The 72,089-nt window shown below is 31.4% G+C and overlaps 2 protein-coding genes across 2 annotated transcripts; one reads left to right on the top strand and one right to left on the bottom strand.

The window, feature by feature from the left end:
• The first annotated feature begins 15,091 nt into the window (after positions 1 to 15,091).
• On the top strand, positions 15,092 to 38,652 carry LOC129228248 (protein ecdysoneless homolog). The gene is made up of 13 exons (XM_054862916.1): positions 15,092 to 15,299; positions 15,404 to 15,518; positions 16,847 to 16,934; positions 23,431 to 23,601; positions 25,273 to 25,422; positions 25,522 to 25,572; positions 28,910 to 29,038; positions 29,788 to 29,922; positions 33,028 to 33,217; positions 34,022 to 34,255; positions 36,081 to 36,185; positions 37,086 to 37,222; positions 38,467 to 38,652. Exons 1-13 carry the CDS (start codon positions 15,092 to 15,094, stop codon positions 38,650 to 38,652), a joined length of 1,899 nt encoding a protein of 632 aa, XP_054718891.1.
• A 10,229-nt stretch (positions 38,653 to 48,881) lies between these two features.
• On the bottom strand, positions 48,882 to 58,717 carry LOC129228184 (uncharacterized). The gene is made up of 5 exons (XM_054862847.1): positions 58,528 to 58,717; positions 58,311 to 58,346; positions 58,079 to 58,219; positions 53,505 to 53,650; positions 48,882 to 49,154 (listed from the first exon to the last, which is right to left on the bottom strand). Exons 1-5 carry the CDS (start codon positions 58,619 to 58,621, stop codon positions 49,005 to 49,007), a joined length of 567 nt encoding a protein of 188 aa, XP_054718822.1. The 5' UTR covers positions 58,622 to 58,717; the 3' UTR covers positions 48,882 to 49,004.
• Positions 58,718 to 72,089: the final 13,372 nt, after the last annotated feature.

The raw sequence follows: 72,089 nt of genomic DNA, 5'->3' as shown, positions 1-72,089 counted from the left end.
ATAATAACATTTAAACAAAGCTTGAACACTGTAAAAAGGTTTCTCTCTAAAAAGATTTAAGAAAGCATAAAATCTAGGCATTGCATGATCTAGTGGAGATCACTATTATTAAATTCAAAAAATAATCACAGTAGTTGGCTGTTCAACATAGTCCACTATTAGGGAAATAGAAATAACTTTTAAGTAAAGTAAGAAATAACATTTAACAGAACAGTATTAATAAGAAATGACAATGACAAAAGCTTTTGTCAGATGTCTTTTCATCCATAAGCTCTTTTTTTTTGCATTAAAAAAGCATTCCTTGTAATACTGGAATACCAAAACACGTATCTGCAATAATCTGCAATTTGTGCAATCACACATCAAGGACGTAGCCAAGGGGTGGGTCCATGGGGTCCGGACCCCCCCCCCCTTCCCGAAAGATCCCTCTCCTTTTTTCTCAGTTGTTGCATCTCTCATCAACAAAATTTTCCGAAAGATAATGATTTTATAAAACGCAGCATTCTCCCCCCTTAAATATTTAAATATTCCCAGTAATCGGCAATTTTCTCACCACTTGAGTCAATTCAGAACACGAGAACCTCGTGCAACAACTGCAGGTTTCCAATTTTCGTCTGCTTTTTGCTGTGTCACCTACTCCGTCCGAAACAGGGAAATGTCCCTTTCGACTTTAAAAGCAGCTGTGTCCTGTGACCTTGAAATTCAGCCCCCTCTCCTTGGTCCAACAAATTGCCATTGCCAAAGTAAAAACAAGCATTTATTGCCACTTCCGCCGTATCCCACAGTCTCATTGGCATTCTCATCTTTATTTCTTTCTCTTTTCTTTTTGGATTTTCGTGGATTTCGTAGACGCATGTTGTACGAAAGACAGCCAGAGTGAGGTGCGTTCCTGGTGAATCAGTAATTGAATTCCGATTCTTTTCTGTTTTAACACGCAGTTTTTATCTACGTCATACTTATAGGAAACATATCTTGAACAAAATTGTATGCAAGAGAAAATTAAGTTTACCCAAACTAGGTAAGTCGCAGTGCTCCCTTTTAAAGTTTTCTTGATAATACCAGCAGTTTTACGTGTTAATGTGTTTTTCCATTTAAAACCTAATTTTAGATTCTAAGCCAGCAGCGAAAAAAGAAATTCAACACATTTCGTGTGTTTGAGGATGAGAAAAATAATTATTGTTTTTTTTTTTTCATTTTAACTCTATATTTTTGGCATGGTTCATTTCAGATTCATTTTATATTTTGATAAAAATTTTATTTGAACTTTTAGCTTACTTTTAACATCTCTCTTCTTTCTAAGTAACAAATTACGTAGATTTTTTGCTGATGTTTTCCCCCCAATATTTAAGCATGATCATGGAACATATTAACTGCCCCCCCCCCCAAAAAAAATCGTGTTTGAAGGTAAAATAAATAAAATAAATGAATAACTAAGACTTGAAGTTGATGTAACAAACTTTTTACGGTATCAAAATTTTATAGAAAAATTAAATTGAAAATTACTTGAATATTTTACTGTGATCAGTTTATGAAATTACAAGTTCGGCCATATTAACGCATGTAATAAGTAATTTATTAGAAATCATTACTTTTAAATCTTACTGAATTGTGATTCTATGATCCCAAAAGAAAAAGTTAGTTTTTAATTGACGAAAAAAAATCTTATTCGATGTCGTTCCATAAAACATATTTGTATTTGCATCATTGGAATACATTTTCTGATTGTTATTCACTGGCTTTGTACTAAGGAGTTATTGAATTAGCATCTATGCATCCATCTTTAGTAAATTGTGAAGGTAGCATTAAATGTAACAAAAAACAGGCATGTGAATTTAACTATAAATTACTAGGTGAAAATTACCGCTGTTTACTGCATTACAAGCAAAGAAACAAAAAAGGTGAATACGAGGTAAATGTTTTTGAGCTTTTCTTTTATATATTGCCTTTTTTTTTAAACACTTATTTTCTTCAAGCTAAAGATATTTACTATTTCTTGCAATAGAGTGTTTTGCTAACATCGTACTGAAGAAAAAAAATCATTACCTGCGTCGTAAAATATGATATGTATTGTTGTTAAAATTAACAACATGTTGTTAAAATAAAATTACACAGATGCTTAATTTAATTCATTAGGTATACATTCCATTAATCGGCATGTAAAAGATCCCTTAGGTCGTTTGACTGTGAATACTCTTGACAAAATTAAATTCCTTTTGCAGTTTCGCATCGAAGAGAGCTCAGGTGTCTCCATCTGGTGGAAACTGGGCATCAAATTTCCCTGTGACATTCACATCTGCTTCTTAATGGTGGCATATGAATGACTGGATGCCATATCGTTGGTTCGCACTTGTTCCGCAAAAGGCTAAAGCCTCTAACACAGCCCCGTTAGAAACAAAAAAATAATGATAAAAAACGGTAATATGCCTTTTCCGATATTTAAAGTTTTTTCGAACAGCTTTCACCCTTTGAGGAATAGCGACTTCACTTGAGAACACCATTTATTTCTTGCTTCTTTTTTTTTCAGCTAACTGAAATCACTGTGTCAGTTGGCTGAAGAAAGAAAAAATATATATATAAAAAATGGTTGCAACAAAGGAAGCCTCCGTCCCTCAAAGAGTTAATAGTTTGTTCAAGCTTTTAATCGATGATTAGGAATGATAATTAGAAAACGGATAAGATTGGAAATATTCTATTTCGTGTTATCAAAAGAATATTATAAATGTAAATAAATAAAAACTAATTCAAGCTTTTTAAATGAAACCTTGTTAATATTTTCGTTGAGAGAGTTGTGGGATTTTGCCTGAAATGTTGTTCAAATCGGACAGGGTACGTTATGTAACATTCATATAGTTATACATTCGACTCCATAGATATAGATTTATTTATCCTCATATAAATAATGCCGATGATCGAGTAACCCGAGTGTTTCAATAATGAATTCGCACCACGACATGATATGTAATTCAATAATATGTTTTGGTAATGTTTCACATGCAAGGAAAGGCTTTATTGTGACAAGGCTGAACTCGATCCGGTAACTTGATCAGTTTTACTGGTAAGACTATGTCATATCAGAGGAATGAAGAAACGAAAACAATGAACGCTATCTACTGGAGTTTAGGGTTAATCCACTGGTGTTAGAGTTAAAATTTCAACTATCAAAATATCACCAAACAGGCAATTGCTTCGTTAAAATGAAGAAGAGTTGAAGCAATTTTCACCTGTCATGCCTTGACGGGTGGCTTTCTAGTTTTCAAATAAAATGGCATAAGTACAAATGTACATATTTTGTTGAAATATATTACAAAGCTTTAATATTTTATTAAATTATCGCATGCATTTTCCAAGTAATCTCTAGCACAGTTTTTGTTTTCCGTTTTTCTTTTATTGTGCCCTTTTGATTAATAGAAAATATATCACTTATTTTCAGGAGGACGGAGGTTCATCCATACTTGGAAACTTTGTATGTGATAACTTTCAGTTTAATGTTAATTTACAAACTGACAATAATTAATTTACCACTTAACATAAATTTTTGTTAACTAATTTTAACTAATGACTCTATTAATTTCAATTATTTAATTAATTTTAGTTAATTATCATATTTTAATGATCAGTTTTAATTGGATTTATCTTAGTCTTGTGTAATTATCAGCTACTAATTCTGCTTTAGCATGCCTCCTCCTTTGAAGTTCGTGCAACCTTGGACCCCCCCCCCCCTTAACAAAGTTCTAGCTACGTGCCTGCACACATTGTTATTTCTTACTTTATTTTTCAAGCACACTGGTATTTTTTCAACTGTTAATTTTCAAACATATGTTTATTTATAATAATAAATTTTCATTTTCCCCCCTAAGTTATTGCATTATCATTAATATACACAAATTCACAAATTTTCATTATCACGCATAAAATAAATGTTCTCTTTAGCAAATTTTAAATGAAACAATGTTAACCGTAGACCCAAAGGTACCAATGTCCATGACAAATACAAAGAGTTATCATAATTTTAAATTTAAAGGCAATACTGCCATGGGCAGGTAATTGGCAGTAACTGCAAATTCTTCATTTAATTATTTTTTTTTTTCATTTTTGTCATCTATTGTACATTAGCTTCTTTGTACAAGCTTGCTTATTTGATTTCCGTTGAAAAAAAAGGCTCTGAAAAAAAAAAAAAAAAAAAACGCCTAACTGCAACATTTCCTTATTGTTTGCATTGAATCCAACACACATTTCTCCAAATATCTGAAAAACTCATTTCTGCAGAGACTGTCTTTTACCTGCCCACGGCATAATACATCTTTGCTCTAAAATATTAAATCAGGCTCAAAAAAATAACTGTCAAAGACATATTCTATATCATAATTATGCACAATCACTCATGGATGGAAACCTTTTTAAGATTACAAGGGCATTGAAGGGTATGAAGAAATTTTATAACACCACAATACAATTCAATCAGTCGAAGAGTTATGTATTTAGCTAATGAACGATTCTGATATTACAAACAGAATAAGTTATTTAAGAGATGGAAAATACCCTGGAAGATTAACAAATAATTTTGCTAACAATTCTCTTCTACACTCATTTACAAATATAATTTAATAATTAATGCATACATTGCATATGGCAGAAAGCAACTATCACAAAATCTAAACTCTTCAGTGAAGTTGTGCAGATAACAAACTCATTTTTTGATAATGTTAATTCCTATTAAGGAAAAAAAAAGAAAAAAAAAACACCGTATCATACCGAGAACTCACACATTAAATACATGCTACTTCATTTTAGTACTTCTTATTTGTAATATTGCTTGAATCAAACTAAATTTCAGCAAAAATAAAATATACTATTTTACTACAAGAAACTTTATGCACTAAAACAAATTCAGTCTTCAAAGAAGTGACAAAGAACAAAACTTACCTTCTGGCATAGACGCTACTTCATCATGAGCACTCTGCATTATCTTTGCTTGAGAGGTTAAATAGTTGCAGCGACATTCTTCATTACGAATAGCAATTGACAACTTATGGCACAAATCATGATAACAATCAACAACAGAATAACTTGCATCTGCCTAAGTGAAAGAAATCATCTCTTTAATTAATGAAAGAAAAAAAATTTAACAAAGTCATGGTTGGCGCCTTTGACTGCTCAAGTTTCTTAATGAAATTGTAAAGACTATGTATATTTTTTCATGTAAACAAAATCAATAGAAAATGTACGCATTAAATTTGCATAAATTATGTGAGAAATTATGCCTAGTATGATAAATCTAATACCCAGGTTCAAGGTAAAGTTTAACTTCACATTCTTTACACCAAATTTGAGTTTCATTATTGCCGTCATGGTGGCTAGTATACGCTATAAAAACAGATGAAAATATTTCTGTATCTCAGAGCCATGCTAACCTAAGTCCAAAAAATGCAATTTTTTGTTTATTAGTGTGCAATTGTATGTAGAGTAGAATCCTATTCTGTATCGAGCCATGTGAATATAAATCTAAAAAACAAATCCTTTGTAATTATTTACCAGAGTTAAAAGAGTGCACATCCCATCCTTTGCATGCGCCCAGACAAACATTTTACTTGCCTCCTGTAAAGTAGCATTATGCGACTTACGTTAGTCTGGCTCTGAGGTACAAATTCAGCATCTAAGAATCTACATTCTACTGAACTTTACTGAATAGTATCAGTTCCTTCATCCGTAATTATAATCCTTTCCAAATAAAGTTACACACAAACATAAAATTAATCACTTACTCTGAGAGCAAATACAACGTTGAATGTGGTAATGGTAGAATGTTCTCTGTTGGGTAAAAAAGTAGGATGCCCAATAAACCGCACATTCTCAATTTTCAGCTCAAACTTTTGACCACAAAGCTCTGGTTTTACAGCGAATAAATTTGATAAAACCTTGTCATCAAATCTGAAAGCAAGAAACAGTGAATATAACAAAAGATTAAAATTTCATAAAATATTTTGTTTAAAATCTGTTTTGTTAATAATTTTGCTGAAAATATAATAGACCAGTACATTTTATCACCAAAAAAGGGGGGGAGGGGACTATTAATGAAGGAAAATGAATGAGAAATACTTTCCCTGTTATCTTTACGTGTGGAAGCTGGAGAGTATCCCAATTTTTATGAGGGAGACAAAACAGCACTATTATTTGACAACCATTTTGCACATTATCATCCCATGTCTTTTTGCCCAATTTTATCTAAGATTTCAAAAGTGAATCTCTTTTATTTTCCTAGATATATGTAAATAAAGCACCGTTTATACGTTTCTCTTTTATACGTTTTAATCAATAATAAGCTTTCCAAATTGGTCCCTGCATAGTCTGATACGCATTAACGTAAACTTGTAATACGTTTTTTTCATTTATACACGTTTTACATTCAGTCTCTTCAAAAACATAAAAACGTTACTTCACTGTATTTCAAAATTAAACAGACATTTCAAATCCTAATCAAATATAAATTTTATTTTTATCAAAAGATTAATCAAACAGAAACATGGAAGTGATAACCAGCAACAGGTTTTGGGCCAAGCTAAGCTGGTCCTTATCATTTTATCAATCCCCAATGATAAGATCAGTGCCCTGGAAAAATTATTCACCCCGTTGCAAGTAACAGCTGCTTCTGGTAAACTATTCCAAACACCAACAGTGAAGTAGTAATGTTTCCTGATTTAAAAATTAGCTTGGGATTTGAAACGCTTAAAACAATGACCCCTGATTTTGTCATCTGTGCAGAAATTTAGTCTAGAAATGTCCTCCATTTCAATAAACTTAAATAACTGGATCATGTCCCTTCTTACTCTCCTTCGCTCAAAGCTACGCTTTTTAAACATTCTAAGCCTATTCACAATTTGCTAAGTGTGGAAAATTTGATAGTAAGAGTCAGTACAAATCTAGGGGGGTGGCTATGAGGCTGCAGTTGTCCCCATACCGGAAATAGTTTTTTATAATGTCTTTTTGAAAAATGATATAATTTCCTGCATTCATCCTATCTTTATCATTTAATTTGCTTTCGCTCTTCTTACAGTTGATATACGAATCTGTGGTAATAACAGGAATGTTAGTTTTCCGAAATTTCCTTTTGAGTTCTGGAAATTTTTCCCTATCTGTTTCAAAAATTTGTTTATTTACTCCATAAAAGAAGGAAGGGAGAAAAGTGTAACCTCATAGGTAATTGCTTCTCTCTCTCACTTTAGTTGTGGTGTTTAGGATCAATTCCGAAAATTTTGTCCTTGTTCTCGTTGTTTTTAACTATTAGTTTACGATTTTTCACGTTTTCTGTCTTCAATTTTGTTTACACCACCTGCAATTGCCATGTTCAAATTTTTTGAATCCTTAACAAGAAATGAAATTTTTGCTTTGAAATTGCTCTGTCATGGTGTCTAAAATGCATAACATTTTTTTTTTTTTTTTTTTTTGTGAGGTACACTGACATTTAAGTTTTTAAGTTTTACCATGAAATTCCAAATTTTAGATAATTTTAAGGGTGACTCAAAAAATTCCAATAGCGGTTCACACTGTAGATAACCAATAATGATATTATAGTTTTGAAAGAAAGGCTTTTATTTACATGTATGAACATCGTTGATGTCAAGGAGACAAATTTTTAATGACCTCAGCCACCTCTAGAACAAAATCCTAGATTAGCCCACAGTAACAGTTTCTAAATTGCATAATATACACTTTGTGTTACATTCTTTTTTTCAAAATACTTTATTCAAATAATAATCGAATAGTGACTCCAAAAGACACATTTATACAATATGAAAAAAAAAATAGTACCTATTTTCTGTAAAATTATTTGACAAAAATAAACTTGCTTTAGGCAGCCTGCCTAATGCATCTGCACAAGCAACTCACTATGATCTCATTAAATAATAACTGTTAATAATACTTCTATTGAGAATTTCGTTTTAAAAATTTCTTTCTTGATATAGTTTTGACAAATTGAATTACTGCAAATGATTTTAAGGGCATTTGTTTGCCACAACACAAACATTTGGTAAGGCTTCATTGGGAGTTAGCCATGACATATTTTGACCACACTATTTAGGGATATCTTATCTGAAAGGATTAGAAGAAGCTCTACTCCAAATGGAGAATTCAACAATTATCAATGACATTATTAACAACTTAAGAATTATCAATGAATTTAACTGCAAATCAAATTTGCTATTTTTGAAAGTTAAATGGACAACTACCATATATATATATATATATATATATATATATATATATATATATATATATATATATATATATATAAAACTGAAATTTAATTTGAAAGGGAAAGAAATTCATAAAATTCATTCAAAAAATAGGTATGAATTAAGAAAAAAAATTATCATAAAAATTAAAACTCTTTAGTTTTGTCTCACAGATAAAATTAAACTAATTATAATAATAATTACATAGAATTTCAAAAAGTAATGTACTACCTGAGTAGATTATCAGTAGATTCATAGGAGTCTTCCCTAAAAGTGAAAAAAATAGTAATTATGTAAATGTAAAAAAAAAGATATGTATTTATTTATGCTTCATGTACTATTGTGAAGTTATCAACATTTATAAGTTTCTGGAATGGCATAGTATGAGAATAAACTTACTGAAGAATACCTAATTCATCTTTATGATCACTTGGCAACGCATAAGGACTAACTCTGTTTTCTAAAAAGAGAAAAAAATATTAGTGTCATACATGATTACTAAAAACAAATACAAATAAATGAACTGGAGCCATGTAAACAGTATTTAAATGATAACCGATTGTTCTGTTAAGTAAAAATAAACTTTAGAAATAATATATGGAATTTGGTCAAGAAATTAAAAAATAGTCAATTATACAAATAACATTTAATCTAGCGAGCCCTGACAATATACAAACTTAACATACACTTGTGGATAGTGTTTGTTTACTTATTTTGCAGGGTTTGTAATTTTTTTAATTAAAAAAAAATCATAAAAGTCAGTTTTTTTTTAATTTAAATTGTTTTTATTTATTTATTTTTTTTAATCTTCAAAAACTTGTAGATATAAATTACTTTACATTTTTAACATAATATATTTCAGACAACAGATGAATCCATTCAGCTAATTTTTAGTTAAGATAAGTTGTCGAACTTTTAAATAAGCTTTCAAGATTTATAAATATGTTATAATGCTTAGATAGAATGTGATTTTGTTTTATACTTTGCTAAGATAAGGTTTCCATTTTCATGTATGTTTGTAGTGCAAAATAATACGTTGAACAATTACTTTTCATAACTGTATTAGTCATGGTGTATAAGAAAAACTGCTAATTTTTATTTTGTTCTGAACTTTAATTTTGTAGTAAAAGCAAAAATTTAAAAGGGTGAAAATCTGTTACACACACAGAAAGAGGGATCTATGTAGTTTTGAATGTTCAAGTTAAGATTATGTAATACAGTGCAGTAAAATTTAGAGTAACGCATTCTAAAAATGCAAAATTAATTTATAAAAATACAATCAACTCATTTTAATTACTGATTTTGTTAAAAAAATCACTTGATTTAAATGAATGATTTTTTTAAATCACTTGATTTAAATCAAGCTGATTTAAATCAACAAACCCTGCTTAACCACCTTGCAGTTCTTAATGAGATATCTCGTCCAATTAACATGTAATTCTGGAACTGTTCAATCCCAAGAGGGTTAATTATAATATTTGTATCCTTATAAAGACAGGCTGTAAATAATAAGCACAAGAAAAGAATAATAATAAGTTCAAAGAAGAGACCGAGGGGACATGATTCAGTTGTTTAAATTTATTAAAATGAAAGATGTTACAGGGCTGAAGTTTAGCACTGAAAACAGGACAAGGAGTCAGTTTTAAGCTATTTAAATTTCAGGCTAACATGGATATTTGGAAAAATTATTATTATAGCAGGGTAGTGGAACCTTGGAACAGCTTACCGGAAGAGGTGGTAATGAGCACGGGAGTAGATTGTTTTAAGAGGGCCATTGATCTCCACTGGGGATTGTAAATTGACTAGGACCAGTCTAGCTGGGCCCAGAGCCTGTTGCTGGTTGTCACTTTTGTATTTGTATAAGAAAAACATGTTAATAACCCCTCCTGTGGCCAGAATAAGTCCTAAACTAAAATTCATAAAAACAGAAATTTAAATTTTGATTTTTGAATAAAGTTTTACTTCTAGGTTAAACATATCCTACATCATGCGAATCAATAATTTAACTAATATACTCACAACACTGGCAGCTTGATATATTTTGTTGCAAAGAGTTAGAAAACAGTACAAGTCTACTTAGGTATTATAAGTTATTGTCCCCTTAGCCAGAGCTTAGACTTAGGTTCCTGCTAAGGGGTGATCACTTATAGCTTCAGTAGCTTTTACACTTTGTGAGGTAGATTTGTACTATGCTTGTAGATCTCTTGCTAGTGCGCTAAATAATAAAATAATTTTTGGTATGAGTGTGATGGCACTCTGACTAAAGCTGAGATACTGAGGGCTATTTCACATTGATGATCACTACACCTCTGGATGCTATAACCAGCTGTAGGGTATCTGCTCATATAACTTTTTCGAAATTCTCTTCATAACTCTTAATAAAAGGATTCATATTCAGAGACAAAAAAAAATTCGTAGGAGCTGGAAAAAAAATAAAGAAATTATTTCTCAGAGTTTACAGGAAAATTCAATGTGACATAGCTTCTGTAAGTTTCTTGTTCTGAAAAACTAGTCAGCAACACATTATTTTAGTCAACTCGGAGACCTGGCACAAAGTATTTGTCGGACCTTGATCATATTACTGTCTATCTTTCATGAGAAAAGCTCCTGCGGTTAAGTCTGAGCTCGTCTACTGCCATAGAAATGGACATTCATTTTCTACGCGGGTTAGCAGGGTGTTTTTTTGGCGCCATTTCGCCACTCGTCTTCTCGCCATTCTACAGTCGTACAGTTTTAACCAATATTAAGCTTCCCTTGGGAAAATGAGACATGCCTCGTTGTTATAGCAACAGAAAGTCCAAGACATTTCGGCGGGGGGTTTTCTCGTGATGGCCGGACAGTATATATGTTTAATATATATTTACTTTTTTCACATGTTTCTTTGCTTCCTTCAACATCAAATGGATAACGAAAAAGAAGTCTATCACCTTTACTACCTGAGGTCACTAAGTACAATCCAGATGGATTAGTTTCATCCATTTAAGGTTCCTAAAATGGAATGAGAGTTGTCAATTTATGTTCATGTTGAAAACCATGAATATCTTTTGAATGAGAAACAACAAATATTGCAGGGCAAAAAATACAAATACTAACAAGAAATTGACCCAAGGCTGGTTCCACCCAATTTATCATATACCCAAACAAAGATTAAATGGATTTTTAAAACTAGTCACCACTTGTAAGAAAGGATTGCTTCTCCCATACTATTTGAACTACCTGAAAACCAATGCTGCAGCAATTTTTCTTTACTCCCAGATTAGGCCCGAGTTAAATTAATTCAAACAATGAGAAATAGTTTTTCCCTCCAGCGAAAAATTTTATCCTATGTATTCCATTCTTATAATTTTAAACAAATAAACACATAACCTTTCACTAAATAATATGTTACATTTCGTCTGGAATCATAATCTAAGTCAAACCTGTCTATCTTGAAACTGCCTATCTCGAAAATCTTTCTACCGTTGAACTTTTTTTATTCCTCAGCATTAATACCATAAATTCAATGTTTATCTTAAAAGAACTTTTCTGAAAACTTCTATAACTCAAATTCAGATGACACTAAAAATTTTTAATTTAATCCCCAACAATCTTTATTAATAGTGAAACTTGAAGACAAAAAGCATTTTTCCCCTAATATCAGCAGCAATTTAGTCCTCCAAGTCTTGTAAGACATGTAGCCCTGGAAAAAAAACTTAAAATACAAGAAGCAAGTTTTCTAGGAATTCTGTCTCGTAAGAATTTGGAAACTGAGGGGAAGGGGTATTGTTGAACAGTGACGAAACATCCTGAATTTTAATTTTGAGGCCATTGAGAGCAGTCATGTTTCCTCTGATCTGGGCTCATGTCCTTCTAATATGTAAGTTGTTTTGATTAAGAAAAAGTAAAAGTCCCAACGTTTTTGACTGACTATCATTGAAACATAATTTTTGTCTTTAAAGGTATGCATAAACTTGGCATTGATATGAGCATTAAAATTAGTAATTACTTGTAATCCTAACATGTTAAACTGTAAAATAGTGAAAAATATCACTGCAAAAGAATCTGTTAATAGTTTTAACTTTTATCAAAACCTCCACATTCTGAATTTTTCCTTCGGTCCCATGAAATTCGAAATAGACAGTTTGGACTCTATATGCCTTGAAATAGGAATAACTTATGCATATATCAAGAGTTTGGATAATTAAGCTAATGAAAATACAAGCATTATTTTTTAAGTGGCATTGATCCGAGGGTCACCTGAATGCATCAAAATCCCCAATGCAGTGATCTCCCAAAAAATTTCCTCACTTACAAATTTTGCTCGATGATTCAACTCAACTGTAGACATGTGAGTATACCCGCATTTTATCATTCAGCAAAATTTGGAGTTCCATTCAACAAATTGAAAGCTTTCCCCCCTTCCAAAATTTAAGTTTGGGGCATCTCTGATTGATCTTACTTTATTTTTGAGTTGACAGCAAAGATATCCTTATACATTTCTAATGTTTGATACACAAAATATTTCATACCTTAAATTTCTTATCATGTAAAAAACTCATTTTTATAATTTTTTGGCTTTGTTATATTTTTTAAAGATCTACATTAAGAAAATTATGTGATTGAACATTTGCACAAGTCTCAATTATTAATAACAAGTCCTTCGCATAAAAGTTCTGAGATTATTTTTTATCAGTACTGCATAATTTTAAAAGCCACAGTTATCGCTTTAAAACAGTGAAAAGGGAAATGGAAACAAATTATTGCAGCGAAAAAGGTCTACGCACAAAAATTAAGGTTCAATTTTTCTTTAAGGAGAAAAAGAAAAGAAAACAACAATGCTTCATACAATATGAATCATCAAGAAACCAGCAAACACCGATGACAGAATACCAAACACTTTTATTTGTTTACATGCATTTCTATTCTATTCTATTCAAGAGTCACAACTGACTTCAACTGCATTTATGTCGAGGACTGCATACTAAGTGCCTTGCCTCCATTGTTTTTATATACCGATAGATGGCAGCACCATCACCGGATCGAGCAGTTAATGAGAATTTAGAACTAGTCCAAGAGCTAATAGCTACCTGGTACTAGCACCCCCAGAGGTATCGTTTCACTTGGAGGACATTGAGACCACGAGCATATTTAACGTCGCCCAGTCTCCTTTAATGACGACGGTGGGTCTTCGACCAGCAAGGATCGAACCCGAGGCCCTCCGGCCCCGAGTCCAATGCCTTACCGATCAGGCTACCACGGCCCTACATGCATTTCCTGCATTCGGAACTCCAGCGCTCGAATACGCTACCTTGCGGTGATTTATAAAACTGCGTCTGCACCTAAAACATTGCCACGTTGCGCATCACGTGTGTCTGTTGACGTAAACGCGGTCAGTTTGTTCTGAGTAACGCATTCAACATGTCTAAGAACGCCTTCAACAACAGAAATTAATTCGTCCCTTAGTAGTATTCTCGAGCTTCTCAAAATAATGTTAGTTTTCCTTATTTCTTTCAAAAAAGTATTAAATGGTGGAAGCGTAAACAAGAAAACTCTGGATTAACAAAATTGGATAACGTTATACCAGGTAAAATTTTTTATTGTTTTGTATGAATTTGTAAGAATATGGGGGTTTTTTTAATCTTAAATTAATTAAACTTACCATATTTTACAGCAGCATTTAGTTGGAATGGACAGTATGCAAAATATTTTCTTGAATATATTATCGTAGAACAAAATGAATAACCGAGAAAGAATTTACTTTATTCCTTTTATTCTCAGCTGAAAGGTTTCGCCAAATTTGTTTAGGGTTATTAATTTTTAGTATTGTGCGAGCAAAGTAGCCTTGGCGAGATTTCGCGTTTTTAGTTAAACCATTTTTAATTTTTATCATGAGTGGAATAAAATGGTAGTAAGATTACAGAATTCGATAAGTGAAAAGAAATAATGGTCAATCAACTGAAAAGAAAACTACCACCATATATCCGTGAGAATTTTGTTGATGATTTGCATAACATGACACAATTAAATCGTAACTCAGAAATTAGAAAAATCGAAACAGAAAATTTTTAAATGAACCGATTCGGGAATTCGAGAGAAATAACTCAACTACAAATGGAAAAAAAAATAAGCGCTAGCCAAGCAAGGCAAAAAAGTATCATCTTCTTTCGATAACAATTTGTAATGTCACATTGAATTTTCTAGCATTAATTGTTATTCTTGTCAGGCCACAATTATTATTTAGTTTTATCAAGAATTGATAAATATCGAATTCAACATCGTGGAAATAGCTGCTTAGAACTACGAACTACGTAGTTTGCATGAATCTTTGACGTTTAGTAATGCTTCTTGAATTCTCATTTCTTTCTACGTGGGCCAGAATATCCACAAGACTTTGAAAATTAATTTTAAAAGAATAAAGCGAAAAAATCATACATAATAACAAAAATCACAACACTTTTAGCATTTTCTTCGTTACCATGTGCGTTTGTTGTAGTTTTCAATTCCGCCATTAGACAGTGACTTCAGTGCCCCCTATAGTTCGTTGGAGTTGCGAATGGGAAGGATTTCGGCGATTGCCATGTGCAGTTTAATTTTCAAAAAAAAAAACATACAAGATAAAAGTTTTCGACATTTCTATCCGAAAGATATGAAATGCTAAAAGTTTTTTGGTTTATGAAAAAGTTTTGATTTTTACTGCGCTTTTCTCTGTGGCTAAATTCTGAATGTTGCCTAAAACCTCTAAAACAAAACTATGCGGCATTCATATTTCTGGTATGGCAACCACACGTTACAAAGCCAAAACAAAGTTTTTTAATTTTTTGTGATTTTGTGATTCAATGCTCAATTGTTTTAAGTCATAATTGTCTATGTTAATATAAACTATGGCTTTTTCTAGTCAGTTACCAGAGAATGCTGTTAAATATAAGTTATTTCCTCTTTTGGAACGTAAAAGCAGCAATAAAAGTTTTTCAAATTCAACCAGTTGTGAGATTGTAGCAGAGACATATATATCTAAGCTTAGTGGATTTTTAGACCGTTATATTTGGCAAAATGAGTCTTTTAATCTACGAGTCGTTGATTGTACAACTGGTAATTCTCTTTTGTGTCTTCTTTTTTTTTAACTTCGAAATTAATAATAATTTACTGTTCGAAGTGAATGTCCTAAATGTAAGATTTGTGTTATTTTTGTTTAGATTCTGATCCTTATTTGGAAGGTATGACATGTTTTGAAGAAAATATCGATGATGAGTGGTTTATTGTATATCTTCTTTATTTTTTGACTCAGAGTGACAAAGATTTAGTTGTTCAGTAAGTAATTTCTCCACTTTGTCCATTGTCCTCTATTTATGTATGCCACTTAATTTTTCTATAATACATTGGTTGTTCTGTTAAAAATACAAATACAAATGTGACGACCAGCAATAGGCTCTGGGCCCAGCTAGACTGGTCCTAGTCAATTTTTAATCCCCAGTGAAGATCAGTGGCCCTCTTAAAACTATCTACTCCCGTGCTCATTACCACCTGTTCCAGTAAGTTGTTCCAAGGTTCCACTACCCTTCTAAAATAATAATTTTTCCTAATATCCATGTTAGCCTGAGATTTAAATAGCTTAAAACAATGACTCCTTGTCCTGTTTTCAGTGCTAAACTTCAGCCCTGTAACATCTTTCATTTTAATAAATTTAAACAAGTGAACCATGTCCCCTCGGTCTCTTCTTTGCTCAAGACTACATTTTTAACCTTTTAAGCCTGGAATCATAGTCCAAAAAGAAAGAAAAAAGAGGTGCGCACCAAATGAGCCTTCTTAATTACTTTTAATGGGATGAATAGCTGTAGTTGATTTGTTGGCTAGGAGTAGGACCGGCTTAGCTCAGCCCAGAGAGGTCCGAGAACTAGTGGGGTCCTCCAAGGGTGGATCCAACTTCTGGTTTAAGGGGGGGGGGGGATTACAATTAAAATATGCTGCAAAGATTTAAAAAAAAAAAAATAATTTGAATTTTGACATCTTGAATTCAAATTATGTGTTTCGCAATCACGAGTGTGTGGATGTAGGCATGTGTGTTTGTGTGTGGGGGTATGTGTTTGTGTGTAGGGGTTATGTATATGTGTGTGTAGGCATGTGTGTTTGTGTCTGTGTGCTGGCATAAGTGTGTGGGTTTTTGCGTGTATGAATGTGTGTAGGAGGTGTATGTGTGTATAGGCATATGTGTTTGTATCTGGGTAGTTGTGTGTATGTGTGTGTAGGCATATGTGTTTGTATCTGGGTAGTTGTGTGTATGTGTGAATGTCTGTATGTATGCATGTGTGTATGTGTGTAGGTGAATGTGTGTATGTGTGTGTAGTTGTGTATGTATGCGCGTGCGTGTAGGACATGGATGCAACCTGGAGACGGCTTTCGCTAGAGGTGCAGCATCGTGAGGAGTCCGTCGACGGTGATAGTGCGGAGGGTGGCGGTGGGAAAAATCAAAAGACGCTAAAAACAGTCAAGTAAGAACAATAAGCAATCGTGATTGCTCAAAAAAAAAAAAAAAAAAATCAGATGAGGCAATGTGGTAATTCTGAAAATTTAAAGATTATCAAGACATTGAAATTTATGAATTTGTTTTCAAAAGGTTTTGAATTCTAATTTTTTTATAGAGTGCAAGACAGTGATGGTGAATTTTTATTAATTGAAGCTGCTGAGTGTCTACCCAAGTGGATCAATCCTGATACAAGTACCAATAGAGTAAGTTTTGCTGGAAAGGTTTTTTCCCATATTTTTTCTCACAATGTTATTTTTTCCTCCCTCTTCTCTTGGATTTCAATATATTTTATGTTATAATTTGAATACTGAAAATGTATTAAAATTGAAGAGCTATATATTGTTTTGACATAATTTAAAAATTTTAGTTAAATGTGTGCATAATTTAAGTTTTTTTTTTTTAAAGTAAATCGAGGTAAGGAAGAATGAAAAGCAAAATTATTGTTTTTCAGAGGAACTACCTTTTTTAGCAGAAGCATTTGTTATAAAGCATTACATATACTCTCTAACTAAGAACACTTTGTGTTCTTATTTATCTGTAATGCTGTTGAACATTTGTGTATAATGCTTTACTCCCCTTACTTTTAGAAAAAGGGGAAAATTTTAAAACTCATTTGGGGAAAAAAAATCAAAGATTAAAATAATGAACGTGTTTATGGTTGGGGGAAAATGTAATGTTCACTCTTGCGTTTAAGAGTTTGGTTTTTACAATTGTGATTTTTGTAAAGGGTTTATCTCTTCATCAATATGACTCTCATAGTTGTGCACACTGCGCATAGCTTCTGTAATGTGGGTACTACTATACCAGGGAACCTTGAGGTTTAGATAACCATCGGAAGAAGGAGCAGGGCAAAAAAAAAAAAAATAATAAAATAGATGTATAAAATTGATGGCTCTTGAATTTTTTCTAAAGCATCTTAAATATTGAAAGACAATTGCAGTTTTTCAGCTCCTCTAGGGCGTGACATCACTTATTGACATGTAAGAAAAGTTGAAATGTTGCCCCTCTCCTTGCAGATTCGCTGGCACCTCGCCTTTGATGCTCAAAACTAGCTGCACGTAGCTAGACACTGTGCATTAAGGGGGGAAGTAAAAAACACCTATAGTGCAGCAGAAACGATTCCCTTACCCAAACAAAGTCAAATGATTGATGAATGATTTTATTTAGGGATCCATGTTGAATTTGAAATCTTATTTCACACGAAAAATTGCATTTCGTGATAGAAATTTTTATCCCTTTGCATCTTGTAAATATTTTAATATTTTTGATAATCGGTAGTTACGTTGACACCAAAACTTGTTTTGTAATTGTACATCTCAGGGACCTGCCCCTCGTGGTGTAGATTTCGATCTTTTCGCGTCTTGTACCTATTTTGATGTTTTTGACAAGTGAGAAAGTTGTTTTGACATATGCTACTAAGGATTAGATTGTTTTATATTTTAATTTTAAAGCCGAACTTTAAAACTGAAACTTTTAACCTTTTGAAGCCGAACTTTAAATTTTTTTTTTGCGGGGATTTACTCTCGTGGCTTGGTGTTTTAATCCTATTGCATCGTGTAAATATTTCAATATTTTTGGCAATTGGAAGTTATTTTATGACAGGCTACCTTAGATATGCTTATTTTATGTTTAATTTTAATGAATAGATTTAGTTTTAGACCCCCATGCTTCCTTTGTAATCGTACTTCGCGGGAAATTGCATTACGTGCTTGAGATTTCAATCCTATTGCATCTTGTCAATATTTTAATATTTTTGACAATCCAAAGTTGTTTTGGCATTAGCTGCTCTAAATTAGCTTATTTTAAGTTTCATTTTAATAAATACTTGATACCTTTATTTTCGGGAGGCATGCCGACATTGCACATAGGATTCGCGAAAAATTACTTCCAGTGTTTGAAACTTCAATCCTTTTGTACCTTTCAAATGTTTCAAAGTTTTTGACAGTTGACAACTAGATTTTAATAACTAAAGATGAATAAATTCTGTCAGTATATTAATTTATTATTGCAAGTTTTATTTTAATTATTTTTAGCTTATAGTAATACTATCATTGGTAATACCACGCATCAGAAGTGAAAACTTTTGCAAAAGGCTAACTTAAAAGTTTAAAATTTTATCCCACTGTGTTTCTTTCTTTTTTTATTTGCCTTTTCAGATTTTTTAGACAGTTGCAAAAACATCTCAAAACTTGGAAACAAAGGATATTTTATAGCATGTTGCAGTGTCAGTATACTGAAAAATGCTGTGCATTCACCAACTGAGTCACCTCAAATAATGCAAAAATTACTGGATATAATGCTTTTCATTAGCTCTAGTAATGCTGAATCGGAGAGAGTGTGGAGTTCTAGGAAAGATATCATAGGCATGAAGAGCATGTCTTTAAAACGACACACTTAAAGCAAGGCTGAGAATCAAATTTAATGGCCAAAAAATAGCAAACAAGGATTTCAGTAAGGATTTAAACTCATAGTGGCATGTATCCATTAAAACCAGTCGCTCTAGGCATCAAATTTTGCAGAAATATGTTAAATTGTTCAAAATGTACTAATTCTTATTTTTTTTTTGTTTTGATTACTTGAGTAAATGCTTTTTAATAGTAATGCTGTATAAAATCTAATAAATCTATGCTTTAAAAATATTCAGAAGTAACTATCAAAGAAAATAGCTTATTTTGTTGCATTTGACAAAATATATTAATATCCCTAGTGAAATGTTCCTGCTATTAGAACTTTCAATCGTTTATTCTTTTTGAGCATAAACTAATTCTGTAAATGTATCATACAGTTTTTTACACTTTGACTAATTTTTTTGACTTAAAATATGCATTACACATTCGAGTGCCAATTTCTGCTTCAAAAATAATATTTATAAAGTACAATTATTTCTCCATCCGAAATATGTAATGTGACAATGGTGTTATGCATGTATATATTATTGTTGGGAATTCCAAATAATATTATCAATTATTTGCGTTTATTTTGATACAGTTGGCTTTAATCAAATCCCTTTTTTTTTATCTTGCAAAGTCACAAATGCTAATTTCAATTATTGTAACGTATTTCTCGATCTTAGACACGTGCGTGCCTTACGTCATGAAATGACAAAGTTCTTTTTTCATTTGATTGGTCGGTATTCTAACATCGGGAAATGCGCATCTCCAATGCATGTCTTGAAATCCATGCAAATGCCTCTGGCTGCCTATATATGTTGCTCTTCTCTCGTTAAAGGTGCCGTATTTTTAATTTCTAGGTCAGCTGAGTCGGCTATTAGCCATCATGCTCTCGATTAGGCATTTTAAAATTGTAAGCTTAGTCAACAAACCTTAAGTTTAAATTAATGGAAACTCGATTAGATAAATAACTCTTCATTAGTCATATTACAAATTTAACAGTAATGGTTTTGCATGTTTACTAAATTATCTATGCTTCGAGAGAACTTATTTTCCAATTTCATATTTCGTATGTAAATAGTGATGCTGAAAGGATGAAAGTACATTCACGAACTAATGTTTAGTAGCCAATAACATACCTGAAACTTAAGCATCACGATTCCTTTCCAAATATTTTTGTGTTGAGAGCAAGAAATTCGCTTTATCTGTAGAATTTGTTGCCCCTAAAAAACTCCTGTTATAGCCATTTCGCGTCTCGTTGTAGTGGGAGTGGAATGTACATTCATTTTTAAAAAACATGCTCTAATTTTTACACAATTATACAGAAAATCTATAAATCAGATGCTGCCCATACATTTTTTGTAGTCAGTCTTATACTGGACAGGGTTGGTAGAAAAACTGTTTTTTTTTTGGTTACAAGGAGGGGTCTGGGGGGTGAAAATTGTATCAGAATTTAAGTATGAAAAATTTCTAATCACCTTTTGCTGAAAATTTCAATTTAAGCTTCCTGAAAAGCTGAAAAAATTCATTTTTTCAATTTTTCCGAAGTGAAAATAAATTTCTTCAGAAAAAATGTTTTTTTTTCCGAAATTTTCAGTTTTTTTTCCGACTGTTTTCATCTCTAGGCAGGTAGTTAGTCAATTGTTGTAATCATTTATAACTTCATAGTTGATTGGCAATTGTACCAAAGCACAATTAGTTAAGCTTACCCACTTTGAGGTTCCTGGCAGGGAAAAGCAGGTTTTTCAAATGTTTGTAAAGTTTGATAATATATAAATAATGGGTTTGAAATAATACAAATATCATTTTTTAGTTTGAAGTTCAAGAACCCTGCTAGGAAATAAAACCAAAATTGTTGCAATAAAAATCCAAAAAATACAATTTTCGAGCGTTTTTTGAAAACCTACTCGCTTTGGGCCACCTTCCCTCATTCAGCTTAAAGGGAAGTCCTGAGTAACTCTCTTGATACCATTCCCCCTCTCAAGGTCAATCCAAACCAGGATGTCGGAGAAAACCCATAACACTATCAACATTGTAAAAGTATTGCTGTATGTTTCACAGGAAAGTGGCAAACATAGTAAAGGGAAAAAAATAAATAATTGCCTCTTACACCACCGAGAGAAATGTTGTTCAAACTACAAAAGGGGCCCCATACCTGAAAAAGCTTAGGGCCTCATTAAGTCTAAATCCAGCCCTGTACACGATGCTATTTTGAAAACGTGACACCATTTTGAAAACACTTTGGATCATCAGAAATGTATATTTTACTAAATCGAGTAAGAGATTTGTCTGTTTTTACGTTTGCAAATTTTGTAACATGCAGTTTTCAAAATTACGATTTTTGTAACAAATTTGTGGCCGTGATTGTGATTTTTGTAACAAGAATATTAAGATTTTTGCTTCTTTTACTGTAACCTTATTACATTCAGAACATGATGAAATTTCAAGCGATAAATTATACAGGTTTAGCTAACTTAAGGTGCAAAATCCTTTCTTTCAAAATTTTTTCTTTTCTGTACTCTGAAATTAATACTACTATAAACAGTTATTTTGGCTAATTTTTCAAAAAAATCTTGATTATAATCCCCTCCACCCCCATCCAAAATTAACAAGTTCTGTTTTGAAAATAGGGGGGGATATTTTCGGGATTTTATGGTACAGTGATAGTTCAGTCATTATTAATTACAAATAACCAAGAATAAATTCTAGCAAATTTATTTCCTCATAATCATAGATATCTATTATAAATAAAAAAGTAAAATTAAAATCATGCATTCTTAAACATGTATAATAAGTATTTTAATCAGTCATAAGTATTTTACTGTATCTACAAATTAATAATAAGTCTGATGTACATTTTACAACTTTAAAAATCAAAAGATCAATGCTTATTTTATTTAAAGATTTTTTAGAAAATTACAAATTGTGTAATTTATTCACCTAATGTACAGTGACAACAATTATAGAAACAGAACTAGTAGGTTTTTGGAAAATCATTATGTTTTCCATTGCAGACATTATTTCTCTAGGTTTAATGCATTTAGGAAAACAGTTTTTTTATCAAAGAAAAACAAATCATTTTAATTAAAAATCTCAGTACAAACTTAAATGAAAATACTCTTTTAACATATTTTAATAATAAAGACTCATAAAAATTAATGTTTACTGATTCTTGCACCATTCATACATGAGACTTTTTTTATTATACTGGGATAAAAAAATGTTTGAGAGGTGAAAATTTGGCATTATTTTTTCCTTATAAGAGCACAGGGTTACTTGAATGTTTTCATAGTTTTTTGCATTTTCTTTCTTGCTCTGACTGCATCGTCTATCGGGGATGCAAAAAGTGTGCAGGTATAAGCGCAATTTTATGCCTACTCTAATTGTTCTTGGACTTCTTTAGTTATTTTTTTTTCTCTTGTCATTTAAATATTCTAGTGTTCTATGCATCGCTTCAATAGTACATAGTCTATCTCAATAAATCTTAAGTAATTAAGCAAATTAGGTAGTACAGAAAGTTTTGGTTTAAATATGCTTTTTGGACTATTTTGAAATGCAAAAGACTGAAAAATAATGATAATTAAATTATAAAAGAGCTACTTCCATGTAATAGAAAAACTTAATTGGTCTGCCTTGTATATTTATGTACATAATAGGAAAGCTGAGTAAATTTAAACAAAAATGGAATAAAAACTATTTTGCAAATTTGCATTACTTTAAAAAATATAAGTTTCAAAATTTATTTAATCTGTAATTTATTTAATCTCTATAAAGCTTTGCCAGTTACTTGGCATCAATTAAATTTTACTCTTTGCAATAATATGTAAAGTTTATGAAATCATTTGGGAGAAAACAATGAAATTTTTCAAAAAAAAAAAAAAAAAAAAACATTTTTGAAAAAAAAGAAAAAAAAAAAGGTTTAAACCATGGTTCAAACCAACGTGGTTTAAACCAAACAATCCTGATATTGAAAGTCAATGAATTAACATTGGTATAAGATAAATTAAATTAGAAAATATTTTTGTAAGAATTTATTTTGAAATGTTTACTTTCTTTGGCTGCTTTATTCCCCCTCCCCCAGCCCCCCCCCCCAGAAAATATGTTGCTTTTATTGAAAAAATTTGTAAGATTTTAAAAAATGTTAGCATTTTTAAAAATTTTCTTTTCATCCCTTAAAATTGAAATATTAAGAAAAGATTGACAATAAATAAATAAATACTGACACCAGTGCTTGTGACTAGAATTTAGTTACTAATTAAGTCTTTATGCTTCATCCCATGTCATTAAGAGTTTCATTATTCATTTTTAGATATTTATATACAGAGGGGAACTTCATATTATACCTATGGCACAAAACCCTGGTCAAATTACCCCAATTCCCAGCGGTGTTCCCAGCATAAGCAATGCAGTGGATGCTGTGCGTAGATATTCATCAGTTACTCGAGCCTCAGATTCGACTCAAAAGAAGCTATACAACGAAGAATTAAAGAGTAAATATTTTAATTATCTCTCTGATTACTAAATTATTTTTATTATTGACAGGGATAATAAAATTGCTTATATTGACTGAAAATTTCTAAACAAAGCTTTATTTTGCACTTTTCGGTTAGCGGGGCTCAAGCGAAAACCGCCAAATGATTACGCCCAATGCCAAGGGATGATTTGCCAAATTGATGTAGAAATCCACCAATTTTCTGACAACCTTTGTTTGGGCGTCTTCGCTTGGAGTTGAACGTAATAATTTGGGGATTTTTGCTTGTGTAGCCGCCTAACGGAAAAGAACCCTTTTTTTGAGTAATGTGGAAACTAAAAATTATTTCAGATGAAAAATATTTGTAATTAAGAAAACAAAAATTTTTATAATTCCTTTGTTTGCATTTTAAAATTCTATTCAAAATATACTTCAATACATAATTACTTTGGTTATTTAAATATTTGTCAAGGTTTGATATAAGTGTTTTGATGCCTTCTTCATTGAAATCCTGTCCAATACTTGATAATCTTCCTTTGTATTGTGAAACACTAAAATGATTGTGACAATCACTTAAAAACTGATAGCCAGGTAAACTTTTAAAAGGCATTAGACTCCTGAATAGCAATGCAAGACTGCATGCAGTAAAGCAAATGTGTGGACGCTTGAAAACGTTTAAGTGGGAAGTGTGGGATCACAATCTTTACTGCTAAAACCTTTCACTTGTGATTTTAATGCTTTTGGTCCATAGAAAGAAGATTTTTCAAATTAACAATACCACTCTGATGAAGGAAATAAAACTGCATCTCAAAGATGGTTATCAGGCATTGGATGGGGTTTCTTAGCAGAAGGCATCGAGAAACTTGTACCATGCCTCGACTAATTCCTAAGTAATGGAGTTAATTGTGTTGAAAGGTGGATTATGAATAGAACATAAAGATACAAATAAAGCTATTGCAAAATTTTTATACCGATGTTTTCTTAAGCTAACTTTATGACTGATTACCTGCATAGACATATCTAACTCTTGATTCAACAGATAAATATCTGCAAATTTTCATGGACCAATTTATGCTACTGCTTATTAAATTACAACTAATTGTTATGTTATTACACAAGTTGAGAAATGATTGTTTTGCTGAAAATGAATGGTGCTTAAACAAATCTGTTAAGTGGCTGAAGTAATACAATTTATAGCTTTTTGTCAAAAAGGGCAATTGTCTATAAGAGACTTGTTGATTTAGAAAAAAAGATGACTACTTAATTTGGAGTAGAGGAGTCTGGAGTCGACGGTTTAAAATTTGTAAGAGCTGGATTTGAAGTCAATCATTTTCTCTCAAAAGTCGGCAACTCTGCTAGTGCTTGCAGAGTGGAGCCGGACTGATTTTGGGGTAAAAAGAGTTTGATCAAAGGCTCTAAAGTTCCTGGGGTTGGAGTTGGTCCTTTTCGCTCTAACTCAGCAGCCCTGCTTTCTAGGAGTTAATTTTAGAAGATAGAACAATTCGTTAGTCTTTAAAAGAAGATGAAGTGCATTAAATTCTAATGTATTGTTAGTTTTATAAAATATGTGCAGAAAAAGTAAGAAGTTTAAATTGATTAGTGAAAGAAATAATTATCTGAATGCATATAATGAAATTTAATTCAATTACACTTTCTTTCAAAACTAATGTTTGCAATTATATTTTTAGATATCCCTTCAAAATTGATACAAATAAACATAGAGCTCATTGTTACCTGCCTTGTTCTGTTGCTGGTATTTTGATGGAAGATCCTAAGTTAATTCCACATGCAGTCAAGGCTTTTTACCTTAGGGATCCTTTAGATTTAAAGGTGTGATATAGTTCAATTTTGAAAAAAAATATTTATTTTTCTTAATTATTGTAATCTGCTCTTAATCTTTTACTTATTTTTTTTTTCTTCTATTTTCAGGCTTGTAGAGCAATGAAGTTTTTTGCTCCTGAAACTAGAGTTATGACAGAAGTGAGTGGTACACCTATGTATGTTTATTATTTATTTATAGTATTTTTTGTGTGAGTAAAATAAATTGCTCAGCCTTTCATCCCTTCAGTGGATCAATAATATGAGTACCAAGTGTACTTGGTAGCTAAACAGTGGGGACAGGGGCGTGAACAGAAATTTTGGGGCTCATCACAAATGACTTTTAAGGACTTCTCCTTATTTCTTTCCCTTAGGTCTCCACATTTCTTTTACAATCACTGGTTACATTTTAACAATCTCTGATCCCCCTTCAGGTTCAGGCCCGGGCCAAGAAGTGTCCCTTATCCACCTCCAGTGCATGCCCCTGACTGGGGGTTCTGGGTTCGTGTGACCACTTAACTGGAACATCTGTCTTTATGCACCTGAGCCTTTGGTCACAAGAACTGACGTAGGAACAGTTGGTCCTGACCCCCCCCCCCTTTTTCCCATGTGCTTTCGCACCACTCATTTTAGTTTAATTACATTTATTGCTCTGGAGGTCAAATTATTTCAGCTCCTTTTATGAAAAATAATACTGCTAATATAAACCATTGATCATATTTAATGCATCTTCTCTGATAATATTGTAACTGAATTGGGGCCCTTATCTGAAAGTCACATAAGAGTGAATGTTGTTGGGGGGGGGGGGGGGTCAAAAATGTTCAACAAAAAGTCACTTGTTATTATAATTTTTGAAGCATATTGCGCATTAATAAACATATGGCAGTAAGGGGGGGAGGGGCAATGCAGCAAAATTTAAAAAAAATATGGAAGAAGACATGGGAGAGAGTAGGCGGTATTATTGGCTTTTTTTTTTTGAATTTTTTCCTTTTGAGCACTAACTTTACTGAATTACAAAGAGTTGAAGTTACTTTATCAAAATGTGAGCAAATATTTTCTCAGATAGTTTTAATTTATTATTATAATTTATCATTGTAATAATGTACAAATTTAAGAATCTATAAGTTTTGTTGGTTCAGAAAAAAAAAATGTGCGGTTTTCATAAATGTTGCAATTGCAAAAGATACCAATGACATTAAGGACCTTTAATTGGCCTTCAAGTTGGACATGAAAAAGTAATATGTTCCACTAATCACTTTTCATGAGCTCTGAGGGTCAGGAGGGCACAAATAACTATTTGTAAGGGAAGAGCAGACCTAAGAGTATTTTTAATATATTGAAATACATGCCAAACTGACACTGGGTTTGGTATCTTATTTTAGATGCAATATCAAGAGACAATTTTTTTAAACGCTATTCAGGCTACATTTGCTAGTAAGACAAGGAAAAGGATTTGGTTTGCGGACACTCCCCTGGAAGTTTGAAGCCTTAAAAACAAATTTGGGACTGTCCCCAGAAAAAGTTTAAGAAATGCGTGATGACGTTGGGGGTTCTCAAATTGAAAGAAGATTTGAGAGTTCTCAAATTTTTGACAATAAGACTTTAAAAATGCCACTACAAATTTTCTTTGGGTGAGGTTAGAGAAGGAAATGGAAATTTAGGAGTTTTTCCTTCTTAAAACACGTTCTAAAGTTCTCTTTGGTAGCGTTAGACAAGGAAACGAGGTTCTCCAGGGAAAACTGTTTGCAATCGAAGTCCAAGAAATATGATTTTCTATTTTGTTTGGTACAATGGCATAAGAGGCGGGTAAGCAGCTGCTGTCCCCTCCCGTGAATTTTTGAAATCAAAATTCGGAAAATGCAGTTTTTAGTGACTTTTAGTGATATTAGGGAGGATAGCAGTAATCGGAGACCCTGACCCAAAAAATTTCCAAAATTAAAGACCTAAAAATGCAAATTTGAACTCTTTTTGGTTTTGTCAAAGTTGTAAAAACCCTCTTTTGGATCACCAGTAAGTGTCTTTGTTGCAGTACTTAAACTTGCTGCTCTTAGTCAGAAGTTGCTGTCGCAGCATGATCTAACTCTCAGGATCATTCTGAAGTCGAAAAATGAATGGGAAGTTTTTGATGTTAGCCTTCTTTTTTATGTCACATGTGTTTTAAATGCTGGGACATCTCCCCCAGAAAGTTTAGGGATTTGTAGTCTTCAAAAAACAATTATGACGATATTTGGTTATGTTAGAGGGAGAAGAGGTTTAAGGTTGCTCTCCCATCCATTTTTCGAAACTGCAGTTGTTGCATCGCTAATTGTGTCAATAAAATAGATTCGGGAGCCCGCCAACGAAATTTTTTAAATTGTAGCTCTAAAAATGCAGTTTTGAAAAGATTTTTGGGGATGTTAAGGGGAGGAGAGATTCAAGGGCCTAACCCCAGAAATTTCCTTAATTTGTAATTTAAAAAATGCATTTTAGGCAATTTTTGGTAATGTAGGGAAGGGGGCGGTTCAAAGGCGCTCCTCCCATCCCTTTTTGAAATTAAATTTTTTTTAAATGCAAATGTTGATTATGACCTATTATGCTGTGTGTGGGGGGGGGGGGGGGGAGAGAAAACCTCCTGAATTTTTTTGAAATTATAGTTACAAAAACAGTTTTAGACAATCTTTGGTAATATTTGAGAAAAGAAAGATTTGGGGCCAATCTTTAGGAATTTTTTGAAATTGAAATTTTCAAAATATGGTTGTAATACCATCTTGGTTAAGGTTAAGGGGACCGACAATTTTTTCCCAAATGAAGCTCCAAAAACGTAATTTTGGTTGACTTTCAATGATTTTAGGGGGAAGGTTAGTTTTTGAAAGCTCCTCTCCAGAAAATTTTCAAAATTAAAGCCCTGAAAATTCAATTGAAAACAATCTTTAATGATGTTCTAGAGAACTGATGTAAGAGAAGGGGGAGGGGGGGGGGTGAAGAGACATTCCCCCGAAACATTTTTGAAGTTAACCTTTAAAAAGGTAAGTTTTAGAAGATCTTCTGTAATTTTAGTGGGAGAAAAGGTTTGGGAGCCACTTTTTGGTAATTTTTGGGGGCGCTCCCTTAGAAATGTTTTTAGGAATTGAAGCCCTAAAAATGAAAATTTAAACGATCTTCGTTAAAGTTCGAAAAACGAAATTTTTGGCAATTTTTTTTTTTTATATCATGTGAAACTTTGAAAATTTCAGGGGGGAGAGAGGGGGGTTCTCCCCCCCTCTCCACTGGCTACGGCCTTGGAAACATATCAAAAATATGTCACAGAGACTCCTGTAAAACATCACAATTCTCACTTTATGAATGTGACCATTGTGACTAGCAGTAACAACCCAGTAATTTTACTTTGACATGCTATATTATCAATGAGAGTTTAAAGTTACTTCTTAAGTAGAACAAACTAATTTATGCATAACTTCAAATGCATGAAAAAAATTCTTAAGTTTAAAAATTAATTCTAATTTTTTTACTCCCTCCATAGGTAGTATTCACACGATGTCTCTATGCACAGTTGTCAAGTCAGAAGTATGAACCTGATGTTAGAACTGGGTGGAACCTCCCCGGTGTAAATAATCCTTTACGAAAAGCACATGAGCTTGGCATGAAATTGGTAATCAGTTGGGTTCATTTGTTTCAGTTTAACAATTTTCTCTGCATTGTTTGTGATATAAGATGTCTTAATATTTCAATGTGAATTAGTAACTTGGAAAAGATCTAACCTTCTCAGTTTCCCAAGCCAAGAATAAACTTGAAATTCTTCAAGATACTAATGATAAATCTTTACATGCACTTAAAATATTTTACTTCACTAATGATCACAAGAAAAAGCAAATGTGTAAACAAATAAAATGAATGTATGTATTGCCAAAACACATTCTGGTGAAATCAGGGGGATTTCTCCCACTATGCATTCTATGTATCTCTTAGCATATTTTTATTGCATACACTAGGTATGTATATAATATACTGTTAAGCATGGATTATCAGAAACAATTGAGAACTGTTAGTGTTCAAATCGATATTTATGGAGAGAAAAAAATTGTTAGTGTCATATGAGTATCATTAAACAAAGAACCATGTATATTGAAAACAAAACTATGTATTTTATAAATGTTAAAATCATTGCAATGTACAAAATTGCAAAAAAATATTGAACAAACATGTTTTTGAGTTTATTCTTATTAAACTCTTCCTGAAGAATTGTTTTGTTTGAATATTAAGAAAAATAAATCTAACATATTTTTTAGTGCACTAAATATATATATATATATATATATATATATATATATATATATATATATATATTGTTTTTTGTTCTCAATTTTACGCATATTGTGTAATGTTCACTTCAACTTTCAGGCATGTGGTTTTGAAATACTTGCATCAAATGCTGATAAAATGATGAATGTAGAAGGGTCTGCAGAGCATGACTTCTGCAATGATGTTAGATGGAGAAGATTTGCATCAAATTTGAAAGAAAGGGGATACTTCCGGGTACGTTTTGCTACGTGAAATTTTCTCTCATTACCGTCAATTTCAATGATCATATAGTAGTTTAAGAAAGATCTTGAATAATTTTTAGGTTTACAAATTAAATAAAGTAATGTGTCACTTTGATTCATGCACCTTTTATGCAGTGGTTTGGACCTTTAAGTAGTCGCATATTGGTCTATTCCCCACCCGTTGTCATATATTTTGCTCTATCCCATCACTTCTTATATTGATAATGGGGGCTCATCTGTGTAGCTGACCTTGAGTAACTCCCCAACCCTCACAGAGTTCTGAGAATTTCTTTTGGTACTTCAATCTTGCATTGTTGCATAGTTTTTAAAAATGTATATTGGCCATTTCAGACCAATAGGGTGACAATCTAGTCAGGTTCATGACAGTTACGTTCTTTCAGCATGCACTGTAAGTATTGTTCTTCATAACATACTTTTGTGAAGTAAATAAAATTTTAAGACTTGAATTTCAGAAAATATTCGGGCAAGGGTCCTCATACTGCCTTTTTGTAATTTCCGCCTTTCTGTAATATTTATTATACATTAATACCCCAAAAACTTTTTGAAAAATGGAAAAGTTTAAAGTTTAAATATTTATCTTGTAAAACGTTCCCTCACCAGATAAAAAAACAAGCAATTAAAACTGAATTAGTTACTCATATTGATCACCTGATCAGGTACTGGCACGAATAAATAATTTGTTGATTATGAACAGAAAATGTATTTATCGAAGTAAATTACATTAAAATTAAATTTCAATCTGTACTCATTCAATGATTTCTTTCAAGAGTTTTTTTTGGTTTTAATGTACCAATTTAATACCAGCTTTCATACGTTATAAACAAAGACTTCACTTTTTTGCATCAAATTTTTGTAAGTTTCAGAGAAAATATAAATGCTCAACAACATCAAAAATCGCTTAAAATTGAAGGGCTCAGGACAGAAATATGACGAAACACAAGGAGTGACTTTTCAATCAAAAGTTTTGTTTCTCATAACTAAAAGTGAAATAAATATGATAATGGATTATGTCATTTGGAGAAAAACATATCTGGTTTTAGTTTAGTATTGCAGAATATAGAATGTATAATGCCTTTGAAAAATTCTACAAATATATTTTACAAGTTGCAAATTGGCCTGCTGAAAAATTCACATTATGTGGCATATCCCATTCTTAGCCCTTCAATTGCATTTTTACAGGTTTAATTTCGAAAAATTAGTCACCCTGATATTGCAAAATATGGCCCTACATTTGCATTTTTAAGACTTGAATTTCAGAAAATATTCGGGCAAGGGTCCTCATACCTCGTTTCTATAACTTCACGAGCAAAGGGTTCTTTAAACGACACTTACAAAAAATTTAAATGGAATAGCCCCTGAATGTTAAACATTGCTTACGTTTTTTGTACTATAGTTTTCTAAAATTTTTCAGGGAAAGGCTTCAGATCCTCCTTTCCATAAAATCTTAAAAGTGTGTCTAATATTGAATTTTTGATATTTCAATTTTAAAATTTTGCAGGGGGATGAGGAATTGATTTCAATCTATTTATTTTTTCTAAATAGATTGGGGACAGCCCTCGAACTTCATCCCTTACCCTAAAGTCTATAAACATGGCCTATAATTGTGTTTTTAAGGCTCCAATTTCTAGAAATTTCTACTGAGACTCATATACCTTTTCTTTGCTTAGCATCTGCAAAAAAAGTCGAATTTTGCGTTTTTAAAACTAAAAGTTTTAAAATTTTGACCAGACCCCCCCTCCCCCCTTTTCTATTAGATCAAAATTTTCCTTCTGTTTTCCCCCTGACTGTCCCCCTAAAACTTTTTTCTGGTTATGTTTCTGCACGCAGGGGCAGATTTCCAAGAAATTTGGTGGGAACTGGACAAAGGAGAAGGGTGCATTTTGTTTGATTCTAAACAGTTATATTCTCAGAATTTGCTTCTGCTTCAATAATAGAAATAAAGCAAATGTTTTGGAGACTGATAGAGAGGAATACTTTCGTGTGCTAGGAAAAGATGGAGAATTATTGCAGTAATTCTCTATTTTGTGTGTTTATGACTTTTTCATCTACGTTTCACAAAATGAGTGGGCCCTGCAAGTGCACCCCTTGATTTTGGGGCACCTGGGGCAATTGCCCCGCTTGCCCCACGCTTCAGACAGCCTTGTTTGTCAGCTGGTAAAAGAAGTATGGAAAGAAAATGTATTCATATGAAATGTATTAATTTCAAAGGTTCTATGTAGCGTCAAAATTGTTTGAGTGTTTTTATAAAAATTATAGAATGTCTGGAAAATTGAATAGTGGGTCAAATTTAATTTTAGAACAGGTGAAAATGATAACAAATAAATACCTTTGTGCTGAAAATTAAATGACTCAATTAACCAACGTTTTGAAACAAATTTTTGGGCTTCAAAACATTGCTTAATTGATTCATTTAGGTAACAATGATTTTGAAGAAAAGAGTGTAGTTAAAAAATATTTTTTGCTCATGGCATATCTCCTAATTATATTCCACAGATGCTGCTGTTCACCAGAATGCTGGGGGAATTAGTTATAAGAAGACATAGAAATGCAGAAAATACCAAAATTATTTCCATTTTAGCTTTGAAATCAATTTCAGTGTACCTTTTCCTTTTTTTTTTCTAATTGGAGGGGTTAACACCTTAAACCTTCCCTTCAGGTACATTACCTGTCAACTCATGTTACTCATAAAACATGAATTTTTTCCAGACTGGATACGTCTGCCATGCTAAGCGCAAAAATTGTATCTGCAACTGAGTTCAAAATGAGAATTCGCTGCATAAAGTTGTGTGCTTCAATGTATTTGATTCAGATGCAACATTTAAGAGTAAAAAAATGTATTTCCCATTGATAAATGATCACAAAACATTGTATTTAGGTGAGATATGTGACAAAGAACTACCTGTTACTCAATGTTGATAAAAAGTGCTGATACGACTTTTTTGGTAGCACCGCATATGCTGTATTGTAACTATAAAATATAACATAACATATTTTGTAATTTATTATGATTCTCAAAAAAAAAAAAAAAAAGATTTCATGTATGGTGATTAAAAAATTCTTGTCTTTTAAACTCTAGGGAGAAATTGAAGGCTCACAATTGTATAATAGACTTATGCTTCAAGCCAAAGATTTTTATTTACTGTGTTTAAAAAAGGATACAAATGGAAATGTTGATCCTGGTGCCCGAATTCGCAGCATGCTGGAAACACTAAATATTAACTATGATGAAATGAAAGCAGCAGAAAAATTATTAAAACCTCCTGATTGTAAGTGCAGAAATTATTTGAATATTTTGTTGAAATAATATTACTTTATGAGCAGTTTTTTACAATTACTCAGTATTTTGCACTTTTTGTGCATTCAAGTGCTTAAAAACATTTAAATAAATTTTAAAGTGAATGAAACTACTTTTTAAAATAATGTAACTTTATAATTGGGGCCATTCATTACTTACGTAAGGATAATTTTGACCCCCGCCCCTACCTCCATTTCAGAATATGTAAGTGTTTCAAAGCCCTCCCCCTGGGGGGTTCTTGCGTAACATTACATTTCGTCTTTAAAAATAATAAAATAGTGTTAGAAGAGGATCAATTAACCTAATTAAGGAATGGCCCCCTTATAATTGTAAAATGTTATTGTTTGATTATTGATCTGCATTAATGATTTATCTGTAATGAAGTATAATAATTTATCTCAATTATCATTTTCCTACTATCTGTTATATTCAAAAAAAAAAAAAAAAAAAAAGAAAAAAGAAACTACAAATTATTGACACTGCTATTTTAGAGTTAGTGCTCATCAATGTCAAACCACTTAAAATTACTCAAAATTAGTCTAGTTGTTATTGATGTATATTTTCTAGCAGTTATACTAATTGTACTTTACCATGAAAAAAAGTTACTTAATTTTGAGTATTTTGTATCTTTAGCACACTTCATGCATTTATATTTAGAGTTAAAATTTGCAGCTGCATTAGTGGTGCATCAAAGTGTTTTTATTTATTGCAAAGAGTTAATTTTGTACTGATTACTTTTACAAATGTATTTTTAATTTTTTATTTATTTTCAAAGCGGATAGCTGGATGGAAATTACACCGGATGCATTAGATTCTATGCTGGAACAAATGTCTCACAAAAATTATGAAGCCAATGTGGGAAAGGTTATAACAGATGGCTTAAATTCATTTGTAAATCACAGATCAGATATTGAAGGAGCTGAAATTCCCTCAAACAAGCAGAAAAATAAGAAGCAAAAGATTAATTTTGATCCTGATGCTTTTACAGATGCTGTAAATACTATTTTAGGTAATATATTAATTGTATCATCATTTTAAATTCTTTGTGATTTCAATGTTTAAGTTAATGTTCAGTAAACTAATAATTTTGAATATTTTAAAAAGTTTTTGCCGAGTACAATGCAACATAAAATGAGTAAATAATCATGAGAAAAAACATAAGTTTCAACTTGAAGAGATTTTCACTTTAAAACTTAAATATTATGAAATTATCTATACGTTAAATATAGCAGACTATATATTATAATAAAAGGTAAAGAAATGTCAAGTACAAAATGTTTTGAACATTAATTTTAATAGTACAGTAGAGCGCCGATTATCCGAACTCCAATTAACCGAACTTCCAATTATCCGAACCGTGTTTTTCGCCTTTTAAAATTTTTTAACCGAACTTCCACTTATCCGAACGGTGTTTTTCGCCTTTTAAAATTTTTTTCCGAACTTTATGCGAACGGCATATTTTTCATCCAAAACCTAATTTTTTTTTCTGTCCCTTCCAACCAAGCTTTCAATTACGTACGTACTCTTTTTTTTCACCCTGTTATCTATCTTTTTTCTTTTCTAAAGAGAAAGAGGGCAGAGTACTCCTACTTCTTGATAATGCACCTTCACATCCGTGTGCAGATACCCTTGAACGGGGAAAATGGGAAGTTCCGAATAAAGTTTTTGCCACCTAATGTTACATCACTGATACAACCCATGGATCAGAGTGTAATAGGGACATTTAAGCGCTTTTATAGAAAGCAAATGTTGAGAAAGATGCTTCTATCAGAAGACACTGAAGAGCCTGATTCCCAGAATGCCAAAAACATTAAAAGATTGTTGCATTATGGCTGCCGATTCCTGGAAGCTTGTAAAATCATCAACGTTAAAAAATGCCTGGAATAAAATTTTAAACAGGGAAAAAATTGATACTGGAGCAGAAGCATCTGATAAGGAAAATGAGGAGTGTAAAACTATAAAACAGATGGGAAGAATCCTAAATTATGAGGAAAAAGAAATTAATGAGTGGCTAAATTGTGACATGCAAGACCCTGGATATCAGATTTTAAATGACAATGAGATTGTGGCTGAGATTGAAGGCGAAAATGAAGAAAATGAAATTGAAAATGAATGCTCTGAAAATGACCCAGGTCCATCACATAGCGAAGCCTTTGAATGCTTGGAAAAAGCTATGAAATGGCTTGAAAGGCAGAAAGACGCTGATCCTATTCAAGCAATGCATTTAAGAAGCATTAGAGATATGGCAGCATTGAAAAGAATGTCTTCTTTGAAGCAAGAAAAAATCAAAAGCTTTTTTACTTAAATTATAATCTTTTTTAAAAAAAGACAAAAAAAGTTTAAAAAATGAAAAAAAAGACAAAAAAAAGTTTAAAAAATGAAAAAAAGACAAAAAAAAGTTTAAAAAATGAAAAAAAGACAAAAAAAAAACATTTTTAAACACGCCAGCACTAACAGTGTTGCCAGTCCTAAGCCTGGATAAAGTGTGAAGGTTTTTGTATAGATAGGGATATCCTTTAGATTGTCTGTCCAATTATCCGAACTTTTGCTTATCCGAACTAGGGTCGGTCCCGACGTGTTCGGATAATCGGCGCTCTACTGTATTGCTGTGAAAAAAATAATAACGTTTTAAATTCATTTAGTTGAATTTTCTGAAGTAATATGGTGGTTGGATGTCGTTAAAAAAAAAAAAAATTCTTTTAAAGAAATGGTTTTGTAATCACTAAATCAAAAAGATTTGTGTAAACGCTAATTCATAAACTATGTCACAATTATTTACATCAGTTTCCAAATTAAATTTTTTACTTATCTTATTGACAAATGACGGTAATTAGATTTTAGGGTACCTGAATCAGATGATGATGGATCCAGTTCGTCAATGAGTGGATATTCGGATGAAGAAGAAGATGATGATATTGGTACTGGTGAAGAAATTAACTGTAAGTGTGTTTTGATTGAAGCGCTCACGTTTATTATTTTATGTTTAAATTTTTTTATTTATGTTTTTTAAAAGTTGTAATTGAATATTTTGATGTATTTAAGCATTTTCTGATTTATTTACTTTTATTATTATTAATTTTGTCCTTGAAGCAGATTGTCTTGCAGCAATATGTCATTAACATTTAAGATGTATCATAAGCAGTTAGATATAGTTTAAACATTTCTTTTTAATTGGATTTGATACGCAAAAATGATATAATCCAAAAATCTGCCAAAGCAAAGCATAATGAATGTCAGCTACAAAGTTCTTGTATATGGAAATAATAATTATAAGCAATCTCTTTAAGTTTTATGTAACAATTTTTTTTTTTTTAAAGGCTGCTTTATATTTCAGACCATTTTTAATTTGAATTCTGGTCTTTTAATCTTTTCAAAGTGTTTCAAAAATCAAGGTACAAATTTGGAGAATGGAATTGCATTTATAAGTCACATTCTTACTGTTGCTAGGAGTTCACATGCTACTTTTCTCATCATTGTACTCACAGTTAAACTGCATTTGTATGTGAATTGAGAATAAAATTAAAAGTGTAAATTTTTATCATGGTGCCTTATAAATTAGTTGAAGGTTGGGGGGGGGGGGGGGGGGGGGCAGCAAATCATTTTTTTAATTAACTATTTTATTTACTTTATAGCACTTTTAATGTAAAGTTGTTAATACAAAATTGCACAACAACTTCACTAATATTGGTTCATAAATTCCCTAACAAATGTTTTTTTCCCCCTTTACATTGCTTATTCAAGCCTAGAATAAACTTCGTACTCATGAATTATTAAATTATTGTATTACATATTTTAGAAAATTAAGTTGTTTTCAAAAATTAAAAAAAGAAAATTTACAGGTAAAAAAGGTGCTGGAAGTAAATATAAAAATATTCAAGACATGAAAATTTACATGGAGCAGATGGACCGTGAACTAGCTCAAACTGATGTAGGCTTAAGTTTTGACAGAGTATCCCTCCAACCATCTGAATTAAAGGTACAAAAACTATTTTAATGTGCATTATGTTTTTGTCTCACTTACAATTTTAACTTAGTTTATTTGTCGATAATATTTTTAATCTTTGAAGAACATTCAGCAAACCAGATAAATGTTCAAACATAATTATAAAATGATAGTAGTATATGATTTTTTTTTTGGCAAAATCTATGGTTATGTTTTTTTTTTTTTTTTTTTTGCTATGCTCTTTGGTTGTTAGACCTATGATTGCCCTGATCTTTTTTCCTTGGAACAAATACATTTTGAAAATAAACTATTGAAGAAAACCTTTTAAACCCTGAATTCTTAATGTATCGTAATGCATAAATCTTTTAGAAGTTATGATTTTACAAATTTCATTGTGTTAACCAGTAACAGGGGAGGTATGGTCTCTCTGACAGATCAAATGTTCACCCCTCACATGCTTATTCCAATTGAATTGTTTTTTTCCCTCCAATAGCTTCTTACTTTGAGACCTTGAACATCATCCTCTCCCATTAACATCATTTGGCATGTGCATCTGGTTGAAATTTCATCGCATTCTCAATAGGGGATCTATAAGACCTCACCTCCCCTTCAGTGTTAATTTTCGACAGTGGTAAACATGGCTCTTATGTTATTATGACGAAAATTGATTCATTTATCTGATCCGCATTATGCGGAACAGATACAAAATATTCTAGACGAGGTTGAGATTTTTTCAAAATGAATGCAAAAGTTATACAATGAATGTTCTAGGAACAATGAGAGCTGAATCATTATTGGAAATACGACATAATGTACTATTAGTTAACAATGTGTCATAATTTTTCCTTAAGATGCTATATTCAACTTTCATGTTTTGCAACTTTCTGTTTATGTTAAATGGGCATTTTAAATCTACTTCAAGACAAGATTAAGGTTCAAAAAATGAATTTTGAAACACTAAAATGCTTTTTTTATTTTGATATCTTTAGGCCAATTTTCAAAGCTTCTAACTTGTTTCTGATAAAATACGATTTGTGACAAAATATACCCCACAGCAGTTAAATTTGAACAGAAGTGTTAAAGGTTATTATTTAAATTGAGATTTTTTTTTCTTCTTTAGTGTTCAAAATCTTGCTACACATAAGATGGATATGAGAATAAAAACTAATGAAATTTAAAATTTTAGGCTTTCTGAAAACCTACATTTTATTTCATTTGCATTTATTGCATGCATTTTATTTCGTTTTAATTCTGTATTTTTAAAATATGCTTCTTAGGACTCAACTGACGGTAATGTTGCGGACATCAATGAAGAAGAGGAGGACTTTAGACCTGTTGATGTAGATTTAACAGCTCTTAAGAACATTTTGGAATCTTATTCAAGCCAGCAAGGATTACCAGGTCCTGTTAGCAATCTATTTTCTTCAATGGGTTTGCAGTTGCCTAACGATCTGGATTCTTAATTTTTTTACTTTTCGTCATATGGCATCCTCATTCCTCTTTCTAGCTGTATGTACTTAAAGTATAGCTACAAGACTGACTTTTATCAAAACTTGCTGTTATTTTGAAATCATTTCATCCATTTGTTATAATATTATTTTATAACTTTTTTTCTTGAGTTTGTATTTGCCCAATTAATTTTATTTGCAGTATTTTTTACCATTTCTTCATTGTATTTTCTCATTCATTTGTATGGATCAATTTGTGTTGTTGATACTAAATAATGGAGCTATTGTTGACACACGCGTTGTGTAGCTCCATTCAAGTCGATGGCAATTTTATCATGCACAATTTCTCTGTGGCAAACGAAAAGCAATGAGTTTGCCTTTAATCAACTAACAGCATCTTCATTTGTACAAGATTGTCTAGAAGGAAAATGCAATGACTTTTTCCGTGCTGAACACTGCATTTTCCCTGATATATAGTCAATTCGCGACAACTGGAATGTAAAGGGACCAACGATAAACTTTGACTTATTGAAAGTTCGACTTGCCACTATTTTAGTTTTCGACATTTTAATGTTCAAAAGCGTAGAATATTTTAGTGAATATGTACATATAACAGAAAAAACTTAGAAACTTAAAAGTTTTTAAGCACAATATGCACGATTTCTCTGTGAAGAGTTCTAAAGACAAAGTCGTGTCTGGTCTTGAACTTCTCCAGCCATTCAGCACTGGCGTGGAAATTTTCTATTGTTCAGCAATTATATTGTTCAGCAATTTATCAAAATTCGTTGCTCTCTCACACAGAAAAGGCCCACTTATGAGAATGGCATGGTCTTGATTTTGATACTGCTAGAAACACTTGAATAGAGCTGGTTCTACTTCAGGGAAGGTGCACATCTTCATTCGTTTCAAATTGGATGCATGGATTTGTACCGCTTTTGAAATTTTCCTTTTTATTTAATATCCTTGACAGAGTATTTGGAGGTATTCCACATCTCTATGCAATATCTTTATTTTTGATTGTTGGATTCCTTCCAAAGTCATGAATACGATTTACTTTACTTCCTAAATCCAAGGTTTTTAGCTTTTGCTCAGACATCTTTCTCGGGAACGTATTAGCAAATGATCAAGCTAAAGAATGAAAGGGAATGCATCTTAACTTAGGTCAGCCTTTGAATAAAGGTACAATCAGTTGACTTGACTACTTGACAGCTTAAAAGCAGATTGGTAGTCCAGCAACATGTCTAAGTGTAAACAGTACAGTTCAACAAAAGAAAACAAGCTATACTCATTTCTGTATGTGTAACTCCTTTATCGCACATTGACTCAACAGGTGTTCTCCTTGCTTTAGAGGTCAAGAATTGCAAGTGAAAGTGAATGAATTTTTCTCTCATAGTCACATGAATTAAAAATTTTGTCTTTTTTTTTTTTTTTGTTCTTTCGAAATTCATCTTTGAAAAAACTTCGAGTTAAAGAAGTTAACTTTGAGATATTGAAAATATTAGTGTGGAATGAAAGACAAAGGAATCAAGACTTGATTAAAACTTTGAGCTATAGTAATATTTGAGTTGTCGGACTTCCAGTATCGCAAATTGACTGTGTATATCCTTACCTTCATGTACAGTTCACAAAAAGAAAAAAAAATGTAATTGAAAGGACTAAGCAACTGACATTAAACTTAGCTAAACAGAAGTTTTGATAGTAAATTATAAAAAAAAATTAAAAACTTAAGAAGTTTCATTTTTAAGATGAAAATGTTGTTTTAAAAGCTAAAAGAAATATTTATGTGAGGAGAATTTAAAATCTCAATTTTCAAGTGGAAAAATAGGCTTTTTTTCTTAATTCGAGAAATCTTCTCCTCTAAAGACTTGGTGGAAGTCTTTACAGGTTTCTTAGTTGGCACTTCTCAGAACATCTAAAATGCAGCTGCATCCAGGGGTGGGTACAGACTACCATTTTAGGGGCGAAAAATTTCTGAAACTGCTTGAGTCTCAATAAAAAGCCCCAAATTAGCCAAAAGTAAGGCACCTAATAGGACATAAACGTTATTAATTAATTTCGTAAGTAATGAAAAGAAGTATTTCAAGTATTTACTTTTGAAAATAATTAATGAACCGAAAAAGATAACTGAAATGGGTTGCATTTTGTTCATAAAGTATTTGTACATAATGTGAATGGATAATATTGTCAACGGTTTTGGGGAAGGGTCTCCTCATGACACCCAACCCTCCCCTTGTATCCGCCCCTGGCTGCATCTACATTTTAAAATTTAACTTTTTAAATTCTTTTTTTTTCTCCAATGAACCATAGCCTACAGCAGTCTAAAAATATTGATTACTTAGTGGTAAAATGGTTAATTTTGAAATTTCTCTTTCCCCTCTCTTTATTAATTTCAGTCATGCTATATTTAATTTCTGTTTTATGACAATTTTTCTTATTGGAAAAATTCATCCTTAAAATCTTTTTTTTTTTGTTGATATGCTTAGAATATTAAATAGAACTTGGTTAAGTTGCAATAAATATCTAGCTTTTCATACATATATTGGTCTCAAAAAGTTAAGTTACAACCAGTTTTTTGCGTCTAATTTGCAAATGAACGAGTATAGAAACAAAAAACTTGGAGGATATGGGCATTAAATGGTTTTTTAGCCTACTTTCCCAGTAAAAGTCAGAAAAAGAAGAAAAAAGCATGAAAAAAGGCTTAATGCATCTTAAAAGTATCGCGAAAAACAAAAAGAAGAGTCAAAAATAAATAAAATAATTAAATAAATATCGAAAAATAAAAAATTGGAAAGTAGGGTATTGACATGGGGAAAAATGGCTGTCGGTCCGTCGATCTGTCTGTCTGTCCCCCCCCCCCCCCAATAACTTTTGAATGAATAGTCCGATTCGAACAAACTTTTTTTGTTTGAAAGATCTCGGCGAGGACACCTCATTCCCATATTTCACTTTTTGATTTGAATTATTTTTTGTTCAATTTTGAACAGTTCAAAAAAACTTAACATTAGCGCCTATGGGGAAACTGAAAGTCAATGTATAGATTCCGTACTTGAAGGGGGATTTACTTCAAACAAATTTTGTTGGAAATAGCTCTTGATGCCAAACTCCAGACTCCGACTCCGAGAATTTAGGGGCACCTGACTCCGACTCCTGTGCCCGACAATTAATCGGACTCCCCGACTTTGACTCTGACTTTGTAGCTTTGGCAAAAATTTATACACGGAGGACAAATGACTGATTCCGATTCTTGGATATTCGACTCCGACTCCCTTATCTCAAAATGAGATTGACTCCGACTCTGCAGCTATGGTTTTATCTGTTAAATACTTATTGTTAATATGACTTGTTTTTATTTTCATGCTAAAGTTTTAATTTAGGTATTCAGTTTTCGGCAAATAATCTCGAAGTCATTTATGTTTCTACATGAAAATATGCGCAGACGATTTTTTTTTATTTTTATGACAATGAAAATTATTTCTTTAAGTTGACATTTTATTGTTTTTATTTATTTTTGTAAATGCATTAATTCATTAAAAAAAAATATTTTTGGCAACAGGGGAAAAAGAAAAGATTATGTTTTTTTTAATATGATGTATTTATTTTAATAAGCTTATTAATTTTAATTATTATTTTTTTTTGTTTTGAAAGCAGTTAAAGAATTTTTTTAATGGAAAAAAGTGCATTAGCTGCTTTGTTTAAAAGGTGCTGCTATTTTAGTTGTTCGTTTTTTTTTTTAGATGAATAAGGAATATTTTATTCCTAGAAATCAGCTTAAGATATTAAAAAAATATGTTTGAAACAGTTTGTGATTTTAGCTATTTTTGAGAATATTGATCGGGTACAAGAAAGTAGTATGGGTATACGGGAAAGTAGGCTCGTTTAGTTCTAGACGGAACTTCTTGTTATTGAATGCGTCATAAAAATTTGAATAAGTGTATTGCAAAAACGATTTATTACAAAAAAAAGCAATCTTTGCGGAAAAGTCCATTCTTGAAGAAAACAAACATCACAGTGTTATGTAGTAAAAATGTCTTAGAAACAATACAAAAATCGATTCTAATAAGGAGTGTGTCCCCCCTCCCCCCAACTTGAATTCATTGGCGGCATCAATTTTCCATGCTGTTTATTAAGTTTTCGGACACCGGAATTGGAAGTGAAGACCAGACACTGAGTAAGCCTTGTTCCAGCTCATCTAACGACCTTGGAGGAGGATTTAAAGCATCAACCTGTCTGCCAAGATAATCCCAAAGATGTTCTATCAGATTCAGGTCTGGAGATCAAGCTGGACATTCCATTTGTTCCAAACCGTAATCCTCAAGATATTTCTCAACAATCCAAGCTCTATGAAGTTGTGCATTAAAATCCATCAGTATGAAGTCATTACCGATAGCACCAGCATATGGGCGGATCAAGGATCTCATCCCGGTATCTCAGACCAGTCAGAGTTCCTCCATGGAACACATGCAGGTCAGTGTGACTACTAAGTGAGATCCCTACCCAAACCATGATTCCACTGCATCTGTATAACTGTGGTCTTTCAACAGTGTTGGATTGATGGTATCTAGTGCACTATTCCCTGCATATCAGTAGACTCCCTGAATCACTCTCCAATGTATATCTGGACTTATCTGTGAACAGCTTAGAAGCCCATTGCTGCTAGGTCCAGGAAACGTTTTCTCTTTCCCAGCATAAGCAGATCCTTCGCTGTGGTCAGTTGAGTGGAGCACACACAACTGGTTGTCTTGCATAGAGACCTGCATTGTGAAGACGATTTCGCACTGTAGTAGCTGAGATTCTTCTTTTTGTGGTGCTACAATGTGGTCTGCAATGAGCTGCGGCACAGTAGTGGTTCTTCGCCTTCGGATCGAAAGAACTAAAAAACAGTCTTCTACAGGTGTTGCAGCTCATGGATGACCTGGAACAGGTCTTCGGATTGGTATGGATCCCAAAGTTGCTGAACAACACCATGAGACACATTGAGACATCTAGCAGCATCAGCCTGCCACATTCCCATTTCTATCCATCTGACTGTCCTCCACCTTAACAAATCGGATAAACGACGTCCCTGAGAAATTTTCTAAACTGTATTGACTATTGTCGCCGAAACTGCCAACAACAGTTAAAAATCAATACAACTAACACACTAAAGTACGAAAACTTAATATTTGCATAGTTTTTTCTCACTCCTTAAGATATGTTCTTTTCTATAAAATGTAGGTGTTAGCTATCGTTTTTTTATAAATGGTTTTCAAGTTTGTTGTTATCATTCAGGCAAACTATGCATTTTATTGTTACTACCATTTTTTTTATGGTGAGCTTCAAAAAACATTTTGTACCTTAACTCTTTGAGGCCAGTGTATTTAATTAGAACCACTGAGTTACTTTAGTCAACAATTCTGATTTGTTTTCCCATTTAATGATTTGTTACCACAGCAAAAACATGAATAATCAGGCTTGATCAAAGTAGGAGTTAAAAAAGTTAAATAAATAAATAAAACTTAAAATTTGTTTCTGACAAATTAAAAGATTTCACAATCAAGCATTGCAGCTAGGTGTTCACTCAATGTATCTAAAAGTTGTAATGTTACACAAATTTCAGTTTACCTTTTCATAGTTTTTATTTGTTTTAAATTTTACAATAAACATTATTTTATATTTTAATGATTTTGTAGGAACCAAATAATGTTTATCTACTGCAGCATGTTAGTTTAAAATTAATTTTTTTTTTTTAAATTTCAGCTGTAATTTATTCAGTATCAACTTTTGGTTTTGTTTATAATCGTTTGTTGTTAAAATTTTCTAGTTTATTCTGTTCTAAGAAAGATTAACGTGTTCAAAAATGATTGATGACAGATATTCCGAATACAAGTTGAATAAAATGGATTTTTGCAATATTGTTCATTTAATCATATTTGTTACAGTGGAGCTCCAATATATTAAAATTCTAGCTGTGTTGCCACAAACCATTAAAATGAGGTTTATTTCTGCATATTTATCCCTCTGATGAAAAATATTACTGAAGATAGCTGTCCTATCTGACATTGTTTAATAACACATAGTCAAGAATTCTTTGCTTATTTTTGAAAAATATCCAGAAATGAAGTATAATAAATGCTACAAATGGAAATTATTAAATCATTTGTATGTGTCCTTGAATTTAGAAGATAAATTGATTGCTAAATCTATAATTAATTTAAGGGAAAAAAGACTTTGAAGGCAATGTCTTGCATAACATAAGCATCTTTTGGATCAAGTTTTTTACTTTTTTAATGATTTAACATTGTGAAAAAATCTTCACTTTACTAAGCATTTTGTGAATGAATTTTTTTTTAAGTAACTGAGATATTGTTGTTGCAAAAAGTAGATGTTTTTAATATACTGCTGAATTTATGTCTTGTTGTTAATGCATAAAGGTTGCTTTTCATTTAGCACTAGAAAACTCATTAACTGCTAATGAATAGTAACTACAACTTATTTACGCTTCATAATGTGTGCTGAATATTTAACAGCTGTTTAACATACTATATCTACATTTTCTACAAAGAACTAAACAAATGTAACCAAATCTTAATGCTGATAACCCTTGTGTTTTGCTGTAGTTGGTTGATTGATGACATCAGCTCAATGCGAACTCAAGTATAATTTTGCAGTGCTAAAAAGCACAAAACTGCAGTCCTCGGATGGAATAAATGGGGCTGGTGGTGTATTTTATGTACAAAGAGAAAGTTTTCTCACCTAAATATTTCGAGTATTTAATGTTTATAAAAGGTTTATCTTAAAACAAAATTATTCTTCACTAAAAAATAAATAACATGTTGGATTATGTTTTTTAATACGCAGTAGAACCCTGTTACACAGCGCCTCAGTGCACCTCTGAATCTGTTGTACCTTGGATGCTATCATATCTCCCATTATTCTATTTCTTGTGAGAAAGCTCGAAACCTCTTTTTATACACAATATCTACTTTTGAATGCCAAGTTATTTGTTTCAGGATATTTCAAGATGTTTCAGGAACTTGGTGACCAGGTGTCCCTCACTCTGAATTTCTGTTGTAAGTTTCTGTTTAGGTTATAACTACTGTTAATTTTGTATATTTAAATGTTCAGTTCTGTGTAATATAAAAATGTTATTTTGATAAAGTTTACAACCACATTTAACTTGACATCTATTCGCTCTGTCCTGGATTGCAATACTGTTATTAAATTTTCTTTTGGTTTCAATTTATTATGTTTATGTTATAACTTAGGGTGGAAAACATGTAACTGTGCCCCACGCTGCAATGGAGTTCTACTGCATTACATTTACCTGTCGAAAAGTTTCTTCGTATTTCAAATAATTTCTTTCAATTTTAAATGAATCTCTTTCAGTCTTGCATGAATCTGGTTTGGAAATCATTTTTCTTGTCTCCTCTTATGGTGCAAGGTTTTCCTTATGAATGTTGTCAAAAGATTGAGATACAAATCAAAACTGATGTAAGAAAAAATTATTTTTGATGGAGGAGAGGAAACATAAAGGAAGGTTTCGTCACTTCAAAAATGCATCAATATCCCTTTAATGTACGGTTTTTAAAAAAATGTTCTCTCAAATTTTCTGCACATAATATTAGATGCATACATCTCGAATGTAAATTCCAATACTTATTAAGCAAATATTCTGTATTTTAAGCTGAGCTTTAATATAATTTTTTGTTTTTGTGATGTCATGCAACTTGTATCGGAGAATTCTATTTTTTACAAGAAAACAATATATTAGAGTTAGTATAAAAGTTTTAGAATCTTTATTATTTTTTATTTTTTTGTAATTATGGACTCGTGTAAGAAGTTATGTATTGCCTGATTTTTAACATTTAGAATGCAGTGATTTCTTTAATTTTTTTTTTCATGCATACATAGAGGAAAGTAGTAAAAAAAAAGTTCCCTCAAACTTACCAAAAAAAAAAAAGTCAAATTTTATAATGCAAGTGTCTTTTTAAAATGTATTTGTACATTACCTGTAATTATTCTGTATATTCTGTTTGATATAATGATTTCATGAACCATAGAATGCATTACATTTTGATTGTCTCTTGCTTTTTTCTCATTTTTTTGCTGTGCAAAAATTAAAATTATCAGACTAATTTGGAATGTTATAACTTCAATATTTTATTCTTGTTTCGTGAATTCTTACTGTTGAGTGTTAAATGAGTGTTAAAATTCATATGTTTCTATCATCGGATTTTATTAGTTTTTTTTTATTTTTTAAATGAAATTTGTTGAACATTTGTTTGCTAGTATTCAACACATGACAACTCCAAATGTATTTTTGGACATTATACTAACAGCTTAATATGGTCTTAATGTTTATTATAACTGTGCCAAAGTATGAATTGCTCAGATTAAAGTAAAAACAAAGCTAGTCAAAAATGAAATTTTTTACTTAATCAATGTCATATGCAACATTGCTTAAAACTTGTGATTTCTTTATTAAAAATGTATTCCTTGTGCTTGCAGTTTAAATTGTATTTCATTTTTTTTTTTGTTTAAAAGGGTGAATTACTATTGCATATCTATAATTACTTGTTATCTAAATTCATTAATGTTACAATTTTAGATTTTTTTAGGAGTTTCAAGGTTTATAAAAGGAAATTTATTCTATCTGTAACTATTTCTTTTGAAATCATTTAAATTTTCTAGTCATATAAATCAAAATGTATGTTATTAGTCAGTGGTTTTTCTTTTGATTTTAGTGATTTTAAAAACACATTACGTATTTGCTGATTCTTCAGAAGATTCATTAGTGAATTCCTTTTCCCTGTCAAATCGTAAAATCATACTTGAAAAATTATACCATATTTTGCTTTAAAATACTTGAACTACCCATGTTAGCCTACTGTAACATTTCATATTATTTATTTGCTTGTTCATTCTTAATTTATCATTTCATTATTGTGTTGGAAAATAATTTGGTATATTAACTGTGTGAAATTAATATTTGGTGGTTTAATTTTTTTTTGAGATGTATTATACAGTATTGAGTATTGTTTTTTATTCTGCATTTACAAAGTCTAGAACAAATTGTATATTTTACAATTTTAAATTACTTAAATAAAAATATTTGAATTGTTACGTGATAATCCAGCAGCTGTTTTATGACTTTGTTTGCTTAATCATAATTTATGACTCATTTAGGAAACTTAATACTAGTTTCAAGATTACTTATTAACCATAATATTTTAATGAATTCCAAGAAACTGGAGATTTGAACAATCATGATTTCAATTGCATTTTCTACATCAATATTTAGTTAATTCACAGAAAGTTCAACTAAATGCTAGTAATTAGAATTTTTTTACTTTGATGTGGAGTAGCATGAATGTTTAAGGCAGACATAGAAAAAAAAATATTGCTGGAAATTTAGCTGTAGAAAATTCTAACTACAATATTTATCATTGCTGTCAGCTGTTAGTATGTTTTATGAATTTCCTAAAGCAAATGTTCTATTTTTTGTCGGTACAAAAAACAGTTTTTCTCCTATACTTTTGAAAAATTTGATGGAACTGAAAAAAAAAAAAAGAGTACATTGGTTTCTTGGGTACTTTAGGTAGGGCTTTTACTTTTGTATTCTTATCAACACTACGGTTTAAACTTCTTTCTTCAGATAACTAACCACTAATTGCAATGCCATAATCTAAGCTTTAAACTATGTTTTGGGCTTCAGTAACAACTTCCAAAGTTTTATTCATATTCTACAAAAAGTGTTGTAGATACATCTAAAAAACAAAGGAATGCACTCTTTTCTTTGAAAATTAGAATTGGTTTCTGAATTGAAAATCAACTTGTAGAGAGATACTTATTAACTGCCAAAAAAAAGTTTATTAATTTAATGACAAAATATTCAATTTGCACTGTAGTTTTGAGAGAAAAAAAAATATGGAAAATAATGACAAAGTTAATTTTTCAGTTAATTGTAAAAAAATCTAATTTACCTTTTTTGCTATGATACTGATGCACCTGTTTTGCTAGTAAGATTTACGCATGGCTACTATACTAACTAGGACTCCTAAATATATTTCTATGGTACTGTCTTGATTTTTTTTTTTTTTTTTTTTTTTTTTTGATAGGAAAAGTGATGATTCTTTGGTTTAACCAACATACAAAAACAAATTTATGCTAATTCTGAATTCAGTGACTGTGTTCATGTTAAGTTCAAATATTTCAACACCAAATTAGATCTAGTGAGGACACTTTTTTTCAAAAACATTACAGTTTTAATATGGACATTATACATAGTGATAGATTAACAAGTCAAAAAATAATACATATGAAGGATTTTAATGCTGAAAGAAAATGTCGATTACAATGAGAAATGCCAGACTAGTGCAATTAATGCATTATAATTCCTCATGAGGGACGGGTGTAGTTAATTCCATTGGTTTCTCCAAAGTTGCTTCCACTTCTGATTCTATCGGCTTAAAATTGTTGCCTGCCGCATTTTGTAATTTTTCATTAGCTTGATTCATAGAAAATCCATGAGGTTTCATCTATAATTAAAATAAATGAGCACATAAATTTTTACAATGCTTGATTGATTTTCATCCTTATTTTAAAAATTTCCAATCTAGAACTGATTTTAAAACTTGTCTTGATTTGCAAGCAAACAGCTAGTTAAGAGCCTCCGAAGAATGCAGTTTTGCCCAAATTTTGGACTTATTAATCTGGAATGGCAAACACAAAGCTGAAGGCGAATTCCCGCACATGAAAGAATGTAACTTCACACTGGTAGTTAAAAGTAGTTTTGCTCACCAGCAAGAAGTTCACAAACATGGCATGACTCCATCTCAAAAAGTGATAATAAACTCGGCTTCTGTGAAGATATACAGTTAAGTACCACAATTATCTCCCTTAGCCTGGTTTTTGTAGGCTTTCGTGGTTATAAAAGAGTAAAAATTATTTTCCTCTGATATTGATCCTTTCACTTTAATACAATAAAGTTTGAAAAATCATAATTTTGAAAAGATTTATTGGGATTTGATGTATTAAAAATTTGGATTATAATTTTTTTTAAAAATGACCTGTAAGAAAAAGTCATTGTTAATATCTAACAAAAAAAAAAAAAAAAAAAAAAATAGCCTAATTTAGAGTGAGCATAGCATCCAACTTTTTTTTGCAAGAGAGAACTTCATTTTTGATAAATTTAATCCATTTAACTTAGTTATGGGTTCCAAATTGCTGGGAAGTGTAATTTTAGTTCAATTATTGACTTGAAATATATTAATGACTATCTGCGTTGCCCGGCTTTGTCCACTCTACTTTGAAAATAAAAATTTTGTCAAGTGACGTACATTCAACAATCAGGCTTAAATAAAAGAAAAAAAAAAAAACAACATGCAAAATTTCCCCTCCAAACAATGACAGATATTAAAATGCTTTTAAGAAATTTCAAGGAGAAAGGTTTATTTAAAAAGCGTTACCATGGAAACACAAAGTAAAATAAGTTTAAGAATTGAAAATGAGAAAGATGAAAATAAACAATGGATTCAAAAAGCGCGACTGTGGAAACGGAAAATAAAATGGTTAAAAACTTGTATAGAGATCAGATTTTTGAACTTCATTTAATTCGCTTGTAACTTTTTTTCTAATGGAGATAGAGGGTTAAACTTTCAACCATAGGTCGAGTTGGATCTGGAGTAAAAAAAGCTGCTCTTTTTAGTTTTGTGAAAAACAAAACTGTGGGACAATCCCTTCAATTTTTATTGATAGATTTAATGAAGAAAGTAGCGCCTAAATTTCAGCTAAGCCTAAACAAATTCGAGCTAAAATGCAAATAACTCCCGTCGTAATTAAGTTAGATCATTGAAACAAATTGCATAGAATGCGGAAAGTTCTACTCTTTCCAACGATATGTGCAAGTGATTTTTCACCCCCATAATCTGGAATTTATGATAAAATTGGGCCTTAATTGAATAAAAAAAGAACTCTTCATCGAATTTTTTTCGAGCTGGTCTGCAAACCTTTTCAGGACTTAAAGGAACAGGGTTCGTACAGGTCATGGAAGTCCTGGAAAGTCATGGAAAAAAAAATAAGCGAATTTCAGACCTGGAAAAGTCATGGAAAATTGAAATTTCTATTGAAAGTCATGGAAATTTATTTCAAGTCATGGAAAAATGTCTTGGACAGAGATAAAGTAACAGTAACTAAAAGAGCATTAGAAATCTTGAGTGATTTAACAGTATAGCACATAAAAGTTATTAAAATTGAAAGATCCCAAAATTAAATCTGAATTTTGAAAAATCATTGTATCTACTTCTGTTGCAGCCGCTTGACTTTTTTGCGATGTGATTTTACTATTTGGACATCTCTTTTATTTTGAATTACTGTTATTTTCAACACTTCTTATGTTTTATATTCTGTAGTAGCAAACTTGCACGTTCTTAGTTTTGCCACGCCCACTCAAAAAAAAGCAATTCAGTTGCATTCGAGTTCGATTCCATCACTGGTTAGAACTTTGTTATTAAAATTAACACAGTTTATCTTAATTTGTTGAAGGTTTTAGATCGTTGGTCACTCGATAGAATACAGAAAAAGGGGAATTCTAATACTCTAAAACAGTAGTGCCCAACATACGTCCCTCAAAACTAATCCATGCGACCCACTGCTACGTTCAATGTCAGAAATCACACGTGTTCTGGAATTTCTGAATCTGTTAATTTACATGCATTTGAAAATGTGCAAATAAGTAAACAAAACAAGTACTTTTGAATCAGAAGATTAATTCATTACTGTATGGTTTTTTCAAAAAAATGTCTGGTTTAGAAACATAAAGAACTAAACTATGTGGCTTTACTTTAAAGAACCAAAATACTGTCAAGTTAGGTGGATGATTAAATGCACTGTTGGGACACTGAAAGGCAACTTTCGAAGCAAATTTATTGAAACTTAGTTATGACTCATTCAATCTTTGTCCCATTCATTATCATTCTGCCTGTTTATAAAAAAAATTAGACATTTAAGCATCATAATTTTTGTTTCACTGCATTTTTATTTTACTTAAATTTAAATGATGAAGAAAAATAAGAAAAGTTTAGTTTTTTAAGTGTACACTTATATTTTTTACATTACGAGTAAGCGCTTCAATGAGGCTGTGGCATTCATGTAGACGTTTTGCTAAAGCTCATTTCCAAAAATTAGTAAGTTTGAGATTAAATAGTGCTATTCTCTTCATGAACAAGGTCATGAAAATTTTTATTAAAGTCATGAAAAAGTCTTGGAAAAATCATGGAATTTTTTCATCCAAATAGGGTATGAACCCTGAAGGAACAAATTGAAAATTTCTTTGAAATCGGCCGGATAGTTCTCGAGTTTTGCGAGTTCAAACACACAGACGCATTTTGGGGACTTCATTTTATACTAAGTAGAGATTTAAATAGAATTACTCATTGTTAGCTGACCTGTGTGAAGCATTCTTGCCCAAAATTTATAACCCTGCTGTAAAAACGCCCGGAAAATACTGTATGTAAAAACTAACATATTCGCAAAGAGCATTCACACTGAATCAACTTTAATGCCATAATATGCAAAATGCTATAAGAACAGTCTCCCTGAACAGGGACTCAATCCATGGACCGTTCGGTTGAAGGACTGGTGCTCTACCCACTGAGCTATCTGGTTTTCTTCTTTGAGGATTCAAGCAGAAGTTAGCATTTTAACCAAACAAATCCAACCGTGATCTTTTTTAAACAGGCAAAATATAAATTGTTAATGTTTTGCCAAAAAGGGGCAAAAAGTCTTAAAAATCATACTTTACTTATTATGTTTAATGACATTAAGGGAGTTACGGCATTCCCGCAAAAAGATGCCTTGGAGAAATAATATGTATGATGATTTAAATGAAATGGATAATCTTTTAATACATTTCAGTACTTATGGCAGGGGTGCCTAACTAAGGAGGTCATGTCGCAGACTGAACCTTTGAAATTTTTAAGAGCATTGTGTTTTTTTGTGGTACTTTTCCCCACCTTCTAGGGATAAGCCTTAGATTGTACCTCAAGAGGGGTCCATATAGCCAGTGGCGTAGCGAGAAAAAATCCTTAAGGGAGGTTAATTTTTTCTGAAGTTTAAAGTAAAGCTATGCCCTCGAGTTTACACACACACACACACACATACACACACACACATATATATATATATATATATGTAAAATTTTTGGGCTCATGGGGGGGTCCTAACCCCCCTATCCCCCCCATAGCTACGCCACTGCATATAGCAGCCCTCCCCTCTTGTGGGGCCGATGGTTACTCTTGGGGAGGGGCACTTGTGGTATGGGTTCTTAATTTCTGGGAAGTGCAGTCAAGTCTTAATTATCTGCGAAAAAGAGAGGTACGTGAACCGTGGAATAGAGAATTTTGCAGATAATCGGCAAAATAGGTAAAAAAGGATACTAGTGTTTGCATATTATGGCTTAAAAAATCAAGGAGTCTTGCATACATTTAAACAAGAGCTGAAAACTATCATAATACATGAAAAAAAAGTATGCAAAAGCTAAAACAGGATGAATTATTGTTGCGAACAGATGATACACATACGCAAGCAAATCGCACAAACAGACTATCAGATTTATACCAAAGATTATATATGACAGATTATAATTAACAGTTTTATACCAAAAACATACGGAGGAAGGGAGGTTTTTTTTAATAGAAACTGGTCTGGTCACTTGTTTGCATGTGCATTGTGTATGTAGTGTATATCTAAAAATCAGGTTTCAACTACTCTGGTTTCAATGACATTGGAAGGTTTGATGTTATTAGAAGGGAGGCAGGGAGAAAGAAATAGAAGAAGTGAAAAACCGCAGATCAGCCACCAACGGATGATTTAAAGCGCAGTAAACTTACCTCACTATCTTGTGTGGGTCGTTTTACTCCTTCGCAGGCTTTGATAACTTGGTCACAAAATTTTTCTTGTAATGCAAGATTTTCTGCAGTTTTAAATTTTCTGTAGTACTCAATTAAGTTTTCAGCCAATTCTTGCTTATGAGCATCTGAAATAAATGTTAAAGTACTGTTAAATTCATTTAATATGACCACATTATATAAAAAATCACAGCTAAAATGCACATTTTAAATCAGGGTTGCCACGCACCTTGATAACATGGAATTGTCAGGGAAAATGAAAATCAACTAAAATGATCAGGGAAATGTCAGGGAAAATCAAATTATTGAAATTTTTGGAAATGTCAGGGAATCCTTCCCATTTTTTTCGATCTGATAATTGAAACCGCTGTGTCATTTGTTAATGCTGAAGTACGGTAAATGTTGCATTCCAGGTATGCAAATTTTCCTGATAAGCGAGAGAAAGAAAATTCAAGCTCATTTTTGAAGACTGAATGTAATAAGGTTACAAAAGAAAGAGAAGAAATAGCCATACAAAAATCATAAAGTTCTGGTTTATATCACTACATTTTATATTGCTTCTTTCGGGGAGGGGGGGGGGGAATCGAATCCAAGCCATGTTTAGCTAGAAATTACTAGTATTTTCTGCAATGCATCTGTAGCCTTATTAGTATTTTGAGGGCTTTCATTCTGCTTTTTTTTTCATGAAATGAATGATGTTGACAGCTATTTAAAGTCTCAAAATTTTCGATTTTATCGGTTAAAACTTTTTTTGAAACCATGCCAGCATTGAAACTGTGGCTTTGCCGAAAATTGCTTAGTGTGTTTGAGATTTCATCCCTTTTTTTAATCAATGTGATTAAATTTTTAGTTTGTCTTAACTTAACCCAAATATAGATTACAATTATTGATAATTTTTAAGCATTATTTGGTTCATGAAGTAGATTTACTTACATTAAAAATATGTTGTATTGGTATTTAATAACACAAGTTGATATTCATTAACCAGGAATTTTTTCTAAAAGCAACTGGAAAACCTGGAAATGTCAGGGAATTTCATTCTTAACTTCTGTGGCAACCCTGCATTTTGCTCGTTAAGTTTGATTTGCTATTTAATTTCATTTCAAATTTTGTTCATAATGCACGAGATAATTTAAAAGTTTGGGCTATGAGGAACAAAAATTTCAGACCTCTTCACTGAAAATGTGTGTAATTGAATACTATAACTTTGTTTTTTAGAAATCATTCATTATTTTGTGAGGTTCTTGCCTATTGTGCATTGAGAAGAAAAGTTTTAATTTTTCAGATATAGAATTAAGCCCACTTGACTTTATTCTTTATTACAACCTGTGGTGCATCACCATTGCTGATTATTGTCTTCCTTTTTCAAATCAAATTTCCAAAACTATTCAATTTTTAAAAACTAAGATTAAATTTTTTTGAATGTTTGAATAATCAGATTCAAATTTGTAAATTAACAATAACAAACAGCAGGGCCCGATCAAGACAAACTGGTGCCCAGGTCCTGAGAAGAAGATGGTGCCCCCCCCCCCCATGAGAAAATCAGCACAATTTTAAAGTCAATGTTTTATACTATAAATCTAATATACTAGAAACCTACACATTATGACAGAAACCTAGGATTTGAATATCAAACACTTGATAGTCACCATACTAATCATAGTTAAAATTGCTTTACCTTAAGGTGAAAATGAGTTAAAAAACAATTTAACACTGCAAAAATAGCAAAAAAAAAATCTAATTCTGACATCAAGCTTTAAAAAGGCTCCTTTCTGGGGTAAACAGAGGCAAATGTGTCGATCAAATCATCGAAATCTAATTTTGATGTCACAGAATTTTCAATGGTCAATAAGGAAAACGCTTAAATTATCCTGAGAAATGCAGCTTCTCAAATGATTTTTGATTCTTTTAAAAACTGAAAAGGAACGTTCACTGGAACAGAAAAAAAGGAAGTTAATTTAGTCTATTTTAGTGCTTCTAAATTTGTGGTGCCCAGGTCCGTGGACCCACCAGACCGTGCGTTAATCAGGCCCTGACAAACAGCAGTAATTATTTTTTAAGTATAAGTAAGCATTTCTTTAATTTTCTCACTATGATTTATTCATGGCTGTTACAAATGGCAGCTAATACGAACATATTCTCAGATTTTCGGAATTTTGTGTTAACCGAGTTCAAATGATCCAAAATAAATTGAACCTAGGATCACAATCGGATTATTCTAGAGTATCTAGAGAAAACTTTTCAAATAAGTTTATCTTTTTTCACTTTTGGATTGGTCTTTTAATTTACAAAATGTATTGTAACATAACATTTTATTTCAATTTAATCATTTTAACTATTTTCAATTAAAAAGTTTAATAAAAATTTAAGTTTCCCAAAATTAAGCATGCATCAAAGCATGTTCTTTTTATTTTATCGATTGTTGGGAACTAAAACATTAAAAAGAATTATTGAATAATTACTTAGTATTAGTTAATAAAATTAATTTATAAATAAAAAATACTTGATGAAAATACCAGAAAGTACAAGAATGAATGTATTTACTTTTCTCATAATTAATAATAAAATCATCGTTATAGACAATTTATGTTCGCATACAATTCGATTTTGCAGGGCAAGAAAGAGGGAAAATAAATTTTAATTTTCATTTATTTAATCTGAAATTATTGTTACCTTTGCTTGGAATTTTTTTACGTACTGCATATTTTGGAGTATAGTCAACCAGAAAAACTCAAGTGCGATGGGAGGGATCCAGATGGGAAGGATCCCCTTGGGTGCGCTACTGGTATTAATATGCACTTTATTTTTAGTTATGTATTTAAATACAAATGTGACGACCAGCAACTGGCTTTAGGCCCAGCTAGGCTAATACTACTCTGTTTATTAGTCCCCAATGAAGATCAATGGCCCTCTTTAAAAAAAAAGTTAAAGCTATCTACAACTTTATTCATTACAGCCTCTTCCGGTGAGCTGTCCTAAGTGGCCTTACTAAAGTAATAATTTTTCCTAATTTCTTGATTAGCCTGAGATTTGAATAACTTAAAACAATGATCCCTTGACCTGCTTTGCATGCAAGAAATAAACCCATTAGCATCTTTCATTTTAATAAAATATTTCACAATTAAAAATATATTTAGATCCACAACAGAACTAAAAGATAATTTACTTTTCATTGAAATTTCTTCTAGTTTTATGATAAAAATAAATTGCCACCTAAACTGATTTAATTACTTTCTCTATCTATACTAATAATATAAAGCTGTGGAGTTTATTCATTTGAACGCACTAATCTCAGGAACTACTAGTTCGCATTAAAAAAATCTTTTTGTGTTGAATAGTCCATTTATTGAGGAAGGCTATAGGCTATATAACATCACGCTATGACTAATAGGAGTAGAGCAGCAATGAAAAATGTTATGAAAACGGGAAAATTTATATGATAATATAAAATGCTTGGAACACCAGTTAGTTGTACCCACAGTGACTCTAGCTGAAAGCGTAGGCTTCACGATCCAGTGGGTGTAGGTTCGAATCAGCCATAAGGCAATCTCGAGGTTCCTTAAAATCGAGCTAAATTTTACCTGATTTTCAGAAAAATCTTAAATGATGCTAAAAATGATTTGTAAAAAGAATAAAAATGTATGTATCATTGTTTTTATTTTATTATTATTCAATTAACTATTACTATACAGCTGAAGAGTTTATTTGTTTGAACGCGCTAATCTCCGGGACTATGGGTTCGAAATGAAATTTTTTTTTTGTGTTGAATAGTCCATTTATTAAGGAAGGCTATAGGCTATATAACATCGTGCTTTGACTAATAAGGGTGGATCAAAAATAAGAAATGTAATGAAAACGGGAAAATTTATATCATTTTGTAAAATGCTTGGAATGCCAAATATACATATACTAGCTGCGTAGCCCGGCTTTGCACGATCCACCTGGAAAATAAAAGTTATGTCAAGTGAGGCGAGATCACCACTCAGGCTTGAACCAAAAAAAAGTCAATGAAATTTTGTGGCAGATTGCGGAAAACCCCCAAAATGTAAACATTTTAAATCCCCTGATTACAGGAAAAGCCTCAAAACAAAAACAAGAATTTTACCTGTTCATATTCGAGAAAAAAAATGGCAACAGATATTTCATCTCAATGATTTTCTTCACCGCTATACATTTTAATAAAAGCATTGTTGCAGAAAGTTGAGATGAAGCACTGAATAATAATTTGAATGGAGGAAAGCCTTCGAAAAATAGGGATTTTATGTCGAAATCTAAGTGTCATAATGAATAGTTTTTAATTGATATTTCCACTAATTATTATTAGAGGATTATGTTGAATAGCCAAACATGAAGACGGGAAGATTACGAATCCATCGATATCTGGTTCGATGGTCAGTTCACTGTCATTTGAGAGAAGAAGCTTGGACATACATAGATACACTCAGTTTTTAATTATATAAGATTTTTGAGGTAGACCGTGCAACGCCAGGCAAAGCAGCTAGTTTATTATAAAGCTAAAGAAAAATCTGGCAGATACTAAGGAGAAGAAAACTTACCTATTATGTAATTACAGGCTTTTATCATCTTTGGTGGGCTGAATGTGTATGAAACAAAATTATTGATTTCACAAAGACGGTTGAGACTTTGATTAATAGCTTTCTTCCGACCAGAGGAATCTTTCAGCATTTTATGAAGCTCTATTTAGAAAGTCAAAAGAGCAGAAGTAAAATCATAAGAATGATCAAATTTCCAAATTTTATTTACTTTAAACTAGGTTGATATATTTACCTTTTATAACAGCAACGCATCCATGGCACAGAAGAGCTGTTGAAGAACATAATTTGTTGTAAAAATAAAACTTTTAAAAGTAATTTTAAACAGAAATTATTATATTTAATTATAAATTACATTAACTACATGATACAAGAAACAATAGAAATGAAATATAATAAGTTTAATAAATTTTTAGACTGAACTGAGGGGAAAATAATTAGAAAAAACTTACGTTGACCTATTTTTGCATTTTCTGCAGCTTCTGAAATACTCGTAAGAGTAATAAGAGCAATTAAAATAGCACTCATTAAGCTAAAAAATTTCATGATGTTACAGGTGCACTATTTTACGCCCCAATGATTATATCATTCCCATTCACAGGTATTATCACACATTTAATCTCTCTTGATAAAGACTGCATAAATCGCTCTTTAAATTTCGCTACCTGAAGCAGACGACACTTTTAGTTACGGTCCTGATCATTTCAGGCTGCTTGTGAAATTTCTTGAGGTTCGGAATGAGAAATCCCAAACTCTTTATTTAAAAACATTATGACAATGTTTTTTGTTTTTTTCTGAAGAACTTGCTTATTTATAGTTCGCAGGTTGAGCATTTTTTTTTTAAATTACCAAAGTGTCTGCTACCAACGTTGTAACCCTTGCAACTTGGCGAGTTACTGCAAAGGTTGCTAGAATTCTCGTACTTTGCAATTGGTAATGAATGTATGCATTATGAAACTTTCTGATGGTATGGCACTCCAAAACGAGATCGTTAATATTTTCTTTCTAAAACTTATAATGGTAACTGAAAATTTGAACCTCAAATGAAATATTCTGCCGAAGTTGTTAAAAAGCAACTGAGTAGCGATAAGTACCTTTATGAGGCAAACCATCAAAATAATATTGACCAATCGCGGTTGTAGCATCAAAGGATCGATCCTGCATTGACCGTCGTAATGTGAGAGAGAGAGCGATGTTTATGTGATTTCAGCTCGTAAAACTAGTTATTATTAATATTTCCATACACTTGATTTAAAAAAAAATCGAATAATTCCTTCTTAACAGTATTTAATTTATATTTGCTTTGTGGTGTTGACTGTTTGTAAGCATAGCTTTTCTTCTGTACAATTTGCGAAAGTATTTGATCCCGTTTATCGGAAGAATTTCTTCTGAGTTATGAACAAGCTAAATTTGTTAAGATATGAAATTCATTTTATTTCATTGTTTTATTCAGTGGGAACTGTGCAATGATACTGCATTAGTTTTCGTCATTTTCAATCTCCTTACTTTCTGATAGATTAAGATCAGTTTTTCATTGTGCTAATTTTTCTATCCAACTGTATAATCTGATCTGCTTCTTTCTGAATAAAATACCGAAATGAATTTAAGTATCAACAAACGGAGACTTTTAAATATGAATGAAAAAATTGAGCTAATCAAAATGATAGACAGTTCGCCACAGAGAAAGAAAAAAGATATAGCTGCGTATTTTGGAATTCCTGTTAACAGTGTTTGCACTATATATGCGAATAAAGATAAAATATTTCAGCAGTGTAGTAATAGCTTTGTAAACCTAAATATGAAAAAGTTTAGACCCTCTACTTATCCAGATATAGAGCATGCTTTAATGGATTGGTATGCTAAAAATGTTGAACTTACTGGAGATCGTTTTGTTGGCTCAAATCTTCTCCGCGAAAAAGCCTTGGAGTTTGCAAAGTCTTTGGGCACAACTGGATTCTCAGCCAGTAACGGTTGGATTGAAAGATTCAGAGCACGACATAACATTACTTCCAAAAATCCTCGGAAAAAAAATAAAAACAATGCCGAGAAAAATGAAAATGAATCAATTGAAAATTGCACATCATCTAACGTGGAAAGTATATGGAACCCTCTAGTAGAACTAAAAGAATTCACCTTGCAGAATTATGGTTCAAAGCCTCAAGAAATTTCTTCAAATGGAGACCTCAATTCCTCTACATCTAAGAATGAACATAATGTTGAATTTGAAGATGAGAATTCAAGTACGGAACATTCTCTCGGTTACTTGGATTTTTACGCATCTTTCCTTGATAAGAACGCATCAGCAGAAAAGAATTATGCGCCAACTCTACAGGAAGCTGATGAAGCCTTCAATGTTTTAGTTCAGTTTGTAGGGAATAATGAAAGAGCAACTGTCAAAACAATGCATGCTTTACAAGAAATAAAAACTTTCTTAGGAGATGAAAAAAAATTGAAAAAACAATCAAAAATTACAGATTTTTTTAATACTTGTTAGCACATCTTGTGGTCAGTTCAATATGTATTTGCTAGAACAGGAGTCTCCTACCTTTTTTACTCAAGGGCCACATTGTACATTTTTGGAGGCAAGGCGGGCCAACGATCCAACAATATTTCAGTTCAGATGGTCCAGTTAGTGCTAGATTCCCCTCCCAACCATACATTGATAAATTTTTTTAGTTGAACTGTCGGTCATTTTATTAAGATTTTCTGAGCTTAGTTTTCTTCTAAATGCTTAAAAGCAAAAAAAAAATAATAATAATTAATTTGAATTTTGGCTTTTTGAATTCAAATTATGTTTTTTTGCAATCACGAGTGTGTGTATGTAGGCGTGTGTATTTCTGTCTAGGCATGAGTGTGGGTGTGTGTATATATGCATGTGTGTTTGTATCTGTGTGCAGGCATGAGTGTATGTGTGTGTATGTTTGCGTGTGTGTTTGTGTCTGCGTGCAGGCATGAGTGTGTAGATATTTATGTGTGTGTAGGATATGGACGCAACCTGGAGACGGTTTTCGCTAGAGGAGCAGCATCGTGAGGAAGCCAGTCGACGATGGTGCTGCAGAGGGAGGCGGGGGGAAAATAAAATCATGGGAATTCAAAAGACTCAATTGAGAGCAATAACAGATCGTAGATTGGAGACCCCTGTGCTAGAATACATATATGTTTCAGGAATTTCTTAGGATTTTAGTAAAACTCTTTTCTAGAAACTTAGTGATAAGTTATAAAATATTGTGAAAAGAATATCTTTTTGTTATAGATTTTTAAATATTATTTTGTTGATATTGAAGTTCTTGAATTGTTTTGACTTCATTGATGGTAATTTTTTTTATTTTCCAATGAGTAAACCTTCCAGCATTTAAGAAAAACCAATTTTCAAAGTTTTTTAAAATCCTTTAATGCAAATCATTTCAGATATCTGTTTTGAAATTTTTGGAAACTATTTTTTTCAATTCATAAAAGGAAGCATTTTTGATTATAAAGTCATCAATAAAAGCAATATTTATTAACTTTGGATGACTTCACATCTGCATATCTACTTGAACCCCCAAAATATGGGTCAGCTATTTTTTGCAAAAGTTTGCTTTGAATGTTGATTTTTCATACTATTTCATCATAGGACGATGGTATTTATTTTTTTCTTACCAGCAATATTTCTTGAAAGATAATGTGTTTCAAGAATTCATTAAGCAAATTATTTGATGGAAAGAATTGTGTCCTTTTTCTTAGCAATGTACAAAGGTGCCAAGGATTCTGGAAGCATGTGACCATATTTTTCATTATGCTTATTTCTTTTATACCCAATAGTACTAAACTCTTCAATGAGTGTTTATTCAAGTAATGTACTATTTATTCAAAAGAATAAACCCAAAAGGGTCTTGATTAAAAAGGATTCAAAGAAGGACTACTAGGCCAGAAAGGGGATTTTCAGATTAATATCATGATACTAGACTTAAATGAAAGGCTTAAGAGCCATTGTCTGTAAGGATCAGGCAGGTTGTGATTGTTGACATTTTTCATTTTCTTTATTTTTGCAAATGTTGTTCCTTATCTTGAATGTAATGTTTGTGCAAAATATGAGCTTTGTCTGCCTTACCGTTTTTGAGAAATTAAATTTTTAAATTTAGGGGGCGTGGCACATTTTTGCGTGTTTTTCAAATTTGCAGATTTTAAAGTGCTTGTTGCTTCAAGCGCCCTTATAATGACATGGATTTTAAAATTCTATACTATTACAGGGGTCTGGCCAGAGGATATTTGGGTCCGTTAACGGACCCTTCACAAAAATCCGATCAACCAAAACGGACCTTTCACAAAATCCCGATCAAACAAAACGGACCTTTCACAAAATCACGATCAAACAAAACGGACCCTTCACAAAATTCTGATAAACAAGATCGGATCTGTCACAAATTGTTTATTGAAAGAGCAAATCTGAAAGCAAAATAACGCATATTTCTGTGTATAAACCGATAATTTTTGGAACCTTTTTTTAAGTCAAATTAGAGGGATCAGCTTATACAAAATCGGCTAATTTTGAAAAAAAAAAGAAAAAATCGGCACTCTTGCGATGCTCCGATGCTCCTGCAAGCGATAAATAATTGCTACTGCCAAATAAATATAATGGTTGTTTGTTTTATCACAGCTAATTAGCAGCGGTGTTGTAAACTTTTCTGAAAAGGTATTGGTAAGCACTTTTCTCCGCTCATGATTTAATAAACAATAACAATATATATCTGCGAAATGAACTTAGGAACTGCAAAGGGATAGTAAGGGTGAGGAAAAAATATGATCGCTTCAGATAGGGTTACCAACTTCAAAACTATCACCATTTAGCGTCTGGCGTTGAACCTTTATAATGAGATTAGAAAATATTCTCATCATTTTGTGGCTTGTCAATATTTGCGTTTTTACGGTGCGGTGCGATGTTTAATTGTTATTTTGGGAGAAAATTATATGGGTTTTGATTTTTCGATGCTAACAAGGATGATTAACTTTAAGTAAACTCTTTTAATTACCGTTTTTTTTCTTTAGATGTCTACATTTTGAAAAATGCAATCTTTTAACATCCGATATGAGAATCATATTTTGTTCTTTTTTCAAGCTAACTTCGCTTTATTAGGATTCAAATAAATGAAAAGTCTCTTTATTTCTGTTAGAACTCTCATTTCAAGTTTTTAAAGCAAAATTCCATTTTCTGTTATGAGTCAAAAATTAAAACGCTGAATAGATGGTTTATTTTATTTATTTATTTATTTTTTTTTTTTTTGGGGGGGGGGGTCAACTGTGTTCACAGATATTAATGATATGTTATTATAGGACTCTAAAATGCAATTTTAAAATAATTTTATCAATAATATTTCTTTTACAAGCCGTTTTTATACTTTTGATGCCTCCACTTTGAGAACTGCGATCTCTTTGCATCCGCTATGGGAATCCGATTTTTCGAATTTTTGATAATTATTACGCTTTGTTAAGAGGTAAACAATTGAAATGTCTTTTTATTTTAGTTAAAATCACGGAATTTATAAGTTAGAAACGAAATTTCGTGCTTTTTAAGAGTGTCTTGGGTCAAAAAGTTGAATGCTGAACCCTATTCTGAATTTTGTTTTATTTATTTATATTTTGTTACAATTATTTTAAATACTGTACAGAAATATATCTAGTATAATTTAACATAATGCAGAATGGTAGATAAATATTGATACTTGAAGGAGCGATGCCCCCCCCCCCCCCACCCAAATATCAGAAAAAAAAAATCCAGAATGATTTTCTCGTCATAGAAGAAAACACTCAACTTTAAGTTTAATTGATGCAGTTTGTGCCATCTCTAAATTTTAAAATTTCGTTTTAACAAAAAATTTTTTTTTTGCGATTTTTTTTGATTTTTCACAAAATTAGTTCATTTTTCACAAAATTATTTGATTTTTCACAAAAAACGGACCCTGTGAAAAATCCTGGACAGACCCCTGTATTATATGGTCTTCTTAGAAACTATTACAGCTGTCAAATCGCTGTCACTATGAGGGCGACAGCCACAAACTCCGTTTAAAAATGACCAAAAATGAATTTTTTTACTACATTCAATGCCGATTTTCTCAAAGCGCCTTCATGATGACACCAACGTTTTTACATAAATTCCTAGCTACACTTGCAAACATAAAAAATATGGAATAAAATTGGTGTCACTATAAGGGCGCCAGAAGATATTGGAACTTTTATGTGACAAATTTCACAAAAATGCAAATTTTTAAAACCTAACTACTACTCTCGCTCTCATAGCAGAGATGTAAAACTAATTAAGTTTGATAACCAGCATGTTCGTCTAAAATATGAACTGAAAAAATCGGTGTCACTCCTATTACTTTCGAAAATATAATCATTCGAAATTAGTACGTTATGGAGTTATTTAAAAAAAGACTTTTTTAATTCGAATGGCTTTTTGCATGGTTTGTTTTAAACTTTAATATAAAATTACAATAGTGACACCTAAAATAATGTCTCTAATGCTTTTTATGAAAAAAAGCTTTATAAAAAGCATTAGAAACGCAGTAAATCGATATTGGTACAGATGGACGTATTGTGTAATGTGCATTATAGGCTAAAATAGTCGATATTCATATTTTTTCAACCATACTAATTTTTTTATCTTTTATTTATATTAAAAATGCAACTATTTACAACATAATGTCTTAAATAGTTATAAACATAATATATTATATAGCGAGCATTCAGAAACTGAAACATAATTTGAGGATGACGTAGACTAAAACATAAAAAATCAAATCACTCAGTTTCAGAAAGACGGTCATCTCTTATTGATATCTGGTAAGTTTGTAGCACTAAAGCTTTTGAAAACATGGTATCCCGGAGAAGTAGTAGAAGTTGTCCATTTGCTTATCTGAATACAACTAGCCCCCTCATAGCAGAGATCTGAAACTAATTAACCAACATGTTTGTCTAACATTTGCACTAATAAAATTAGTGTCACTCCTATTACTTTTGGAAATATAATCATTCGAATCTAGTATGTTGTGGTGTATTTTTTTCATTTATTATTATTTTTTTTAAATTTATTTGGTTATTTATGTATTTTGTTATTTTAATCTTATCACACCCAGATAGTTTTTTTGACCATATTTATTTTTAATTTATTAAAAAGAATTAAAGTTTAACATAAACAGCTTTGGGCAGTAAGAGCGTCTTTATCTTGAATAGAAAATGCTCGTTTTGATATAGGTACAGGTGGATCTATTGTGCATAATTTGTTTAGATTATCATACCAATACTCGCCTTTTTCCGGTGAAATAAATTTATTTATTCCAATCCTTCTTGCCATGCATTTGACCTTTACTTGCAAATGGTCAACTTCTACTATTTCTTCGGGATACCATGTTTTCCCAAGCTTTAATGCTACAAAATTACCAGATATCAATAAGAGTTGACTGTCTTTCTGAAACTGAGTGATTTGATTCTTTATGTTTTCTTTGTTTTAGTCTACGTCATCCTCAAATTATGTTTCAGATTCTGAATGCTCGCTATATAATACATAATGTTTATAACTATTTAAGATATTATGTTATAAATAGTTGCATTTTTAAAATAAATAACAGATAAAAAATTAGTATTGTTGAAGAATATGAATATTAGTACGACTATTTTAGCCTATGATGCACATTACACAATACGTTCATCTGTACCTATATCTATTTACTGTGTTTCTGATGCTTTTTATAAAGCTTTTTTTATAAAAAGCATTAGAAACATATTATTTTAGATGTCACTACTGTAATTGTATACTAAAGTTTAAAACAAAAAGTGCAAAAAGCCGTTCGAATTAGAAAAGTCTTTTTTTAAATAACTCCATAACATACTAATTTCGAATGATTATATTTTCGAAAATAATAGGAGTGACACCGTTTTTTTTAGTTCATATGTTAGACGAACACGTTGGTTATCAAACTTAATTAGTTTCAGATCTCTGCTATGAGGGCGAGAGTAGTAGTTAGGTTTTAAACATTTCATTTTTGTGAAATTTATCACATAAAAGTTCCAATATCTTCTGGCGCCCTTATAGTGACACCAATTTTATTCCATATTTTTGATGTATGCAAGTATAGCTAGGAATTTATGTAAAAACGTTGGTGTCATCATGAAGGCGCTTTGAGAAAATTGGCATTGAATGTAGTAAAAAAATTCATTTTCAATCATTTTTTAACGGAGTTCGTGGCTGTCGCCCTCATAGTGACACCAATTTGAGAGCTGTAATAGTATCTAAGAAGACCATATAATAGTATAGAATTAAAAAATCCAAATCATTGTAGGGGCACTTAAAGCAACAAGAACTTTAAAATCTGCAAATTTGAAAAACACGCAAAAATGTGCCACGCCCCCTAAATTTAAAACTTTAATTCCTCAAAAACGGTAAGGCAGACAAAGCTCATATCTTGCACAAACATTACATTCCTGATAAGGAACAACATATGTGAAAATAAGAAAAATTAAAAATGTCAATAATCACAAATGCCGTAAACTGCCTGATTCTTACAGACAATGACTCTTAATATGTACCTATATCTTGGAGCAAAGGAGGGTTGTTGAAATTTATCAAAATGAAGGGTGTTAATGAGTTAAATTTTTACATGGAAAGCAGAGTGACGAGTGGTTGTTTTAAGCTACTCAAATCTCAAGATAACCTGGAAATTAGGAAAAATTACTGTACTTTAGAAGGGTTGTAGGCACTTAAAACATCTTATCGGAAGAAGCTGTGTTGAGCAAAGTGCTAGATTGCTTTAAGAGAGCCATTGATCTTCATTGGTGACTAATAAATTGACTATGACCAGCCCAGCTGGCCCCCTGTGCATGTTGCTGGATGTCACATTTGTAGTTGCTATACTTTGTTCAGCTATTAGAGCAATGAATTCAGGTTTGATATATAACCTTAAGTGCATATATGTACTTCCTTCTTTTTATAAATTGCCTTGAATGAGCAAATGTTATGTGTTATGTTGTGTTTAACAGAATGAAATGAAAGTCGTTTCAATTAACTTCAACCTGCTCTATTTTTCTCAAGTGCAGATTTGCAATAAATATTCTGTAAAAAGATATTAAACAGAGCGATTCAGGGGTGTGAGACAAAAGCCCACTTCTGGTGCCCTGATTCAATATTTCAAAAAGCTGTCTAGCCTATGTATATCTCATTGCAGCACCTTTGATAATAGTGTTCAGGAACTTTCATTGGTAGCAAAGTGACAAATGATTTCCTTACCTTTTGCAATTCAATTCAAATTCAACAGCATTCTAGAATGAACATTTTGTTACTCATAAAATTGTTTTAATATAGTTAACAAGTTTCCTTCTGCTTCTTTTAGCACTGTTATTTCTCTTTCTGCTGTTTTCAATGTAATTGTAATATAGATTCCTTTCTTAGTCTTGAGTGATTGTATACCAACCAATATCTAAGTAAACAATTAAAAAGATTTACTGTCGGGCAGAAGGAACAAATTAGTTGAACAGTATTTAAATACAAAAGTAGAAGTATATTTTGTACACATGTTTTTGGGGTTGCTCCTCTTTCAGTGCAAAAAAATTAACTACGAGTAATTGTTTAAAAAAAAAGAAAAAAAAAACCCTTTATGTTAACAAAGTAATGTATTCAAATAAATGAACTTACCTCAATCCTATTCTGCTCTTTATGATGAATGAATGTACCACTTTATTTTGAAGAGTACCTTCCGTATGTTAATATTGCATTACCAGAATAATTTTTCATTGATTGTAAATGATAGTAAATGAAATTCAAAAAAAAATTAAAAGTAAGATTTAAAAAAATTATGCTGTTATGTGCAGTTGGTAGAGATTGTAAAATCTAATGCTGTACTAATGGAATAAAAAAACTATTTTAAGTATTAAGACTTTCATAAATAGGCAGATATTTTAATACAGCTAAAATTACCTGTAAGTGTGCATTTAAAAATGAGTCAATGAGTACCAATTGTATGTGCATTGCTCATCAAAATAAACATTAAAATAGTTGGTTCCTTGTAGTTGTCTCTATTTAAAAGAACAAAAGTTTTGTTAATGTCTAGTCTGACCACCAATGAGATGGAAAGGAAAACATCCAGTTTACGGGCAGAAATAGACATATCTATTAGTTTGCAAAGATGCCAGCTTTTACAGATGTGCGTTAGCCTTTACTTGAAGACACATTTAAATTAAAGGAGCCCGTGCATAAGATTATTATTTTCCCTTCTCATGTAGATAGACTCTTCTGAACTGGACGTTTGCCAATTCGATATCATCCGTGGGCAGACGGTACCTGAACTTCGAGGTTCAACCCAAAAAAGCAATATTATGTGAAAAAAAATAATAAAAAAGCTTTTTGCTTTAATTTCTCTTATATTTCTAGGAAATAGAGAAAAGTGAATGCACCATAAAAATGATATTGTTTGTGCAATTTTATGTTATTTTTTTTAATTTTTTTTTTATTTTTGTAAATTGTACTTATGAAGAAAATATGTATAAGTTGTAGGAGAGTTGTAGATAAAATGTAAGAATTTCTGTACAAATCTTTTTTGTGTTTGGTTCTATTTTATACAATAAACTTTGTGCATTTTGTATGCTATGTTTTAATATTGCAGTTTCTTCACTAGTTTCTTTTTTTAGTTCTGAGATCTTTATTATTTGATCCTAGCTGAAAATCTAGATCTGTCATTTGAAGCAATTAAAATTTGAAAATGGATAAAACATTGAAAAATAGTTAATGATTCAAAATGTGATCCTGAAGTTCCAAAGACAAGTTCTATGAGGAGACAAAACTTCTTCCAGCAGAGAAGGCATTTTGATCCTAAAAGTTTAATTAAGTGTAGTATAAGAATTATATAAACCACAACTTTTGTAATCCTGTAAGCTGAATTAAGGGTTGAAATTAAGGAAGATGAAACATCATTTGAAATTGTTTTTAAAATTGATTGTTTAAGGAATGCAAAAGAAACATGCTTTCAGTTCTGGATCCCCTAAACCAGCCTAAATGACTTCAGGCCTGCTGTAATGGTAGTTGCGTTTTTTGTGTGAAAATTTTTTTGATCAAATTTTATTCATTTAATCTAAGAAGTTGTGGGGAGGATTATGTGTCTGAGTATTAAAACTAAAAATGAAAGTTAGAAACAAAAGTTCAAAGCAAAATTAATTTTTAAAAAACTTTTAACTAGAAATGCACAAATATATATATTTGTGTTTTACCCTTTCTACAAATATTATTACTACACGAAGAGGGGTTGAAAATATATGTATGAGACGTTCACTGTGCTGATGAGAGGCCATGTCAGCCTAGTCGGAAACTAGGCTCGGAACCCTTGGGTGACCCCGGCTCAGAATCAAGGTAATATTTTTTTAATGAGTTTTATGGTTGGAAGGGGACCTGTGACCTAACTGACAAGGGCACCATTGTCCAATGCCTTGGCTCTAGGTGTATGGACATTCAACTTACCATTTAAAATTAAAGGACTTATTTTTATTGCTTTTTTTATGTATGATTTTGTTCTGTTGATGACGTGAATAACCTTTTTGCTTCTTTTTTCTTCCAGAGAGTCTTAACTTAATTTTTGTTACTTAAAATTTTATTTATGATGGCAGGTACACTGACTGACTGTGTTGCAGGATGTAGCACTAAGAAGTCATCAATTTGAAATTGTGCAAGGATATAGGTGCAGAGTAGAAAATAAAAAGCATAATGAGAAAGGTAGTTGGCTGCAAACTGCTGAGCAAATGTGGATCATGCACTGAAAATGATGTAAGTTTTACAATTTTCTGCACATTTTAAAACCTGACTGTAATTATGCATTTTACTTTTGTAAATTTTTTGGTTTTTTGGTGGATGGCATAATTATTACTACCATCTCTAAGTCCAAAAATAATCCTTCGCAAAGTGCATAATTACAAAAATTGCTGTTTCAAAAATAGTCCACCTTAAAGATGATAAAAAGACATAATAGAATCGCTCTTAAGTCATTAATAAGGGATGCTGCTGCCTGACTATGTGCTTACTTCTTCTAAGTAGTAAATGTATGTAAGTCTTCATATTTATAAAAAAAAATATGTTATGTGTCGAAATTTAACTTTATATAGAATATTTTTAGAGTATTTTTGTCATCAGCATGCATTTTATAGTAGGATAGGTTTGAATAGTTTTTTTAGCTCCAAAAATTTTTGGCATTTGTGACTTGATTCTTTTTTTTCTATGCCAATACTTTTCTTAATTTATGATAATAAATTAATAGCACTTGTTTGAAAATGTTGACAATCCATTAAGAATGATTTGTTTAAATCCAATATCATTTAACGCTTGCTTTTATATTGGCGGCAACCCACAAATGCCATCATCTTCATAGTTCAAATAACTGATGACTGTCAAATTGGCAAAGTTGCGGTAATGTTGCCCCTTGGCGAGATTGACAGTAAAATGAGGAACTTTAATGTTGTTTCATCTAGTTGGTCAATTCTTTTCAACTTCAATGGAAAAGTAGGGATATTTTGACTTCCAGTTGGAAGTTTGATGCAATTGACAAATTGAGCAATTATTGTTTTTTTCTGGCAATCTCAGAAAGTGCAAAATGCATTAGCGGCAGGGTTGGGTTTTGGACTGTTCAAAACTGGTTTAGGACAGGACAGGTGGTTTTTACTGTCCAAAACTGTCCGAAACTGTCTTAAACTGCCCAAAACTAAAGGGGTGTATTATAATCAATTTGTTTTGATGCAATATTCATAATACAATGATATAGATATTAATGAAGTTTAATTAATGAGTATTCAATAATATTTTTCTCCAAATGTTCATTTAAAAAATATTTTACTTAAAGAAATGCTTGTTAACTAGTATATAAAAACTTCCTTATGTAACAGTTAGTAGAGTTATGAAAAGAAATACACAACACTACCAAGACAACTAATTTCAGTTCCATTTATTTATAACTCAAAGGAATGCTATTAAATGTGCTATAAATATTGAGGTGAAAAAAAAAAGTTTAATTTTTTTTAATGGTTTTTGCAAATAATTTTTATGTAATGTTTTAATAAAAATTACTTTTTTAATCATAGATTAAAGAACAAAAAATTGATGATTAAACACTTAATTATAAAACTCTTGTGCTATTCTTTTTTTAGTTCATATTTTTAATATAATACATTCTGTAACTACAAAAATTTGTAATTTATTGCATTTAAGTCAATTATTGAACTATATTTTGAACACTTTCTTTTGAACATATGCATAAATGTGGAAAAATTTGGTTAATGAAGAAAAAAACTCCTGCATACAAATTGAAATTTTTATTGAAGAATTTTATTTCTATATAACTAGATTAAAATCAACTGCATAAATAAGTTATATATTTATACTTGAATATCCAAATTGAATAAATGTATTAAATAGTCCAAAAAATAGTTTTGACACATTTTGTTCTGTTTTTGATATATTCTCACAAAATATAGTTTCTCAAAAAATAGTTTTGGACACTTTCGGACACAAGGGTTTTGAACAGGATGGTTAAAACCTTGCCAATGCTTTCATTTGCACACATGCATAAACATAGGAAAAATTTGGTTACTATTATCAAAAAAAATAATAAATAAAAAATAACATAGACTCATGCATACAAATTGAAATTGTAATCAAGAATTCAACTTGTATGTAACTAGATTAAAATCAGCTGCACAAATAAGTTGAATGTTCTTATTGAATAAGTGTTCAATCTAAAGCATTACTTTAATACATTTTATTCTGTTTTTAATGTTTTTTCACAAAATACAATTTTTCTAAAAACATAGTTTTGGACACTTTTAGACAGTTTTGGACACAAGGGTTTTGGACAGGACGGTAAAAAAGCAGGGTTTTTACCGTGGTTTTTACCGTAGAGTCCAAAACCTTGCCAACCCTGTTAGCGAGAAATTATCAAAATGTGGAGCATGCCGAATTGATGAAAAAAATTTCTGTTCGTAAAACTCCTTGATATTTTCACTACTTATA

Source organism: Uloborus diversus, chromosome 8 (genome assembly GCF_026930045.1).
Source record: "Uloborus diversus isolate 005 chromosome 8, Udiv.v.3.1, whole genome shotgun sequence".
Lineage (NCBI taxonomy): Eukaryota > Metazoa > Arthropoda > Arachnida > Araneae > Uloboridae > Uloborus > Uloborus diversus.
Note: the sequence above shows the minus strand (reverse complement) of the source record. Positions and strands in the feature narration are given on the sequence as shown.

Excerpts from the sequence above, each read along its gene's own strand:
- LOC129228248 (XM_054862916.1), top strand. The coding sequence starts at position 15,092 with ATGGCTTTTTCTAGTCAGTTACCAGAGAATGCTGTTAAATATAAGTTA. Across the intron at positions 16,935-23,430 it reads CTGATACAAGTACCAATAGA|ATATTTATATACAGAGGGGA; the intron begins GTAAGTTTTGCT and ends ATTCATTTTTAG. Across the intron at positions 23,602-25,272 it reads AAAAGAAGCTATACAACGAA|ATTTTTAGATATCCCTTCAA; the intron begins GAATTAAAGAGT and ends GTTTGCAATTAT.
- LOC129228184 (XM_054862847.1), bottom strand. The coding sequence starts at position 58,621 with ATGAAATTTTTTAGCTTAATGAGTGCTATTTTAATTGCTCTTATTACT. Across the intron at positions 58,347-58,527 it reads AAATGCAAAAATAGGTCAAC|CTCTTCTGTGCCATGGATGC; the intron begins GTAAGTTTTTTC and ends GTTCTTCAACAG. Across the intron at positions 49,155-53,504 it reads GACCCACACAAGATAGTGAG|ATGAAACCTCATGGATTTTC; the intron begins GTAAGTTTACTG and ends TTTTAATTATAG.